The sequence below is a fragment of the Pituophis catenifer genome, unplaced genomic scaffold (assembly GCF_029215685.1).
Source record: "Pituophis catenifer annectens isolate HBS135680 unplaced genomic scaffold, rPitCat1.0.hap2 SCAF_3, whole genome shotgun sequence".
NCBI lineage: Eukaryota > Metazoa > Chordata > Lepidosauria > Squamata > Colubridae > Pituophis > Pituophis catenifer.
Window position 1 is genome coordinate 22,817,531 of NW_027256883.1, and position 72,089 is coordinate 22,889,619.

Sequence of the window (72,089 nt, forward strand, 5' to 3'; positions counted from 1 at the left end):
AAGCTAGGTGGTTTTCTTTTATGTGAGCATTGATTAAAGTTTTTATATCCACTCTTTTCTAAGTTAAAGAAATATGACTTTATTTCATCTCCAAAAGGTTTCATCCCTTCCACTCCCATTTTTATGTGCATAAGTTCAATGTGAAGGCTGTAGACCAGGAGAGCACATCCATAAATAACTACCTGTCAGAAAACACAATGAAAAATTGGTAATCTCACAACACACATACAGACTCAACCACAGTTTCAACTGGGAAACTATTGGCATTTTAGACCAAGCCAAATCCAAGAATGTTAGAGAATTCCTGGAAGCCTGGCATTTAGAGAAATCAGTCATCAGTAGACACATAGAGATAAATCACATTTACACACCATTCAAAGGAGACAACAAAGGAAGGAAATAAAAACATCCCTTCCAGCAGCCAACATTCAGATAAGCAGACAAAAAATTAGGCAGAGTACTCTTATCAAGGAACCACCAAGGAGGAAACTATATCCCTGCCATAATTGTCAGGGCAAGCTATCACATATAAACAGGCATCAAACCTCACACTTACACACCAATGATATTGCTTAGTTGGATAATGGAATGTCTGCAAGCAAACAACCAAACATAGAGAGCACCAAGAGCAGTGGTGGGATTCAGCCAGTTCGCACCACTTTGGGAGAACCGGTTGTTAACTTTCTGAGCAGTTTGGCAAACTGGTTGTTGGAAGAAATCATTAGGGCAGAGAACAGGTTGTTAAATTATTTGAATCCCACCACTGACCAAGAGCACCATGTGAATTTCACAAATTAGTTCAATTATTCTGACTGTAAATCAGAGGCATTTTAGAAAGGGTCATTAAATTCATGAGTGAAACTCTGAGCCCTTTTTACACACATCTAATGGGTGTGTGTAGCACATGTTAAAAATCAGCAGAGCTTTGATGGCTTGGTGGTGCCAAGCATTGTGAAAGCAGCATCTGTCCCTTGTATATGTCCCTGCTGTAAAGTATAGAATGAGCTGTTAAAGACATACTGTAATCTACCCCACGTAATTTCCTTTCTGTTTTACTTTCTCTGCTACTTTCTTTTGTGGGTAACAGATAGATTCAGCTTTTGGCTGATCATCAGCTCCAAGAAGCTGCTTCTTCACAGATAAAGAAGATGTTTCTTTTATTTCACTGTCTGCTCGTTTTCAGACACATATCTTTGCACTGCAGAGCAGTAATTTAAATAAAGAAATGGATTTTCTATTGACTCATAAAGGAATAAAGCCAGTAAAAGCCTGTGGAGACAGCTTTTAACTTGGGAGGTTTATTACAAGCCCAAGGTTACTCAGAGACACTCCATTTGTTGGACAAATGAAGCTGCAAATGGTTTGTTTAAGATTATTTAATGAAATGCAGGATAAACAGGGATTTGAATAAATTGTCCAGACCTCAGTGTTACTTTAACAAGAAAAAGAGGAATGGAAGCTGGCTGCAATGCACATAAAATGTATATAAAGTCAAATCTTGGCCTAAATAAGCTTTAAACTGAATCTACATTTTCATTGTAAGCAGAATTCTAAGTGAGCACATGTAAAATTGTGAACATAGATATTCCAGACTTAACAGATACCAGTAGGTAGGTAGGTAAGTAGGTAGCAGGGGTGGGTTCTAAATTTTTTTACTACCGGTTCTGTGGGCGTGGCTTATTTTGTGGGTGTGGCTTGGAGGTCATGTGACTAGGTGGGCGTGGCTAGCTGGTCAGAGTCATTTCTGGAAGGTCCTCACACTTACGACCCGACTCATTTGTTTGCTTTTAACACTGATCAGCTGTAGGATGGCCCTTTGAAGCCCCGCGGCAAGAGTTTAAACAGTTTTTTTCCCTCTAGTCATCAGCTGGGACTCAGGAGGCAGCAATAGATTGGGGGTGGGACCAAAGAAAAGGTAAGAATAATGTGGGGGGGGTGGGGGGTGGGAGGGCGGGGGGTAGAACTGGTTCAGTGACGTCATATCGTCACCCGCGACCGGCTTGGCCGGACCGGACCGAACCGGGAGGAACCCACCACTGGTAGGTAGGTAGGTAGGTAGGTAGGTAGGTAGGTAGGTAGGTAGGTAGGTGTGTGGTTGGATGGATGGATGTGTAGGAAGTTAGTACTCACCCCTCTCCTAGAAGAATGAAATATTTTAGGAAATATTAAAAAGGCAGAATATTATATTTCCCTGGATGAGAAATGGAGAAACATGTTTTAAAGACAGCAGCTTCCTGTCTCCCCCCACCTTTGTTAATGGACCATCATCTGCAACACAATAGGACCCATCTAGCAACAGAAACTCCCCACATAGCACCTGGGAAGATTACATCAGCCAGCAAGACTAGCTAAGATCCCCACCCCCTGGGAGTCTGACAACCAATCAGGATACTCTTCCTGTGCCCCAGGAAGTTCAGAGCCCAGAGAGGGCATAAAACCCAGGAACTCTCAGCATCTCTTCCCTTTTCTGTTCAGGAACTCAAATCATGTAATCCTGTCCATCATTAAACATCTTTCCAAGCAGTTTCCATGTTTCAAGTGCCTTTTTCCTCACTTGAGGACCCAGTTGTGGGGGCAATAACCTGACTTTGTATAAATATACAAAAGAATGAAGGCTATTGCTTAGCGCATTGTAAGCCTCCCTGAGTCTCCGGAGAAGGGCGGCATATAAATCTAAATAAAAACAACAACAACAACAACAACAAAAACCGAGAAGGATATTTCTTCCAACAGATTGATGGATGGATGGATGGATGGATGGATGGATGGATGGATGGATGGATGGATGATAGGTAGATGACAGGTAGATGATAGACAGACAGACAGACAGACAGACAAACAGACAGATAGACAGACAGACAGACAATTTCCTAGAAATTCATCAGCTACTGATATGGGAACTACCAGCCAAAAATCAACATAGCATCAACTCTCAAAGTCAAAAATGATCAATACATCAGTGCAATGTACACCATAAAACCAGGCATTCAAGACATACAATTGTTTGTTTCTCCCACTTATCAGGCTGATGTGATAGTTAAGTACCCATACTCCATTATAAATGGAAGAAGAGCAAAAAAGAAAAAGGGAGAATTCAACAGGTATAACCTAGACTGAAAATCATGTTTAAATTGTGACTGGTGCTTTATTATAGGACTTTCCCTCCTTGAGTGGACAGAGGCCAGTTAGCTGATGCTGGATAAGTTCACTATAGGATAAAAAAAAAAAGGCCTGCACGTATATTGGTGATTAAACTAGATTTTCTCAAACCCTCAACTGTTGCTGTGTTTCTGCCATCTATTACAATACGAGCAGGTGCAGCTGAGCTCCTGGCTTTCTTTTTAATCATGCCTGGATCAAACAGATGGGCGTTTTGTGGAGCATAGAAAATGTTTAAGAGATATCTGCCACTTCTCTCAGCTTTGCTTACATTTAAAGATTAAACCTATTTTGCACAGAGGCCTTTATAAAATGAAGATCCTACTTATAATTTACTCTGGAACTTCAACAGTTCTGAGGCATTTTCATATGCCTTCCTTCCTTGCCTTGACAGGGATTCTAATCGGGGTGGGTTCTACTTACCTTTACTACAAGTTTGCATCGTGTCTGCGCGCACACTCTTCTGCGCATGCGCAGAAGCTTCTGAGAACGCGCAGATCAACTTTGATGACGTCTGGGTCAGTGGGCGGAGCCTCCCACCAGTTTTACTACCGGTTCTTGCGAACTGGTCCTAACCAGGGGCAACCCACCACTGATTCTAATGGTCTTAAAAGAAATCCTAAAACACATTAGAATGGTAGGAAAAAATGATAAAGAAGGAAACCCTTCAGAGAATGGGAAGAAAAAATTTGATATTGTAATGTTTTGTTTCATTGTAAAGGGATAACAAAAAAAATGACTCGGTAGCTGCATATTAAAAACCTGCCTCTGTATCAAATTATGCTAGGAATTCTACCAATAATTTTATTAAATTATGGCCTTCTAGTTCCAATTACTTCTCATGTCATTATCGTTGTCATGCAACGAGCTTATAGTCAAGCTTCTATCAAAGTTTCTGTAGAGAAAGAATTCCTGAATACATTTCCAAGAATTGCTAAAACAACTGAATAGAATATCCAAATAATATAACTATAGCTTAACTGTAACATTTCATGTACACCTCTGATTAAAGTATATTTTGTAGCAGAAGAGGAGGAATTATGGATTTCCAGATGTTGTTCATCTCTCAATCACTGTGATGCTGGATATGTCATCTGGATGCTATAACCCAAATTATTTGGATGACCAAACATATATTGTATAGTCTTTCTTATATACTTCCATTGTAAATATATAAATATATAATTTATTTATTTTTTAATTTGATTTATATGCCGCCCTTCTCCGAAGACTCAGGGCGGCTTACAATGTGCTCAGCAATAGCCTTCATCCTTCTGTATATTTATACAAAGTCAGCTTATTGCCCCCACAAACTGGGTCCTCATTTCACCTACCTTAGAAAGGATGGAAGGCTGAGTCAACCTTGAGCCTTGGCGAGATTCGAACCCTGCAGTAATTGCAGGCAGCTGGTCTTAATAAGCTTAATAAGCTTAATAACAGGGTGCCTTAAACCCCTGTACTACCAAGGCTCTTATAATTATAATTAATTATACCCCCACCCACCAAAAATTCCCCACCTCTAAACCACCCAAGTATCCACACAGCAGACCAAGTAATGCCGTCCAACAGCTCACTGATGGTGGCCCTTTAGTTCATTGTTGAGTGCAATTATAGCTCTGGGATAAAAACTATTCAGAAGACATGTGGTCCAAGTTTTAATTGTCGGCTGACGACCCCCAGGGGGAGGGCATTCTCTGTGGGAGCCCCGACCCTCTGGAATGGATTGCCCACTGAGCTCAGGACAGCCCTCGACCTTCTTTCCTTCCGTCGTGAGCTGAAGACGTGGCTCTTCCGCCAATTAAACTGATCCGTTTGGGGGTACACTGGTATAATTTTAAATCGTTTTTTAATTGGGTTACTGATTTTAATTTGGTATTGTATTGTGATTTGTATTGAAGTTGTCATTTTGTAAGCCGCCTTGAGTCCCTAGGGAGAAAGGCGGCATATAAATCGCAATAAATAAATAAATAAATAAATAAATAAATAAATAAATAAATAAATAAATAAATAATTGTTCTGTATTTTCTGCCAGAAAAAGATTCAAAAAGATTGTATGCAGGATGGGAAGAGTCTCCGAGAACGTTGTGCAACTTCCTCAAACAGCAAGATGCGAAGATGTCATCCACGGTTGGTAGCTGAAGCCCAATGATATTCTGGGCAGTTTTAATAATTCTCTGTAGAGCTTTTATGTCCGCTGCAGAAGTTGCTCCCATACCATGCAAGAATGCCGTGTGTCAGGACACTCTCAGTGGTGCTGCGATAGTAGGACAGAAGTAGATACTGAGATAGATTTATCTTCCTGAGCATTCTCAGGAAGTACACAAGCATGTCAGCATTCATAGTCCATGAGAGGTCCTCCTAGATATAAATGCCCAGAAATTTAAAACTACCCACCCTCTCAATAGTAAATGTATACCTCTCTTCCTCCTGAAGGCCATTATAAATTCTTTAGGTTTTTTTGGTGTTAAGTATAAGATTATTTTCTTTACACCACAATGTCAGCCCTTGTACTTCCTTTTTATAAGCAGACTCATCGTTCTTATTAATGAGCCTCATCACTGTTGTGTCATCCGCAAATTTAATAATTGCATTGGTGTTATACAATGGGGTGCAGTCATGTGTATACAAGGAATAAAGGAAGGGGCTTAGCACACAACTTTGGGGGGCTCCTGTGTTTAGTATCAGAGTAGAAGAATGGTGAGATCCCATCCTTACTGACTGTGGCCTATCTGTCAGTCCTTTATCTACAAACAAATCCTGTGATTTATACCCAAATTTTAAGAAACAACCTGTTGGGTAGAATGGTGTTAAAGGCAGAGCTATAATCCATGATATGTGCTTAGTAAGAGTTTTCCAAGCATTTCCTTATGGATCCACAAGTATATTTGCTTCCACTGTAAAAACACTCTCCTAAGCAGAAATGTAGGCTGGTTCTGAAAAGCAATATATAAAAGGGAAGTTCATGACTGAGAACCGTAGTGTAATATATTAGGTTAGTCTAATTCCCAAACAGTGATACAGTGAATGATTCATGTGACATTTTGTCTTCTTATTACAATCCTTGTTAGAGAAATTAGGTTTTGAATCCGTTTAGTCAAAAAGATTGTGCTTCAGTGCACTTCACTGAACTTTGTAATATCTCAAAAATTAATATAAGGCATGTCCTCGTATTTTATGCCATTTCCCTCTTCAGTAGATTTGATGAGAAGATAAAGCTGTATTATGTAGTGACTGGCTTTCTTTGTTGTGACTTATTCTCTCTCTCTCTCTCTCTCTCTCTCTCTCTCTCTTCTTTCTCTCTCTCCATGTGTATATAATTAAGTCCAGTTAGATATGACCTTGTGGAGTTATCTGGAATGAGTTTGAGTCTGTGACATCAGTTGAGGTGGATACAGTCCTTTGGGCTGTGAACTCAGGCACCTATTCATTAGATTCATGTTCTTCCCTTGCCCTACAAATTGTTAGCGTTAGTTGGGACGTGACCTTGGGAACTTGGATACCTGACGTGGTATCTGCTTCTTTGACAGGGGTTCTTTCAGCCTTGAAAATGGCAGTGATGCAACCCCTGCTCAAGAAACCATTACTTGATCCACAGATTCTGCACAATTTATGTCCCATCTTCAACGTTATTTTTGGGGAAAGGTTTTTGACAATGTGATCAAACAATAGTTCCTGAGAATCCTACAGGAAATAGATTATCTGGACTCAGTCCAGTCAGCTCAGTCTGGGGACAAAATAACAGAATAACAGACTCGGAAGAGATCTTGGTAGTCTTCTAGTCCAACTCCTTGCTCAAGCAGGAGACCCTATATCATTTCAGACAAATGTTAAGTGAATCACTGCAGTTGTTCAATTAAGAACACAGCTGTTAAGTGAAACTGGCTTCCCCATTGATTTTGCTTGTCAGAAGATTGCAAAAGGTGATCACATGACCTTGGGACACTGCAACCATCATAAATATGAGACAGTTGTCAAGCATCCAAATTTTGAACACATGATCACGGGGATGCTGCAATAGTCATAAGTGTGAAAAACGATCATAACTTGCTTTTTTTCAGTGCCACTGTAACTTTTGTAAGTCGACGACTACCTGTATATGTTAAAATTATCCAGGCTTCAAAAGGATTCTATTATTTTGAAATAGAACATTGGACTTTCGTTATCATTCATGAAATCTAGGACATCTGACTTCATGAAATGAGCCTCTGGCACATTTCTATTAATGAAATAAATTATGTAGCTCTTAGGCTGTTGGTTGTTTCAGATTTTCAGATAGAATTGTACATATATAAATCACTGAATCGGTTCAGCAAGTTCCAAATTAGAGATATATAATTTATTTTGCTCTTTCCATGGAAAGTTGCATGGGTCACCTTTAAATTGAATTTCCAAAGTCAATTCACAAAACTTTATTAGACAAAAGTTATTTGTTGTTTTAAACAATTCATTGTGTATATTTTCAGTGGAATTTTCATTATATTTAAAGACAATACCTAAGATGTGTTTGAAAAAGAGAATAGGTTTGAGGCAAGAAGAATATGAATATTTGCATAGTTTCAATTAAAGGGTGAGTGAATGAATTCAATGAAGCTTAAATTCTTTTACATATTTGCATACACGGTAGTTTACATTTATCACAGGAAAAGAGCAATTATTTGACTATAAAGTTTTCTGGGCAGTCAAATGGTTATACGTGTCTGTCCATTTGATTAAAAATTGCTAGATGTAGAATAATAATATGTATTAAGCACATAACTGCAGAATTGAATCCTGCAAGAAAGATTCATAATAAGCACCATTAGTAGAGTTTCTTGTCACGAAATTAGGGGGTTAATAATATACAAAATCTTGGAAATGGAATAAATCCATATTCTAGCATCCATTCATCAATGGATTGATTTAGGAGGATTTCTATGAGCTGTTTAAATCTTTTCTTTTTAGAATAGAAAGGATGGTAGGTCAAATCTGAGTTTCTACCTACTGTATATCCTAGGATAGGAAATAGTAGGTGACAAGTTGGCACCTACCTTACTATTTGGAACAGATGCCAGCCTCATTGTTTCTACTAAAACAATCTATAGGAGCAGATCTTTTGATGGGAAAACATTGTTGCTGTTAGTTGTGAAGTCATGTCCGACCCATCACGATCCCATAGACAATGTTCCTCCAAGCTTTCCTGTCCTCTACCATCCTCTGGAGTCCATTTAAGCTCATGCCTACTGCTTCAGTGACTCCATCCAGCCACCTCGTTCTCTGTCGTCCGCTTCTTCTTTTGCCCTCAATCTTTCCCAGCATTAGGCTCTTCTCCAGTGAGTCTGGAGGAAAAACATTGGAAAAGGCTAAAAAGATCAGGATGCAAGATGATAATGCCTAGTAGGTCATACCACATTATATGTCTGGATGGAGCAAGGACCCTAGGCTTTTTCCTGGGTTTTGAGATTAAGAAGGAGCAACAAAGATGATTAGGGGGTTGGAGGCTAAAACATATGAAGAAGGTTGCAGGAATTGGGTATGTCAACTAAGGATGATATGATAACAGTGTTCCAATATCTAAGGGTCTGCCACAAAGAAAAAGGGGTCAACCTATTCTCCAAAGCACCTGTAAGCAGGACAAGAAACAATGGGTGGAAACCCATCAAGGAGAGAATCAACTTGGAGCTAAGGATACATTTCCTGACAGTTAGAACAATTAATCAGTAGAATGACTTGTCTCCAGAAATTGTAGGTGCACCAACATTAGAGGCTTTTAAGAAGAGATTGGAGAACCATTTGTCTGAAATGGTATAGGGTTTTCTGCTTGAGCAGGGGATTGGACTAGAAGATCTCCAAAATCCCTTCCAACTCTGTTATTCTGTTAACTCTTTTTCAGGCTTCCATTACAATTTTTTCCCCTTTAATTCTATTTTCAAACAGGACAGGAAACTATTCTTTTGATCTTTAATTAGAGGGATATAAGTACTGAAAAAAAATGAGTTTTGAGGGGAGCTGCTGGCATGTTTTATGGGAACCAGAACATCAAAGGGAGTTAATCATGGATAATATTTCAATCACTTAACCTAAGTAATTTTCCATAGCCAGATAAACTATGCAAATGAATAGTCATGGCGATAAGATCAGAGCTTTTCCAAAAATGGATTTAATGAGAGAACCGAACAAGTAGTTGAATTATTAACAGCTGATGGCTGTTTGAGAAACAGGGCAGAAAATAGAAGAAAAATGGTGTCAGGGCCGCTACTTAAGCTACAGAGCGTAGAAAACTAGGAAGAGAGATTTAATGGTGAAGGAAAAGACAATTTTTATCAGTACTATTCATGTACTATTTAAACACTGGAAAAGTGAAATTTCAAGAAGGTAAGGCAGTCGCTCTGTTGGAAGTACTGAATGTAAGTATCACACTTTAAAAAGAATTTAGATAATCTGGAACATTCATAGAAGAGCAAAGAGGATGATCAGGAGACTAGAAAAATCTTAAAAGGAGAGATGAAAGAAACTTGGAATGTAAACTAAGAATATAATAGGTAAAGATAAAGGTTCCCCTCGCACATATGTGCTAGTTGTTCCCGACTCTAGGGGGTGGTGCTCATCTCCATTTCAAAGCCGAAGAGCCAGCACTGTCCGAAGACGTCTCCGTGGTCATGTGGCCGGCATGACTAAACGCCAAAGGCACACGGAACGCTGTTACGTTCCCACCAAAGGTGGTCCCTATTTCTCTACTTGCATTTTTTATGTGCTTTCAAACTGCTAGGTTGGCAGAAGCTGGGACAAGTAACGGGAGCTCACCCCATTATGCGTCACTAGGCATTTGAATCGCTGAACTGGTGACATTTTGATTGACAAGCTCAGCGTCTTAGCCACTAAGCCACCGCGTCCCTAAGAATATAATATCCCTCCTTAAAATTCTGAAAAGACATCATATTTGAGGTCTGTGCTTTATTGTTGCAGACATACACACACACACACACACACACACAAATAGAGCAGACAGAGAAGTTCAAGAGTAGGACCATTACTCAAAAACGTAGCAATTCTGCCTTGCTGAGTAACCTCAGAGATACTTTAATTTGGAGTATACATGAAGCAGATGGCAGAATTTTATAGCCTAAGTAGCCCTTCTAATGCTAAGATTCTATGTGGCAGAAAGATACAATCATAGTAATAACATTTAAGTAATCATATTAATATTAATGATAATGAAATATTAATATAAACAAAATTTAGTTTATTTTTATCCTGTCTCACCCAGTATATGTTTAGAGAGCAAACTGTATATCTCAATTTAATATGAAAAGTGCAAGAAAGGGGGGGGGGGGAACTAAAAGAAAAATAAAAGGAAAAAAAAGAAAAATAGATAAAGAAGTAGTTTCTGATCTTCTTTACAGCAATTATAAATACAATGATAAATTTATCTTTTACTCTACGGGTACAGAACAACTTTCTTCTTTCCATTATCGACTCTGTCTAATTATCAAAACCATAAGTTCATTTTTTTGATGTTTCACATGAAAAGTCAGCAATAAACATACATATGATATTTTCTCTGATCAAATAAGTCAATTAAGTCAGATCGGCAAGTTCCATCATCTTCACTAATCATACCTCCATTGTGCATAATGCCAGATTCACCCAGAAACTCTTATGCATAAACATAATACATAAGGAGACTTACATCTCATGCGTTGAATCAAACTGAGTTTTTGGGAAACCCTCAAGTAGTCTGGTTTGACTTAAGAAAAACCCTAATTTCTAATTTAGGGAAGATGTTGCTTGTAAGTGTAGACAATGCTGAATTAAATGGAGCTGAGATGAACTTCTCATTTTCGTGTGTCTCTAAAATGGTACCCATAAAGAAGCTAATGGAGTGCTTAATTTATACTGACAGTTTCCAGAAGAAGTTTAGGAAGTTTCCTGAGAATATGGTGGTTGCCTATTGCAGTAGAAATGTGAATTGCACCAGAGTGGACTCTGCCTTCTCACAATTTAATGCAGCTCCTTGATTCTCTGAGGGACTTAGAAAGATGCCTTTGTGAGAGGAGACACTTAAAGTTGCAGGTGGAGGAAGGCCTATTTCAAATCCAACTGGTCACTGGTAAGACCTCATATTAAAGCCTATGCAGTGGTTATGCAGGAGGTGAAAATGAAAGTATTTGTTACTCTGGTCATATTTACCGAAACTAAGACATCTCCTGATAATAAACCCAATTGGGCTTTTGAGTGCATGCGCTCAAAATAAGCCTCCCTGAAAATAAGCCCTCCCAAAAAATATTTAAACGTATGCGTAGCCAGTCCCCGCCATTTCCTCTGGTTAGGGTTAGGGAGACAGAGCTGGAAATCAGGCAAGATGGTAAGAGGAGTCCTGTCTTGCTCCACGCAACCCAAAATTTATTTATTTATTTATTTATTTATTTATTTATTCAAATTTCTATACCGCCCTTCTCCTTTCGGACTCAGGGCGGTGAACAGCCAAGATAAAAACATCTATACAAAACATCACAGTTAAAAAATAAAGTTAAAATAATTTATAAATTTGGCCCATAATTTAAAACTTGTCAATTAAAATCAATATTAAAATTTTAAAACTAACCCTAAAATCAAGACAGACCGGCTAACTGGAAAAAATGAGTTTTTAGGGCCCGACGAAAAATCCGAAGGTCGGAGATCACTCGTATCTCTGGGGGTAGATTGTTCCATAGGGTAGGTGCCACCACAGAGAAGGCTCTCCTCCTGGGGGTCGTCAGCCGGCATTGTCTGGCCGACGGCACCCTGAGAAGGCCCTCTCTGTGGGAGCGAACCGGCCGGTGGGAGGCTATTGGTGGCAGAAGGCGGTCCCGTAAGTACCCTGGCCCTAAGCCATGGAGCGCTTTAAAGGTGATCACCAACACCTTGAAGCGCACCCGGAAGTCCACCGGAAGCCAATGCAGCTCGCGCAGGAGAGGAGTCACATGGGAGCGCCCCGTCGCTCCCATAATCCCCCGCGCAGCCGCATTCTGCACCAGTTGGAGCCTCCGGGTGTACCCCAAGGGGAGCCCCATGTAGAGAGCGTTACAATAGTCCAGACGAGAAGTGAGAGTGCTTGAGTGACCGTGCATAGGGAGTCCCGGTCCAGAAAGGGGCGCAACTGGCGTATCAGGCGAACCTGACAAAAAGCCCCCCTGGCCACGGCTGTCATATGCCCTTCTAAAGACAGCCGTGCATCCAGGAGGACACCCAAGTTGCGTGCCCTCTCCGTGGGGGCCAATGATTCGCCCCCAATAACCAGCGATGGCGTCAGCTGGCTATACCGGGACGCCGGCAGCCACAGCCACTCGGTCTTGGAAGGGTTGAGTCGAAGCCTGTTTCTCCCCATCCAGACCCGCACGGCCTCCAGGCACTGGGACATCACTTCCAAGGCATCATTGGGATGGTCTGGGGTGGAAATGTACAGCTGAGTATCATCAGCGTACTGATGGAACTCCACCCCAAAACCACGGATGATCTCACCCAGCGGCTTCACATAAATGTTGAACAGGAGGGGCGAGAGGACCGACCCTTGCGGCACCCCACAAACAAGGCGCCTTGGGGTCGACCGCTGCCCCCCTGTCAACACGGATTGCGACCGGTCGGAGAGATAGGAGGAGAACCACCGCAAAACGGTGCCCCCCACTCCCAATCCCTCCAGCCGGCGCAACATGATACCATGGTCGATGGTATCAAAAGCCGCTGAGAGGTCTAATAGGACCAGGATAGAGGAAGAACCCCTATCCCGGGCCCTCCAGAGATCATCCACCAACGCGACCAATGCCGTTTCCGTGCTGTACCCAGGTCTGAAGCCGGACTGGAGCGGATCCAGATAGACAGCTTCATCCAGGTACTGGGGAAGCTGTCGCGCCACCACACTCTCAACAACCTTCTCAATAAAGCGAAGGTTGGAGACTGGACGATAGTTAGCCAAAACAGCCGGATCCAGGGATGGCTTCTTGAGGAGAGGCCTCACCACCGCCTCTTTCAAGGCGGCCGGCAGGACACCCTCGCTCAAAGAAGCATTAATAATCCCCTGGAGCCAGCCTCGTGTAACCTCCCGGGAAGCCAGCACCAACCAGGAGGGACACGGGTCCAATAAACATGTGGTTGCGTTCAGCTGCCCCAAGATCCTGTCCACGTCCTCGGGAGCCACAGGATCGAACTCCTCCCAGATAACACTCTCAAGGCCTGCCTCAGTCATCTCGTCTGAACTAACCCAGTCGGCGGCCAAGTCTTCCCGAATCTGAGTTATTTTATCATCCAGATACTGTACAAAATCCTCAGCTCGGCCCTGCAAGGGGTCCTCCCGCGCTTCCAGATGGAGGAGGGAGCGGGTCAGCCTAAACAGGGCGGCTGGGCGGTTATCTGATGACGCGATAAGAGCGGCAAAATAGCTAGATTTCGCCGCTTTTATTGCCACTAGGTAGGTCTTAATATGAGACCTTACCAGTGTCAAGTCAGACTCGGAACGACTGGCCCTCCAACCGCTCTCTAGGCGTCTTTTCCAGCGCTTCATCACCCTCAGCTCCTCGGAAAACCAAGGAGCTAAGTGAGTTCGGTGCCGGGTCAGAGGCCGCAAAGGCACGACCCGGTCCAAAGCCCCGGCAGCCGCCCTATCCCAGGCGGCCACCAGGTCATCAGCCGAGTCATGAGCTAGAGTCTCAGGAAATGGCCCAAGCTCCATCTGGAACCTATCAGGGTCCATCAGGCGCCTGGGGTGGAACCACCTGGTCGGTTCCGCCTCCCTGCGATGGGGTACGGCGGTCAGAAAGTCAAGTCGAAGGAGCGAGTGGTCAGACCATGACAAGGGTTCAATATCTACATCCCCTATATCAAGGCCACTCAACCACTGACCAGAGATAAAAACTAAGTCCAGAGTGTGTCCCCCCATATGAGTAGGGCCGTGAATTACTTGGGTCAGGTCCATGGCCGTCATGGAAGCCATGAACTCCCGAGCTACCTCAGATGTCTCACCGATGGATGGCAGGTTGAAATCCCCCATGACCACAAGTCTGGGGGTATCAGCCGCCACCTCGGCTATAACATTGAGGAGTTCGGGCAGGGTCATTGCCACGTGGCAGGGAGCCAGGTACGTGATCAACAGACCCATCTGCACCCCACGACCCCACTTCACAAAAAGGGACTCACATCCGGCTATCTGAGGTACAGTGGTCTCCCTCGGATCAAGACCTTCTTTTAAAATGACCGCCACCCCCCCCGCCCCTGCCCTGAGCTCTCGGCTGATGAAATGCACGGAAGCCTGATGGGCACATCTCCACGAGGGGAACTCCCCCCTCCTGGCCCAACCAGGTCTCCGTGATACCTGCCAGGTCCGCTCCCCCCTCCTGAATAAGATCACAAATGAGGGGGGCTTTATTTACTACGGACCTGGCATTACATAACATCAGCCGGAGACTCGGGCGCTGAGACTCTAAGCAGCCTGTGGAACGGGAAGAGCTAAGGGGACCGGGGCACGCAATCGCTCGGAGATAGCGAGCACGTGCCCCCACCACATGATATGGCCCCCTGCTCCTGCCATACCTGCCCCTCCCACTCAGCGTGTTAATAGAGAAGCCCTCACTAGAGGGCATTCTAACAGTCCCCTTTCCCCCAGAGTCCGTACCCCCTACGGCACCATTATAATAAGACCTCCCCGAAACCAAGGCCAAAAAAAAAAAATATAAGACAGGATCTTATTTTTTTGGGAAACACGTTATTGCGTGCCAACCAACAGCCCATTTTAACACCATCCACTTCTTCCTTGGGAAGGAGGTTTGCTAAGGACAACCTGATTGGCCACTGTAAGAATTCTCATAACATTTAGCATATAAAATGCCCTGATCCAAACCACTGTGAGCTGTAGTTGTGAATGCCAGTGTACCATATTTTTCGGAGTATAAGTTGCACCTTTTTCTTCCAAAAAAGAGGGTGAAAATCTGGGTGCATTTTATACTCCGAATGTAGTCCTGCCCAGCTTCTCAAACGGAGGTTTCAGAGGCTGAAAAAAGCATCAGAAACGACGTTTCAGAAAAAAAGCCCCCAAATAGAGCTTCAGAAAAGAAGCCCCCAAACAGAGATTCAGAAACTTTTTTTCTGAAGCTCTGTTTCAGAGGCTTTCAGAGGCAGAAAAAAAAAGCCAAAAAAAGCAAAGCACAGAGCTCACAATCAACGAACCTGTTGCTAAAATTCACCTCTGGGAACAGCTGATTGGGGGTATTCTGGATGCTGATTCACCGGCCAATCAGCTTTTTTTTAATTTTCCTCCCTAAAAACTAAGGTGCGTCTTATACTCCGGTGCGTTTTATACTCTGAAAAATATGGTAGTTGATTAGGGCTTCATCTCATGAAGTTATTTGGGAAATCCAGAAACAGGAGATGCGGCTCTCTGTAGTGTCAGCTTTGTTGAATCTCCACCCCCATGGCTGATTAAGGCTTCTGTGAGGTGATGAGGAATTGAATCTGAGCAGTTATCAACACCTGTTTGGATGAGGGTATGGACCTGTCTTAAGAAGCCATCCCTTGATCCAACTACACTCACTCTTCATTTAGAGACTGCCTTGTTTAGTGACTCTTCACAGTTATCATAGTGATGAAAAAGTAACTTTGCAATCAGTCCTTACATTCGTGACCTTTGCAGGTCTGTAAAACTAAGGAAAGCTGAAGTAAGATTGTAAAACCATGATGTTTTAACTTGATACTGTTTCACTTAAAACTGAGTCGCTTGTACCATGATCACTGAATGAGAACTATATATATTTTGGATAACTTTAGTCATCCCTTTCGGGGAGTAGGATAGTAAAAGTGGTAGCGCCCAAACTTCAGAGAACCCTTAAAAGAAGTAGATTAGCAGTATTACATGAGGTTCAGCATGGAAACAGCATGATTAAGCTTTGACGTTTGGCAAAATCAGGACCAAGGGATGCAATCTTCCTCAGTGAAGAAATGTAAACATCTACCAAAGTGAAAAAGAATGTCATTTATCAGCAGAATAATTTGAGGTTAAGAAATTTTCCTTTTTCTGACACTGATCTTTTAAACTTTCAAGGATTTCCACATTGAAAGTTTATTTTATTGTAATTGCTATATTCTTAGTGCCATAGAAAATTAATTCACATTATACATCTGTAACCTATTTCTGAGCATACTGGTAAACAATTTCACCACAATATTTTGTCTTGAACTATGTTTATATTATCTACTTAGACCCTTTCCAGACATGTAACATTCAGGTGTACATTCAACCAGAATTCTGATAATCCCTAAACAGAATATGAGAGATAAATCCAATACATTTGAGCATAATACAGTATATTCAATTAATTCTTTAGACACTACTTCACAATATTTTCCTTGCCACAATAGCAAACAAGCAATTCAAATATTTTGAGATAGCATTTTCTTTTACACCACAATATATAATTGTATAAATACAAGCAAAAAGCATAAATTCATTCCAACCTTATTAAAAACCTGTACACTTTAAAAAGATGAACTTCACAAACATTCAAAAAAACAAGAATATTTAAAGCAAATAGGGACAATTTGGTTACCAGAGACTATCACATGCTTGCTGATAATAAAATAAATTGGGAACAGGTAGAAGAACATTTTTTTGAAGAAAACTAAGAAGCATTTTTTTTCATACCAAAATACTACAATTTTGCACACTTGGTATGCGTAGTTGTGCATACATAATAAATTGCATTTCCAATTGTTGGCAAAGCACATTCAAACAATACCAAGACAAGCTGATACAATAAAATCAAGTTATAGAATACCCATAGCAAATTTACCACTTTCAAAAATGGTCCAGTTTAGGGTATCATTTTCATTTATTGATATCCTGATTTTTTGCACCCATATGTTCCAAAATTGGTAAGATAAATACCAATTCATCATGATCACTGCATTTGGGAACCATTCTTCCTCCCATTTCATTTGGTAGATGCTGTACACAATTTTATCTGGCAATGGGCTCCTTAGGTCTCAGAAGTAGGAAATTAGATTCAAGTCTCACCATATAAAGAGATGTAACTCTCCTTGGCCTTGGTCAGGGCTGTCAAACTCGCGGCCCGCGGGCCCGATGACTCATGCGCTGGCCATGCCCAGTTTAGTGAAGGGGGAAAAAGTCCCAATACGTCATGTGACAACGCATTGACGACATGAGTTTGACACCCTTGCCCTAGGTGATAGGTCCAAATCTAATGGGCTTAATTAGCCCATTAAAAAAAAGACTTTGTTTGTATACTGAGATAAATTTCTTATTGAGTCAAGAGTAGAATTAATTACAGATCAGTGGAGATTTTCCAGCAGAGATTGGACATTCACAAGTTAGGGCTGATGAAAATTTGAATTTCCTGTTTCAAATAGGAAGCTGAACCAGATAACCCGTAAGGCCTCTTCCAACTTTAGGACTCTATCCACGACATTGATCCCTTCACATATTGAAGCATTATAAGATATCTGTTATCCTGTGATCAATTCTGTAATATGTCTGCATTTCAGATATCAAATACAAAGTGGCAATGCCAGCTGTAAATTTAAGTGTACGTACAAATATCAGTTTTGAATAGTCTTCTACATAGAACCTTAAAATATCATGAAAAGGATTCTAATTCAGCTCATACTGTAATCCATGCTGGGTTAACTTTTCTAATTGTTGACAACTTAAAATTGCTTTGATTTTAACATACAGGGAAACTAGGGTATAGTGCATATTGAGTTGGAAACATGATATTTCAATTAAATGGGAATTATTACCCAGTCAGTGTCTGTCTTCGTATCCTGCTTGGTCTTCATGTCCAGCTTGCCACAGCAAAATTTTGAGATATGTGTCTTCCTGATGTTACCTGTGTCTAACTTGCTGCCTAGAAAGACTTTTGTTTTAATTGACTGTGGACATAGTGTTTTCTTTCTTCTTTTGACATAAAACATGCCATTCAGACAATCTAGGACACTCTGGACATGAGTTCAGGATGGTCAAGACTTCCCATGTTCTATTCAATGTGTAAATCCACTATGAAAAAGCCCTCTCTCTGCCTAGGCATGAAACATAGTCCTCCATGATTATTTTACCTTTAGTGACAAGAGTAATGGACACCTAGCTTCTGCACCTCATTTCTTTTGGGAGAGGGTTGACATGATACCCTGACCTACATTCAGAAGAACAATTGGTGGAGAAACCAGAAGTGTTGTGGCGAGACTGGCTGGAAATTAGTGGGCTCAGATCAGCCCAGCAAAAATCCAGCCAGACAAACCGCTGTCGGGGGGTCTTCGGACTGGAACTGTCTTTTAGGGATGGTGAAGAAGGAGAGGTGCCTTGGACAACCAAAAGGAACAGGCATGTTCCTCAGAAGGTCAGAGGCAGTTCTTCGATCCGGCAGCGGGGGCAGCAGCCATTAAAAATGACTGCTTTGAAGCTGGGGCAACCGGAATAAGATTTTGTGCAGGAGCGGTGTTTAGATGGAGTACTGGTACTGGGTGAGTGATTGGCCAACTCACAGGTAAAAAAGGAAGTTAAAAAAAACACCTCTAAAAGATCCCAGTGAGGAAACAAGCAGCTAATTGGCACTTGGGAAACAAAAAAATGTGACAGGGATTATAAGAAATATACTTTATAAATGGAGAAATAAGATAATTAATTGAAGCAATGTTAAGAAATTAGGATTTGAAGGGCGGATGGTGATACTGTTTATATATTATGTATTAAGAAGAGATTAAGATAAGAGAAAAAAGTAGAGAAAAAAGAATATCATGGCAGAAAATGAAACATGTAAATTGTATCTGGAAAAAACAAAAAAGAAGATTGGAATAGATTATAAAAATTAATATATAATTATGTCATAAGTTGTAAAAGATGTGACCCGGTTCATTAAATATGTATGTAAAAGAAAAATTTAATAAAATTTGTCTAAAAAAAAAAAGAAGAACAATTTTCCAGAGGGTCAATTTTCCAGGTTGGTGATGCTCAGTAGGAGGAGAGAGTAAGATAAAGAATTCAATAATCACTGCTCTGACAATAATCTGTGTTATGTTCTACCAGGGCAAGAATACTTTAGAGTTGAAGTTGGGCTGGAGGAAACAGTGCAATTGATGTTGACATATTCTCCTCACCTCCATTCAAGAAGTTGAGGAAAGAATGTTACAGTGCCATTTAATTTTACCGACTGACCAAGAATTGTAACATTATGAAAAGGAGAAAAAAAATCCTTTATCTCAGAGCTGTCAAACTCCCGGCCTACGGGCCAGATGCATCGTGAACTGGCCATGCCCATGCCCGGTTTAGCGAAGGGGAAAAAAGTCCCGATACATCATGTGATGCTGCCGTGACGACGTGAGTTTGACACCCCTGCTTTATCTCCAACCATATTTTCCACACCAGTTCAATTTAGTTCTCTAAATTGGAATAAAATGAGAAGTAGGGTTTAGGCAGCTTGCAACAAGATAAGAATTATTGTGATATAGATGCTATATGTTACTATTTGTTAATATTGAAGGAAAGTGGTCTTATGGATTTGGCCTGGATTGGAATTTCTTTCCTGGAATTGCTGACTTCCATAGTGAGCTGGTTCCAAATTTTACCAATGTGAATCATGTTCTTCAGCCTCAGCTGGCAGTTGTGCAGCAAATAGCTGTAGCACAGTGTCTTCATTCAACTGCAGATAATTACATATGCCTATAGGACCTATGAGAAAATGATGCCTCTTGGGAGACTAAAACAGGACCATACAAGCAAGTCACTCCCATATTTACACACTGCTTGTTATAAAGTGCAGTGTTACACCAATGTTCTCAATGATTGAGCAATAATCACAAAAATATCACATCTAAAGTTATCTCATGAAAGTGACTGGGCAACTCACTCTAGAAAATATAAATAGGAAATGAATATTAAGGATGCATGCATACATATCTGCAGTTTACCTCTAAGTTTCCACAAAACAAGCATTAATAATATACAGTACGATAGTAGCTTCAATAAGTATGAGCATATTGACGTTTACCACTTTGGATATTTTTAGATTAATAAGCAGGATGATTCAGAAGTGGATCACTCTATGACAGCCTTGTCTAAGCCAGCACCCTCCCAGCTAAAAATTCTGGGAATTGATTTCTCAATACATCTGGAGGTTGGCAAAGATCCAAGTTCTGAGATCAAATAGAACAAAAGCAAAATGGAGTAAGAGATGCAGCTTCTTCCAACTTCACATCACCTGAAATGAGAAATTGAAGGCTGAATCACTTTAGATGACCACCATGCATTTAAGTTGATACAGAGGCAGCTGAAAGTCATCTTCTGATATTAGCTTTCATAGTCTTGAAACCATTACTACCAGTGGTGGGTTGCCCCCGGTTCGGACTGGTTCACAAGAACTGGTAGTAAAATTGGTGGGAGGCTCCACCCACTGCCCTGGATGTTGTCATAGGCGATCTGCACATGCACAAAAGCTTGGCGCGTGATCCCATTGCAAACCGGTAGTAAAGGTAAGTAGAACCCACCCCTGATTACTACCGTAGTCATTGGATGTTCCTACTTGCAAGTGGCTGTGAAATACTATCATCTACTGCTAGGTGGTCATTGCTTTAACAAAAAAAAACCTTTCAAGAAAATTATGGCAAAAGTCACTTCTATCTATCCAAATACAGGGAAATTCCCCAAAGTTATGGGAATTAAGACTAATCTATCACACATTCTCAGACAGATTTTCCCTGAAAAAAATGTTCGTTTGCCTTATTCCCAGTGATTTTGATCATTTCTTTGGAACTGAGGTGCTGTTTTGAAGTCTCTTGGGTGAAAAGTGTTATGTCGATGATGTTTTTAATTGCATCTCTTCTTTCATATTTAATCATATGTTAAATATTTAAATATTAAACAATAGTTTTAGATGTCTACACTTTCCAACCTGAGAAAGCCCAACGAGGGGATAATCCTTTGTCATGTTTTTCCTTAAGTTTTACAGTGAACTGTGAGAAATCAGAGAGGCTCCTTGACTTTGGAGAGGAGATTCTACATTGAGAGCTCAACCCCTTTGCCACCCTTGGTGCAACGCATTTCACTTTTGATAATTTCACCCCAAAACATCTTCACTTTTATTAAATTAGGACTGGGCACAGAAATGCAAATGAATATTTTTGTATAGGAGTAGTAGAGACATCTTTTCACATTTTGATATACTAAACAGTAAAGGACACACACTTTACAAGACTTCTATGTCCAAAGTTGTCCAGCCATGCCCACAATCTCTTTTATGGCTATTGATTGAAATACACTACAATTCAAGCTGCTATTCTGGTTCTTACCTCGGAGGTCACACAGTTATTATCAAAGGATACTTTTGTGGATGACAGGTAAGCCTCTGTAACTGTGATGTCCTCTAGTTCAGTGTTGAAATGTTCAGTTTCCTTAATGATGCTGTAGTTGAGGGCTACACTGTAGTTGGTAGGTTTCTCCAGCTGTTTCTGTTGGCACTTACAGAGTTTTTTGAAGGCTGCTCGGAATTTTTGGGACATGAGGTTATAAATAACAGGGTTGATGGCACTATTAAGGTAAATGCAGATCCTACAGAACAGCAAGAACCAATGTTCTTGGAAAGGTTGAGACAGGAAGGAGTTAATGACCACCAAGGTCCTGTAGGGCATCCACAAGAAGGCAAAAAGGACTACAACCACGGCCAGCATCTTTGTAACCTATGGGAAATGAATAGACATGTCTGATGAGCAAAAGTAGAGTGACATAAACCTTTTCAATGATTTAATGCAGAGACAGAGAACTTTCACTGTAGTTTACTGTACACAATTCTTTCAATATGACCATCATTACCCAGGGTGGGACAGATGGGAGTAAAGTTCTATAAAATAACAGAAAAACAGAGTTAGAAGGGACCCTGGGGATATTCTAGTCCAACACCTTGCTCAAGGAGGAAACTATACCATTTCAGACAAATGGTTTTTCCAATCTCTTCTTAAAAAACCTCTAGTGATGGAGCACCCACGACTACTGAAGGGAAAGCATTCCACTGATTAATTGTTCGGTCAAGAAATTTCTCTTTAATTCTAGGTTGGTTCTCTTTGATTAGTTCCCATCCATTGCTTCATCTTCTGCCTTCAGGTGCTTTAAAGAATAGACTGATTCCCCTTTCTTTATGACAGTCCTTAGCAATAGCACTTAGACTTACCGTGTTTCCCCAAAAATAAGACCCTGTCTTATTTTTTTTTGTGAACCTCGAAATAAGCGCTTGGCCTTATTTCCAGAGATCTTATTATTTTGGAGCACGTGGAGCAAGATGGGGCTCCTCTTGCTGCCTTACCTGATTTCCAGCTCTGCATTTAAATATTTTTGGGGAGGGCATATTTTCAGGGGGAGGCTTATTTTAGCGCATGCGCTCAAAAGCCCGATTGAGCTTATTATCAGGGGATGTCTTATTTTCAGGGAAACAGGGTATATACCGCTTTACAGTGCTTTACAGCCCTCTCAAGCAGTTTACAAAGTCAGCATATTGCCCCCAACAATTTGGGTCCTTGTTTTACCCACCTCAGAAGGATGGAAGGCTGAGTCAACCTTGAGCCTGGTGAGATTTGAACTGCCAAATTGCAGGCAGTCGGCAGTCAGCAGAGGTAGCCTGCAGTACTGCACTCTAACCATTGTGTCACCTTAAATATTGGAACATTTCTATCGTGTTATTTAGGCACTCTCAGGAATCCATACAGATCTTTCAGGGTAAGTGTCGGGTGATCTCTGTTCTTAAGAGCCATGTTGGCATATTTTATTCAAGGTCAATTTGAATTAAGAAAGTGTCATGTAAATATGTTAAAATAATCACCTGCTCAAGAAGTAGTTGGTGCAGTACTAATGGATGTGCAAATGAGATCCTTAACATAGCTACTATCAGCAAATCCAATGACACCTAGGGATTCTAAACTGTGATACAGGGACTTTGAGAGGAATGCAGCCCCATCTAAAGCATAGTCACCTCAGTCCCTTAGTTCACTTGCTCTTTACCAACAGCTCAACTCTTATCTGGATTTAATTTCCGTGTATTATCTCTCATCCAGTCCATAACAGAGAATAATTTTCAGAACTACCGAGGGTTTCTTTGGATGGTAGCATATCATCCATTTACATTTACAAAGTAATGTAAAGAACTATGTAAAGAACTTCGGTCTAACCTAAGTGTAGTACACAAAATTATCTGCTACAATGTCCTACCTGTCAATGTCTACTTCAGCTTCAATTGCAACAATACACGAGCACCCAATAGATACAAACTTAAGGTAAACCGCTCCAAACTCGATTGCAGAAAACACGACTTCAGCAACCAAGTGGTCAATGCCTGGAATGCACTACCTGACTCTGTGGTTTCTTCCCCAAACCCCCACAACTTTAACCTTAGACTGTCTACTGTTGACTTCACCCCATTCCTAAGAGGTCTGTAAGGGGCATGCATAAGTGCACCAGCGTGCCTACCATCCCTGTCCTACTGTCCCCATTTATTTGTATCCATTTCCTGTATTCATAATCATGTTTATACTTATACCTGTTATCTTATACATGCTTGACAAAGAAATAAAATGAATGAATGAATACCACCAGTGGGATTTTGTTTTGATTGGTGTTTAACAGAATAGGGGACAAGACAGAACCTTGGGACATTTCATGGATCAGGAGGAGCTCAGATGGTTGAAATGGACTTGAGAGAGTTTTTATCTTTTCACAGTGAAGTCAAGGAACTTGAGATGACTGTTAAACAATCCTCCCCTTTTCAAGAACGTTGCTCCCCCAACCAATTTTGAAATGTGGATTTTTAATTATCTTAATGAGTATAAATACTTAACCAGGAGAATAATAGTATCGCCTGCATTGTTGTTACCTTTCTAGAACAAGTAATGAAAGTCCTTTTCAAAAAGCACAGAGTCCTCCTGCTTTTGGTTCACAGGGGTGTTTTATGAACCCAATTCTGGTCATCTGCAGTGACTCAGACTTAAAAAAAAAAAAAGCCAATAGCTATAATTGCGTATGGAATCTACTTTTGCACAATTGAGACTCAGGTTTCACCAGTCAGGTGGCACCAGCCAATTTTAAGCAATTTATCCATTTTTGTGTTGACAGTGACTCCTCTGATGTAGGAGTCAGAGAATAAGTGAAAATCGTTTAATCTGATGGAGAGCTCAGCAATCCTTGATGCTATTGCATTTAATTAAGACCGGTCCATTTCATTAGGAAATAAGGACTAACCATTAATATAAGAGCATTGTGAGGCTCTGTTAGTGCTATGACTATGAAATAATGATGAAGGATGAGGATGAAGAGGGAATCTATCTTGCTCTCTAGTCTATAGAAATAAATACCCCAAGTACTTACCATAAATCAAGGATGCACAATTTTGGGGGGTAGTGCAAGGGCCACCCAAGATGTAGGTAGATTGAAGACAGAAACAACATTGATTTATACAATTCCAATTTCAGTTCGAATAATGTAATATCATTAATACGATGACTTATAGAGTAAATTTTCTCTTTCTGTTGCTGTAAGGAGATGGTAGGGGATGATATGAATGCTGATGAGGCTGGCTGGAGTACAGAGGATGTGGGGACCTGTTTAAATCCAGATGGCCTTGTCTTCATTGTTTGATATGAATTTCTAAAGCAGCTGGATGAAGATGAAGCTGGACCAATTCCAGAAGTGAGATCTAAAGAGTCTCTTCCATAGTGAGATCAGCAGCCTATAAGTTTAATAAATAAATAAAAGATACATGCTCGGCATTACAAGATAGGTGTCGGACCTGGAAGTCATCTTTTCACCTTTGAGCCTTCAGGCCTGCCACAAATTCTACTGTGGGAAAATGTGACAGGGGATTGTATGGAGTAGAGATATATGTAGTAGTCAAAATAACATTCTTTCTAGAAAGTCAAGGCCGTTGTGCCCTGTAGCTGGACTGAGAAGAATGAGGAGGTATCTTCTGTTCTGGAGGGTACCTGGTTGGTTATGTGGTGGACATGTGGGTGAAGGGCAAGGACTTGAACCTTCTTTTGGGTGAGGAAAACCCAGAAACTCTCAGATTTGGGTTTTCCCAGATGTGCCAATAAGACATGTCTAATAAAAATTAGCTTGGAGGAAACTCAACCTTCGGAGTTTGGGGTGTTACTTGGAACCCTGACAACAAGATAGAAAGAGCTGCACATGGATTAGAGATCAAACGAAATCGTAAAATATCATCAAGAGAGTTAAAGAATTGAAATGGAAAAGGGCTGGTCACCTAGCAAGAAGAACTGATGGCAGGTGGACCAAGGCAGTCATAGAATGGATCCCACTTGATAAAAAGCATCCACAAAAGAGACCTAAAGCAAGATGGATTGATGACACCAGGCAAGTATTACAGGCCCAATTGGCAAAAAAAGAGAGATCAGGACCATATTGGTTGGAAACATGTGGAAGAGGCCTTCATCCTGCAGTGGATAGACAATGGCTAAAATGAAATAATAAGGTAAAAGGCTGGTAAGAAAACTGAACTAGGGAAAAATTGTGATTGCTGTGCATCCAGCAGGAAGAATCTGTTCTTTGTTCCAGTTTGAGAAGTAAACTAGCTTACAATGAAGAAGAAACTGGAATGGTGGAAGCATCATATTAGAGCAGGGGTCTCCAACCTTGGCAACTTTATGACTTGTGGACTTCAACTTCCAGAATACCTCAGCCAGCATGTGCTGGCTGAGGAATTCTGGGAGTTAAAGTCCACAAGTCATAAAGTTGCCAAGGTTGGAGACCCCTGCATTAGAGCCTTGCAAGTCAAATGGTGGGGGAGTGGGGCAATGGCTCATTGGTTAAAGATACTGAGCTTGTTAGCTGCTAACCCAGTTTTGAGTCCCAAGTGCTATGCGACACAGGATGAACTCTCATTCCTAGCCTCATTCCTGCCCACCTAGCAGTTCAAAAGCATGCAAATGTGAATAGATAAATAAGCATCGCTTCAATGGAAAAGTAAGAATGTTCCATGTGCCTTAGCATATAGTCATGGACCATAGAAAAGTCTTCAGACAATGCTGGCTCCCTCAGCTAAGAAACAGAGATGAGCACTGCCCCCTAGAGTCAGACACAAATAGAGAATAGAATAGAATAGAATAGAATAGAATAGAATAGAATAGAATAGAATAGAATAGAATAGAATAGAATAGAATAGAATAGAACCTCTTCTAGTCTAGCCCCCTGCTCAAGCAGAAGAACCTGTATTATTTCAGATAAGTGGCTGTCTAGTCTCTTCTTAAAAACCTCCAGTCAGAGGTGGTATTAGAAGGTTCTGACCAGTTCTGGAGAACCAGTAGCGGAAATTTTGAGTAGTTCGGAGAACTGGTAAATACCACCTTTGACTGGCCCTGCCACCATCTATTCTCTGCCTCCCGAGTCTTAGCTGATTGGGAGGAAATGGGGATGTTGCAGTAACCTTCCCCTGGAGTGGGATGGGAATGGAGATTTTACAGTATCCTTCCCCTGACACGTCCACCAATCCATGCCCATCAAGCCATGCAACGCCCACCAAACCACTCCCACAGAACCAGAACCACAGTAAAAAAAATTTGAATCCCACCACTGCCTCCAGTGATGGCGTGCCCACGATTTCTGAAGACAAGCTATTCCACTGGTTAATTGTCCTCACTGTTGGGAAGTTTCTGCTTAATTCTAGGTTGCTTCTGTTTTGAGTTGGTTTCCAACCATTGTTTCTTGCCTTGTCTTCCGATGCTTTGTAGAGTAATTTGACCTCTTCTTTGTGGCAGCCCCTCAAATACTGGAATACTGCTATCATGTCGCCCCTAATTCTTCTTTTCTTTAGACTAGCCAACCCCAAATCCAGCAGCCATTCTTCATATGTTTTAGTCTCTAGGCCTTTGGCCATTTTAGTTGCTCTTCTCTGAACTTTTTCCAAGGTCTCAACATCTTTTTTTTGTAGTATAGTGACCAACATTGTTTGCAGTATTCCAGGTGTGGTCTTACTAGGTTTTTTTTTAATCTTTATCTTTGGTCAAAGAAGGGAGATTAGAAAGGAGTTGGGCTAGAGAGGGTCAGAAAGATAAAGATTACTATAAACCCACCAATCAGTTTGGATTATTATCTGAACATCCTGGGCTTTCCTAAACTTAAAGCTATTCAAAGAGGCAAAGCCAGAAGTCACATTCCATGAATAAATATGGACACCCCACCCTGTAAAACAGAACCAACATCTGTTCTGCATATGCTTTTTGAATAGTTAGTTGTTCTCCTTATAAATTAGATTCAGATTGGATCTTGCAACATTATCCTGGGACATGTATATTTGCCTTCGTTCACTAATATTCTTTGTTTTAGGTCTTTCTATTAAAAGGTAAAGGTTCCCTTCGCAGATATGGGCTAGTCGTTCCCGACTCTAGGGGGCGGGGCTCATCTCTGTTTCAAAGCCGAAGAGCCAGCACTGTTGGAAGACATCTCCATGGTCATGTGGTCGGCATGACTAAACGCCAAAGGTGCACGGAACGCTGTTACCTTCCCACCAAAGGTGGTCCCTATTTTTCTACTTGCATTTTTTACGTGCTTTCGAACTGCTAGGTTGGCAGAACCTGGGGCAAGTAACGGGAGCTCACTCTGTTACACGGCACTAGGGATTTGAACTGCTGAACTCCTGACCTTTCGATCAACAAGCTCAGCATCTTAGACACTGAGCCACCGCGCCTCTAGTCTTTCTATTAGGAAATGCCTAAACCATTATTCTCACTGATTTTAATACATCTTGTTCCTTCCTTCCCTTCCTTTGCATGGCAGAGTATAAATTACTCTTAATAAAGGAAATTGAAAACAAAATGAAGTGTTTTGAACCCATCTATTTTAACCGTCATTCTAAATGATGATACCATCTATGCAGGTCTGCAGCTTCATTAAAAGCTCTCTGTTATTCAATTATCAAAAGAGCTTTTTGTCAAGAAAACATTTTGTTAGGGTCCCTGTTAAGAAAGCTCTTCATTGTTTAATTTAGGTCTGATACTTGAAAAAGAAGGGTCTTTTTATAATTATCTTTTTGTATTCTTGTTAAGGGACCTTCTTTATATTATAACTATTTTTAATCTTTCAAAATATTCCAATGAGCATAATATTACTAATTAGCTAAGTGCTATAATTGCTACTCTGAATTATGGTTTCTAAAGGGGAAAAAAAGGCTTAATCCCAGTGGTGAAATCCATTTTTTTTTACTACTGGTTCTGTGGGCGTGGCTTGGTGGATGTGGTGTGGCTTGGTGGGTGTGCCTTGGTGGGCGTGGCAGGGGAAGGATATTGCAAAATCTCCATTCCCATCCCACTCGGGGGCCAGCCAGAGGTGGCATTTGCCGGTTCTCAAAACTACTCAAAATTTCCGCTACCAGTTCTCCAGAACCTGTCAAAACCTGCTGGATTTCACCCCTGCTTAATCCTCTTTACTAATGAAACAATCCAGCAAAAGACAATGACTCTGCTGATTGAAGAATATTCTTGTTTGGATTGGCCACTTCTATGGACTTTACATTATAAACTATGCACAGTTGGGATTTAAAAGAATTCTGGGTAAATATCTCAATTTATCAGGAAGATACTTGAAATTTTACAATGTATGTTTTGTTTTTAACTATTGTGGAAAGAATTCAGACCAAATGGTGCTACTGGTAGGCAGCTTCTGATCTGATAGTTCCCATACTCTGCTGGGATGAACCAGATGTTTTGTGGCTGGAAATAGGCACAACTTTCACCAGGGTTGTCTGCAGGAAGTAGTGAAAACATCAAGATGCATTCACAATAGTGTATCATAGGGTTGGAAGGGACCTCAAAGGTCTTCTAGTCCAACTCCCTGCTCAAGATAGGAGCCTTATATCATCCCAGTCAAATGGTTGTCCAGTCTATTCTTGAAAACCTCCAGTGATGGTGCACCCACAACTCCAAGAGTTAAAACTATTCTATTGATTAATTGCTCTCAGTGTCAGAAAATGTCCCCTTACTTCTAAATTGGATCTCTCTTTGACAAGCTTTTACCCATTACTTCTTGTCCTGCCCTCTGGTGCTTAAGAGAATAAGTCAATCCCTTCTCCCTTGTGACAGCTCCTCAAGGACTGGAAGACAGCTATCATGTACCAACTATTCTATATTTATGCACTTGTTTTTCCTGCTCATGTGCAGGACCTTATTTTTCTGATGACTGAACTGCCTCTTGCTGGATAAGGCCAGGGGTGAGATGCTATGGGTTCGCCCAGGTTCAGGAGAACCTGTAGCTAACGGGTTCACGCGAGTTATAGTGGGTGCATCTAGATACACCCACATTACACCAATTCTCCGCGAGCTGCACTGGCTCCCTTTTGGTCTCCGGGTGCAATTCAAGGTGTTGGGTATTACCTTTAAAGCCCTACATGGCTCAGGACCAGGCTATCTTCGAGACTGCCTTCTACCACATAGCTCCCAGCGACCAGTAAGATCCCACAGAGTTGGTCTCCTCTGGGTCCCATCAGCTAAACAATGTCGGCTGGCGGGCCCGCGGGGGAGGGCCTTCTCTGTGGCTGCCCTGGCTCTCTGGAACCAATTACCTCCTGAAGTCCGACTGCCCCCACCCTATTGGCCTTCCAGAAAGCGGTGAAGACCTGGCTCTTCCGGCAGGCCTGGGGCCGTTGATCTCATTACAGTGATCTTGTGAAACCCGGCCACAAATTGGAGTGTATGTGTTTTAATGTTTTAATGTTTTAATGTTTTAATGTCTTCTTTCAATTTTTGTATGGGATATTGTTGCATTGTTTTATTCTCTGTTGTAAGCCGCCCAGAGTCCCTTGGAAGTTGGGTGGCATAGAAATGCGACAAAATAAATAAATAAATAAATAAACAAATAAATAAATAAATAAATAAATAAATAAATAAATAAATAAATAAATAAATAACAGAATGGCCGGTTCAGAGAACCTCCAAATCTCACCCCGCCCCTCCCACCCCACCCTGCCCCTATCAGGAGTGTTCTCGTGGCCGGTTTTGTATGCAAGGTAAGTGCATACAAGTAAGTACCTTGGGCCTGCGTGGAGGCTTGCGGAGGGGGGAAAATGGGCCTCCCAGAAGTTCTGGAAGGCCAGAATGGGGCCCAAGGGAGGCAGTTTTCGTCCTCCCAGAGGCTCAAGGAAAGCTTCTGGAGCCTGGGGAAGGCAAAAATACTTTCCCCCCCACACACACACTGTGGTGCAGGAGGCCGACTAGGCCATGCCCACCCTGGCCACGCCCACCCAGCAACAGGGCAGAGAGCCCATTGCGGAAATTTTTGAAGCCCACCCCTGGATAGGGCCCAATGCTAAAGTCTGTCAAGATCTTTCTGGAGCTTGAGCCTATCTTCTAAAGTATTGGCTATCCCTCCCAGCTTGGTGTCGTCTACAAATGTTGAATCCTAAATGTGTGTACTTTAGCTCCCAGAATGCTTAACCAGGAACGGGCTATAATGAAGTTTACTGGGACTTCACCTAGTCCACATAGGAGAAGGGTAGCCTGCTAGAGGAATGCTGACGTTCAGCAACGTAAGGCATCTTTTTTGAGGACAAACTCAGCTGTTCCTCTGTTGAACAAAACAGACCCAGCAGCAGGAGAGATCCGAAAACAGAAAGTCACAATGTTTTTTTTACAGAAAAACAACAGTCTTTCAATGGGGGGCAACCATGCCAGAAATGATCCTTTTCATTTGCATTCTGTATCTACTCTTTTCTCACAGAATAGACGTGGAATGAAAAGAATCTGTTGGATAGAAGAAGAGAAGATTGAGCCAAAGGGCTGGAGTAAGGAATCACGGGGGGGGGGGGGGGGGCAGGGCTGGCTTATTGCAGATTTAAACAGGATTATTCCACGCGGTAACAAATTAACCCTTGAGTATTAATAATCACTTTCCAGGACAGCAACATAAAGCATGATATTTTCTTGGCCTGCAATCTGCGAAAGGAGTTCTCTCTTTTATTATTATTATTATTTCCGAAAAGAAGGCTTGAAGGTTTTAGAGGAAATTGATTGCGGCCACATCAGGTGAACATAAGGCTTCCTGTGTTCCCTCTACAGCTGACATGCAGAAAAACACACGTACCTAGGATATGTGATATGCAAGTATATAGATACTGATACTGGGGGGGAAAAACAGGCATTTCAGGTGCTTCCGAGGGACTTAAATGCCCTTTAGTTTTAATACCGCTTTTCCAGTGCTGAACCAATTGGTTGTTACACCCAAGTAAAGGGGATGTATTTTGCCTACATTTCAAATTTGAGTGTCTATGGAGATTCTCAATCATCCAGGACAGTCATGGTTGTCCCAAAGGTGCTTTTTTTTCAATTGCCTGCAAGGAGTATAAATCTTTCCATTCCCCACCATCCAGTCAGAGCTGAAGAAGCTTCTTGGATGAGGAGTGAAACTTCTTCAAAGAAAAACAAGAAAGTCCAGTTGCCTCTTGAAAATAAAGCATCTTTTGGATTTCAAACTTGCGTGTGCTCTGCTCTAGAGTCAGGGCAGAGCCTTTAGGTCTCCACTTTGTTTTTCCTTCTTCTCTTCTCTGCCTTTTGAATTCTGGAGTAGCAATTCCACACTGTAAATCTAAAGAGAAATGCTGAATATCCATTAGTCCACAGCAGGGGTGAAATCCAGCAGGTTCTGATAGGTTCTGGAGAACTGGTAGCGGAAATTTTGAGTAGTTCGGAGAACTGGCAAATGCCACCTCTGGCTGGCCCTAGAGTGGGGTGGGAATGGAGATTTTGCAATATCCTTCCCCTGGAGTGGGATGGGAATGGGGATTTTGCAGTAACCTTCCCCTGGAGTGGGGTGGGAATGGGGATTTTGCAATAACCTTCCCCTGGAGTGGGGTCGGAATGGAGATTTGGCAGTATCCTTCCCCTGCCATTCCCACCAAGCCACACTCACCAAACCACATCACACCACACCCACCAAGCCATGCCCACAGAACCGGTAGTAAAAAAATTTGGATTTCACCACTGGTCCACAGGTGTCAAACTCGTGGTGTTACATTACCATCGTGTGACATTTTGTGACGTTTTTCCCCTTTGCGGAGCTGGGGTGGGCGTGGCCTACATGTGACGCATCTGGCCCGTGGGCTGCTAGCATGACACTCCTGCTTAGTCCGTTAGACTTGGAGATATTACCATTTTTGTTGGCCTACTTTGTATCTTATCATTTGCTTCCCCAGCTGCTGAAAGAGTGAATTAACAAAGATTTTGGGACACCAAAACAATAGTAGATGCTTTTGTCCCCTGCTAAAGATATTATTTATATAAGTATGTATGCATTTATTTATTTAATTTGTGATCCACTGGCATCAAATGACTTTTGGCGTATATTAGGTTGCGGGACTTCTTTACAGAGAACTTTCTTCTGTCTTGGACAGGGGTGAAATGCTCCCGGTTCGGACCGGATCACCCGATCCGGTAGCGATGGCGGTGGGTGGTTCGGAGAACCGGTAACAAAAATCCCTGCGCGCCCCCCCCCCACCATGCCCAGGTGAGCCGCACGATCATCAGAGGCTTTTTTAAAAAAACTTTTAAAAGCATTTTTTCTACAATCTCTTCTGACGAAAAAATGCTTTTAAAAGTTAAAAAAAAAAGATCGCGCGGCTCAGCTGGGATCGTCAGAGGCTTTTCAAAGCATTTTTTTCTGCAACCTCTTGGCCTAAGAGGTGGTAAAAAAAATGCTTTGAAAAGTCTCTGACGATCCCAGCTGAATTGCCTGATCGTCAGAGAGGCTTTTCAAAGCATTTTTTAAAAAGACTTTCTGACGATCCCAGCTGAGTTGCCTGATCGACAGAGGCTTTTCAAAGCATTAGAAAAAATGCTTTGAAAAGTTAAAAAAAAAAGTTGGCCACTCTCACCCATTCACATTACACCCCCACCAAGCCACGCCCACAGAACTGGTAGTAACAAATTTTACATTTCACCCCTGATCTTGGATCATGTATTTACATGTATTTACAATGCTTGCAATATTCTGAGGACAAGTGATCACCGTTTGCAACCTTCCCAGCCAACGTCTGACAAGCAAAATCAAGAATGAGAGAAAGCTGGATTCACTTAACAACTGCATGATCCACTTAGCAATCAGGGCAAAAAAGATAATAAAATTGGGCACAGTCACATGACGTTTCACTTAATGACCACATCACTAGCAATGGGAGTTCTGGTCTGAATTGTGGTTATAAGTCAAGGGCTACATGTGTTGCAATGACATTTCATCTATGATGGATAGTTCTATGGTCCATTGGGTAGCTCTCTCTGCTGTTTAAAAAAATTTTCAAATTTGAACCTGGTACAATTAAATATTAAAAAAAAAAAAAACTCAGATGAAGCAACCAGATATGTGAGCTTTTAAAGGTGCAGAGCTGAGACCATGCATGATTTGCAAAGCAGGAAAAAAAATCCATAATTTAGTAGTCCTACCACTGAAAGGGTTCTGTTTTATATAATATAAATTCTGAGTATTAGGGTTACAACTGTCAAATTAGCTGATTCAAACAGCCACATCTGGTAACTAATTTAGAACTACGCCGCCTTTGGTATGACCTAAGCATAGCTCATAAAATTATCTGCTACAATGTCCTACCTGTCAATGACTACTTCAGCTTCAACCACAACAATACACGAACACACAATAGATACAAACTTAAAGTGAACCGCTCCAAACTCGATTGCAGAAAATATGACTTCAGCAACAGAGTGGTCAATGCCTGGAATGCACTATCTGACTCTGTGGTTTCTTCTCCAAACCCCCAAAAATGTAACCTTAGACTGTCTACTGTTGACCTCACCCCATTCCTAAGAGGTCTGTAAGGGGCGTGCATAAGAGCACCAGCGTGCCTACCATCCCTGTCCTGATGCTCCCTTTAATTGTATTCATTTTATGTATTCAATCATGCTTATACTTATATATATTATCTAACATGTACTCAACAAAATAAATAAATAAAATAAAATAAACTAGATGTAGTAAAATTCTCGTTTCAAGGTAACTAGGCTTCTCTTTCTTCCTTGGACACTGTCCCTAATCAATTAAAAAAAGGGTATAATAGATTATCTAATATTTCAAATTCAGAAGAAGAGAATGAAAGAAAGTTTGACTACCTGTCCATAGTGTGCTCTTCTAGCCAGAAGTATTGCTGTAGTAGTGAGATAACAGACAGTTTGGGGTGGTTTTTTTGTTTGTTGTTGCTTTGTTTTGCTAAAAGCCTGGAGCAGAATTTTGGGGAAATAAATACAAACATTATTAATGTTTGTAGTAGAACCTACTGGCAATATCAATTGGAACAGATTGGACACATTTGGCTATCTGGAGTTATGCTGGAGGACTCCAGACTAATGTAATCTTAATTATATGATGCAAGGCATTTGGCACAGATTTACCAAAAAAAGAAGGACAATACATCTTCAGGAAAAAAAAGAACTAAGGTAAAAAGGAATAGTTTCATAGGAAGGCCATTAGGAAAGGAATTAAGACTCCTTTCTCGCATCGCAAAATTATACATTTTGAAAAGGATACCATTGACTTCAAAAGCTATAATGAAATTATGTCTTCTGTTAAGAGCTTTCTTTCCTGGCAGGGAGAGATTCTTGAACTCATCTAGGTTCAAGTTGGGTAATGAAGAGAGGCGCCTGAAAGAAATTGCTCTTAGCTCTATCTATGTGAAAGGAATGAAGTAATGAATCACCAAACAACAGCAAACACAGCTTGTCTCATGGATCTACCGCTGGAGCAGGGGTGAAAGGCTACCGTTTCACACCGGTTTGGGCAAACCAGTAATGATAAAAGTTAACGATTTTGGCGAACCAATAGTAAAAAGAAAGCTACCGGTTCGTCTGAACTGGGATTTCTGACGATCAGCTGTGCCACGCAATTTAAATTCGTTAGAAAGCAGGAAATCTAAATTACGCGGCACAGCTGTTCTCCTCTTGCTGTTCTACTTACCTTGTTAAGCCTCCTTTTTCTGCATGAAGCGTGTGTTTGGCATGCACTGTGCATGCGCGCATGCACAGTCTGCATTTGGCACGGGCAGCGCATGTGCTGGCAGCGAATTGGTGGTTGAAATCCGTGGAGGATTTTTTTTTTTAATTTGATTTATATGGCGCCCTTCTCCGGAGACTCGGGGCGGCTTACAATGTGCTCCTCAATAGCCTTCATCCTTTTTGTATATTTATACAAAGTCAGCTTATTGCCCCCACAACTGGGTCCTCAATTTACCTACCTTAGAAAGGATGGAAGGCTGAGTCAACCTTGAGCCTTGGCGAGATTCGAACCTGCAGTAATTGCAGGCAGCTGGTCTTAATAACCAGCTTAATAACAGGGTGCCTTAGACCACTGTACTACCAAGGCTCTTGGTCCATTTCACCACTGTGCTGGACCTCTCTCCAGAAGTGAGTTTAGAGGAGGGGGGTGAGTTTGAATTGGCAGAGGAAAGCCCAGAGCCAAGTGTTGGTCAGGATCGAAGCTCAGAGAGTACTAGCCTGACAGAGCCACCTCAGCTCTGTCAATTGGATGAGTGACAGGCTGAGCAAGGAGAGCCATAGCCGCAGCATGTTGGCCAGGAAGCTGCCACTCATTAGCAATGAGGAAGAGGTGGAGTCCACAATGCCAGTCAGCTAGACTACTCACAAGGAAGCAACCTTGCCTCTCATGAAGGACTGCACTGATGTCGCCTACTTAATCCCACCCTGAAGATTTGAGCATTGCTGAAGCAATGTGCCCAGTTCTGTGCATTGTGTGCACATGCCATGTATCCTGATCCATCCACAGACTGCTTTCTGGGACTTCATGGATGCCCATTGGACTTGGTTATCCAGTGACTCATGCTGTACTGAGCTCGGAATTCAGATCTGTGCAATGGGGGTGCTTTCTGAGGACCTGTTTGGGGGGATTGAATAAACACCTGTAGAACTCTTGCCATATGTTTGAGGAGGAGGGGAGGGAGCGGGGCAGCACAGCTTGGACTGGGAGCAAACATCCCTAACCTAGTGCCCTTCAAATATTGGGAAGTACAACTTCTGGGAATTCCCAGCTAGCAAACTTCTCATGTCTTTCACCTGAGAAACATCTGGGGCTATTTCAGTTATTCTAATAATAACTCTATAAGGTCAAATTTTGTGATTTGTCTAAATTGGTGTAGGAGGGACAACTCATGTCTTATAAACTACAGGTAATCCTTGCATCACTATTTTAGATATTCTATTTTAGAACCATTGGAGTCCACCTCAATTTTACAGTTAACATTTGGTGGCCTCCTATCAGGTTTAGGGTGGAATAAGAATAAAATGTCATTGCAATGTTTCATAAAGTTGAACGTCCCTACTAACCAAAGTTGTGCAAAAGGAGCTTTATCCATTTCCATAACACAAATCCATCTTCTTGACACTATCAATCCATGGCCATATCCTCACCTAACCCACTGCAACCCTTAGCACCGAACAAAAAGAATTGCAGCCTCCAGCCTGTTGCAAATTGCCTACTAATTGCATATATATCATATTAAAATCATAATGTTGGAAGGTATGGGTAGTCCTTGGCTTACGACCACAACTGAGCATCTCTCTGTTGCTAAGAAACATTTGCTAAGTGAATTTTATGAGCCCCATTTTATGACCTTTCCTGCCACATTTGTTAGGTGAATCACTGCACTTGTTAAGTTAGTAACACGATTGTTAAGTGAATCTGGCTTCCTCATTGACTTTGCTTGTCAGAAGTTTGCAAAAGATGATCACATAACCCAGGACACTGCAACTGTCATAAATATGAATCAGTGACCAAACATTTGAATTTTGATCACATAACCACAGGGATGCTGCGATGGTCATAAGTGTGAAAAACGGTCATAAGTCACTTTTTTCAGGGCCATTGTAACTTTGAACAAACATTCAACAAACTGTTGTAAGTCAAGAACTAAGCATACTTTAAAGAATCATCTTATTCTGCCTCTTCTAATGTAGGAAATTTTCCACAGCATTGCTGCTGGGAACTATTTTGTCTTTAAAACCTTTAGAAATATAGAAAGTTTGTCCAGGTTCCCAGCTCTGCTTTCTTTGCCATATAGTCTCGAGAGTCTGCTAAGACTATCAGCATCAGAAATGTGCCTGCTTTAGCTTCAAGGGCAAAAAGATATTATGTGGAATGCAGAGATGTTCCTGGAGCATTTTTATGGAGCTATTTAAAGCTGCTAAGACTTCTCTTAGCTCCGCTGTCATGCGGTCCTGAAAAAAGACACATTGGGTTTAATGAGTTGCAGATAGTTGTTATAATCGTACCCCTGTGTGCTCCATATCTTCTTTTTGATGCTTCATAACATCAAACAAGTTAGATCATATGAAGGAGAATCAGAAAGAACCAAACTCTCACATTAGTAGAGTTTTAGGAAGTGATATTGGGCTCTTTAAGTGTCACTCCTCAGCAGTTAACAATCAATTCAGTGGTAGGTTTCAAATTTTTTTTACTACCAGTTCTGTGGGTGTGGCTTGGTGGGTGTGGTGTGGCTTGGTGGGCATGGCAGGGGAAGGAGACTGTAAAATCTCCATTCCCACCCCACTCCAGAGGAAGGTTACTGCAAAATCACCATTCCCTCCCCACTCCAGGGGAAGGTTACTGCAAAATCACCATTTCTGCCCAATCATCTGGGATCTGGGAGGCAGAGAATAGATGGGGGCAGGGGCAGTCAGAATTTTTACTACCGGTTCTCTGAACTACTCAAAATTTCCCCTACCGGTTCTCCAGAACTGGTCAGAACCTGCTGAAACCCCCCTCTGAATCAATTGTAGAGTGCCACAAGGCATGGAGGCTCCATATAGGCATGTCCGAAAGAATTGTATTTTCCATTCCATAAATTAATCATGCATCTACCTAAGAAATTCCATAAATTAATCATGCATCTACCTAAGAAATATCTTATGTAGCTGTTCAGAAGCACCCAGCCTGGCAGGGAGGAGAGATCAAGTGCAGAGCTAGTCTTGAGTCACTGCACAACCACAAAAGGGCTAGGACTGACCTTTCCAAGTTCCTTAGAGCTTTATCTAATTGTTCCCAGGAATAGATTGCCAGACTTTATTATAGGTAGAACATAATAAAGAAGTTACCTTGAACTCTGGATGTGTGTGTCTGATTGCACTGTGAGTAACCTAAATATGGAGCTAGTGAATCCTATTTGATCTGAGTTCTGTTTTCGAAAATAAAGGAAAAACATGCTCGGATAAATACATTAAGTTCTATTATTAGGTACTGTATACCTTGTTTTGTCATTTTGGTTTCTCTGATGTGTATGTGTCTGTTTGTGTCTATATACATTTATCCAGGATTTGTTTGGATAATGGTTTCCAAGATGTATTGGGAAAATGACGTACATTGTACATGCATGTTTCCCTTAATAAAAATGTAATGGTATATTTCATTTGCCATTGTGATTCCATGAAACCTACCTATTTCGAAATGGAACTATACTTTGACAGAAGCTCTGTTCTACCAGATTTTGTCTATCTCAATGTAGATGTGGAAGGCAGAATTTGCAAAGGACTAATCTAATATCAGGCTAAGACAAAAGACCTTAATGTTTTCCCAAATGTGCTCTGTAGATTTCATGTAGCATGATAAAGCATGAGACACCAAATACACTAAAGAAGGTCAGAAATAATAGCCACCCATATGCTCAGAATGAACCACAGATTCAACTAGGCAAACACAGAAATAATTGGCCATGAAAAGGCAGAAGTGCTAAAGAATTCCTGGAAGCCATGGTCCTCAAATCAAAGATACATCAATAAATCAATGGAACCGACACGATCCATCACACAGTCAGATGCCTCAGTCAAACCATATGTAGAAGACTGACAAGATAAAATATTAAACATCTACTTCGGTTTTGATCTCCCAAAGTGTGGGAAATCCAAATTTTAAATATGTGCATTGTGCCCAGTTTAATTCTACACTGAATGTAAAACAAGAGCCTTGATAGTACAGTGGTTTAGTGCACCCTGTTATTAACACAGCTGCCTGCAATTTCTGCTGGTTCGAATCTCTCCAAGGCTCAAGGTTGACTCAGCCTTCCATCCTTTCTAAGGTAGGTGAAATGAGGACCCAGTTTGTGGGGGCAATAAGCTGACTTTGTATAAAATATACAAAAGAATGAAGGCTATTGCTTAACGCATTGTAAGCCGCCCTGAGTCTCCGGAGAAGGGCAGCATATAAATAAAATAAAATAAAAAAAAAAGAGTTTTTATTATATTATTATGTCTAGCCGAGAAAGAACATACAGTATACAGTATTTCTCCATGTAGTTTTGTTAATACACAGATTTTGGCAGAGATATTTCTTTTTCTCTTCCAATTTTCTCCTTTCTCTAAGTATTATATAAAACTATAATAGTATTGACAAGGATATGTTGAATTTGTGGTTTGTGCAGGACAACTCAATAGTACCCTTAAATTACCATCATGATACTCTGATCCTTAGATAAGTCCAGCCTAAATTTATAACAGATTCATTGGGACTGAAACATCTAAATTTCCCAGACTTTATAGACGGATATTCTAAACACCTCACTCAACCAGGATCCCACAGCCACAGCCGCTTCCTCATCCTGTATCAGCCAGTCTGCCTTTACAATCTCTATGGTTGCAATCCCAAGCATTGGTGTGGTGGGGATTCCACATTACTTGTCAGCTGAAGCAAGGGCAACAGATCACAGCTTCTGAACCTCTCAAACTACAGTCCGCTCAACAGGGATCTTCTGCAATTACGAGATCATTACCCAATGCAGTTCCATTCAGCAACCAGCCAAGAAAGCATCATGCCAGTCTCCAGTTTTTGATCCACTGCCACCATGCCAGCTGTCTTCACCTCTATTGCTGCTACCACTACTCATTCCATTCCTCCTGCTGTCTCTGGCAACTGGTATCAATACCTCTGGCCATCCACCAAACCATCAAGGACCACCAAATACCTCCACACATCATCCATAGCATCCTCAAACTTCTCACCAAAGCAAGCCTATTAAGTAGGCATCTATCTTGGTGCTCTGATGGAGAAAAAAAAGTGTTAGGCTGCCTGCACTATTTTCTCTGTCTACCTAGACAACTTCAGTACTAAGAAGTTAAAGACAGCACAGCTGGATCAGGTTAAAAGCCTCCTCTCACATAGCATTCTCACAGAGTGACCAACGGGCTGCATTTAGAACCATGCAACCTATAATAGGTTAGTCATTTCCACTGTTATTCCCAGCTGCTCTTGAAGTTCTATTATCCTAAATTCCGTCCTCCACTCTCTGACAGACATTGATTGCCTTGTCTGCCATGAATTTTTCAAATTCCCCTTTCCAATTTTCTACACTGGGGATCAATATCATCATCATCACAGCTGTTGAAAGCTTATCCATAGTTTTGTATTGTGTCAAAAAAGTTATTCCCCTTATCATCCCTAGCGCCTCAATGAATGACAGTGGAGGTCTTCACCTTTTCTAAAAATTGTGAGAGAGGGAGAAAGGCGTCCCATTTTCCATATTTTAATGTTTTTAAAAAATTATTTAAAATGTGTATTGTCTACTCACTGTCCAGAGTTCTTTTGGTGGGTTATAAGCCATACAATAAGTATGGCTTAGATTAAAACAATAAAAGCAAGTCAAAGAGATAAATTAGAACTTAGAATAATAATTATAATAGCATTGATATTAAATCTGTCATGCCAGAGTGAAAGGTCAGGGACTTTTCATGTGATATTAAGAGTCCGATAATATCCTATTCGAAGGGACGTGGTGGCTCAATGGCTAAGACACTGAGTTTGTCAATCGAAAGGTCGGCAGTTCAGCGGTTCGAATCCTTAGCGCCACATAATGGGGTGAGCTCCTGTTACTTGTCCCAGCTTCTGCCAACCTAGCAGTTCGAAAGCACGTAAAAAATGCAAGTAGAAAAATAGGGACCACCTTTGGTGGGAAGGTAATAGCATTCCGTGTGCCTTTAGCATTTAGTCATGCTGGCCACATGACCATGGAGATGTCTTCAGACAGCTCTGGCTCTTCAGCTTTGAAACGGAGAGAAGCACCGCCTCCTAGATTTGGGAACGACTAGCACATATGCGCAAGGGGAACCTTTACCTTTACCTTTAATATCCTATTCAGTCTGTTCTTCACTTCCAAATGCTGTTCTTCACTTCTCTGAATGAGAAGTGTACACCAAGTACCAACTAGAAGGCTTTCTTTTGACCTTCACCACTTGAATGCACAGACGAAGTGCCTACATACAGTCATTCAAGATGACTATATATTCCTAGTGGACAAGGACAATGATTTACAGTTGATGCTGAAGAAATTCCCATATGCTTCTCTTCCATCTGACTATCAGCCTGAACAAGACTGAAGTGCTTTACCAGTCCATGCAAAACACCAACCCCACAGAACTGAAAACCACTGCTGATGACATCCAACTGACAAATGTAAATAGCTTCAAATACTTGGGAAGCATCATCTCAACAGATGAGACGTTGGCAAAGAAATCATCAAGGCTAGCCAGGTACTGGGGCAGTTGCATACTAGAGTGCTCCATCAACCTCCATCTTCACAAAGCTGAAAGTCTACAGAACTGTGGCTGTCCCTTACCTCATCTCAGATTTGAGTCCTGGACTCTGTGTAAACAAAGGGATATCCAACAATTGGAGAAATTTCACATGTACACTCTCTGCTCCATCCTTGGCATTTTTTGACAAAACCTAGGTACCTCCAACCTAGAAGTCTTGGATCACAGAGTCCACCAGCACTGAATCCTAGATGAAGAGCCCAGATGAAATGAGTTGGATCAGAATGAATGAGTACTGTAAGCCTCACCAGTTGCACTATAGTGTATGGGAATCTAGGAAGAGAACTTGAGGTCAACCACACAACTACACAGCAGTGGTGAAATCCAATTTTTTTTACTACTGGTTTTATGGGCATGGCTTGGTGGGCCTGGCAGGGGAAGGATACTATTAAATCTCCATTCCCACCCCACTCCAGGGGAAGGGTACTGCAAAATTCCCATTCCCTCCCCAACTTTGGGGGGAGGATATTGCAAAATCTCTATTCCCACCCCACTCTGGCAAGCCCTATGCTATGAAGTCTCCATTGGTTTTGAAGATAGGCACCAGAGGTGGGTTTCAGCAGGTTCTGACCAGTTCTGGAGAACCGGGTAGCAGAAATTTTGAGTAGTTCGGAGAACGGGTAGTACAAATTCTGACTGGCCCCACTCCCATCTACTGTATTCTCTGCCTCCCAAGTCCCAGCTGATCAGGAGGAAATGGGGATTTTGCAGTAACTTTCCCCTGGATTGGGGAGGGAATGGAGATTTTACAGGATCCTTCCCCTGCCATGCCCACCAAGCCATGCCCACCAAGCCATGCCATGCCCACCAAGCCACACCCACAGAACTGGTAGTAAGAAATTTTGAAACCCACCACTGATAGGCACTGCCAAAAATGATAGACAACCATCAACCACAGAATAATATACTTAGTTACTACAACAGTGGATGTTCAGTACCCCCATTGTGCTAGACTTGGCACTTCCAATTTGGGATTGCAAAGCCACCTCTGTGTCCTCAGAGGAACTGCACAAGAACATGTCTTCTTTGAACTCAAAGGATTACCCTATGTATTGAATTGGGCTCAAATCCTGAGACCGCACCCCTGAAGCTTTACTGCATTTTTGCTTGCTCTAGAGATATTTGACATCATAACAATTCTTTTTCACTTTCTCAGAAATCTAAAAAGCTCTAGGCATTGTAATACCTCAATCCTATAGCGCATATCTCATCATTTTGCATTTCCCTGCTGTTTAAATAGTTATGATACGATAACTCTACCAGTTATAACTTAAAGGTGCTACATGCTGAGATATCACTATGCTTATTACAGAGTATGCTGTAGTTGTATACTCAAAGTACTAAAACAGAATGCATGTTACATTTGGAACTCATTAGAAAAGCATTAGCATGTTCCATTAGAAACTCATTCTTCAAACAAACTAACAGGGCTGAAATTACTCCAGAAATCTTTTTTTTTGGGAAAAAAAAAAACAGGGCATAAATTCTGCAATTCCCCCTCATTCCAGCTTCTGTCGTTCAGATAAAATGGTCTGGTCCACACATTGCATAAAGCACTCTATTTTAAAAAAACAAACAAACAAACCTGTAGTTTATAAAATAAATGAAGATTGTCTGGGTTCACACAACATGCTAAACCATGAAATACAGTTTACAAATAATACTTCATACAATCTGCTAAGCTAAAATCCATAAATCACATCAAAATGGTGGTAAACGCATTGGTAACCTGCAAGATAGATTACTGCAGTGGACTCTTTATAGGACTGTCTTTGGATCTAGCCCAGATATTTCCTGCAAAAATTCAACCGCCGGGTTCATCTATGGAAAGAGTCAAAGGAACTATTGCATCTATGGAAAGGCATTATGTTGGCTGTCCATCTGTTTCCAGACAATATACAAAACTTACTATTCCTAAAGCCTTAATTATTTTGGGTGTGGATCACTGAAGAAAAATTATTCCCTCTTAGCTGAGATCACTCAGGGAAGGTGAACTGCAAATGCTTCCTGCTCTAAGTTGGGATCAACCATTGTTACCAGCTTCTGATCTCTAGAATCAGAAATTATGGTGAATTTAGTTTGAAATTGTGGTTGAAATTATGGTGCAGATATTGAGTGGTATTGTAAGAACCCTTTAGTCACCATACTTTTGGGCAGTCTTAAAGTGTTGATCGTTTAATTTTTTAATATCAATTCTGGCTTTATATTTTTAGAATATAAATATTTGATTATTCGTGACATACTTATTGTAATAGAAATAACCAAATAAATTAAAGAAGTTTTGTATGATGTACAAATGCAGACATAGCATCTGTGAACATAAAAGCTTCATTTGGTCTGGATTTCCCATCCAGAAGACTCTTGCTACACATGGAACCTCCCAAACCATTTGGAGCAGGGGTCTCCAACCTTGGCAACTTTAAGGTTTGTGGACTTCAATTCCCGGAATTCCTCAGCCAACCATGCTTTGCTGGCTGAGAAATTCTGGGAGTTGAAGTCCACAAGTCTTAAAGTTGCCAAAGTTGGAGACCCTGACTTGGAGGGTAGTTTTCTTACCTGTCTTCTTGAAGCCACAGCGCTGTTGATGCTCTTATTGCTTGGTTTGGTTTTGCTTGAGAGAACCAAATCATTCTTCCATGTTGCTGAGCTTTCTTTAGAGTCAGATGAAATGGGGTTCAGAAACAAAATCCTAGCAATCAACCCATAGAGGACAGTTGCTAAGATCATTGGTATGACATAGAATATCCCAAAGTCCATCATATAGATTGGAGAGTAGTAACTCCGAGATACTTTATACCCACAAGACACTACCGTTGCTTCTTTGTAGACTTCCCTGTTAAGATCCAGTAAGAAAAACCAGAGCATGCAATAGATAGAGGTGAACGCCCAGACAAAAATGATGATTTTTTTGGCTCTGGAGAAGGTGCATAGAAACTGGGCTTTGATGGGATGACAAATGGCAATGTACCTCTCAATAGTGAAGGCAGTAATAGAGCAAGAAGAAGCATTGATACCCAGATATTGGAGGTAAGTAATGCAGAGGCATCCAATGTAGCCATAAACCCAGAAACCATAAATGCTTTCAGTAATGTTGGGTAGTCCAGCAGCCACAAGGACCATGAGGTCAGCTACTGCAAGGCTGACCAGATAACAATTAGTAGGGGTTCTCATGTGCTTTGTCCTAAGTACCACCAATACCACCATGATGTTGCCCACAATGCCTAACCCACAAATAAGGAGAACCAAAAAGATAGTGACCACTTGGTATTCAGTAGTGACCACCTCCAGATTTGGCAGAAGTTCTGTCTCATTCTGTCCATTGCCTGTGTTGTTCTCCATTGTCGTTTGGCTGCTTCTGTCTGTTCTGGTCAACACATTTTCTCATTGCCTTCCTAGGGGGGAAAAATTAATCACAGGGAGTCTAATGTAAGGTGGAAATTCAGGTCTATACATCCCACATAGCTTAAGCCCTTGGCTTCCAACAGTGCATTGACCCGTTTACAAAAACGCACACACAGATCTGACCACCCCACAAGAAGGTCACTCTCTCCATCTCATTAATCAGCTAGATTTGGGGTTCTTTTTTTGGTAAACAATTATGCTGGAACATAACTATGATAATATTTTTTTCCTCCTAGGTTGTGAAAGAGAAGAAAGCTAAGCTATCAGAGTTGGTTCTTCTCACCATTCACAGACATTCCCTGGCAGTAATGAATGACAAAAGGTCTTGGAGGCAGGTCTTTCACACTCCTGCCCCACTGCCAGTCTTGGAAGGAGGAGAACAGATTTCAAAATGGGTTGGGGAGAAATTCCCCACTTCCATGGGGGAAAGCAGAAATGCACGCCTTGCCATTTTCAGCTTTGTTTATGGCTGAACACAAGGCTTGAGCAACCCAGCTTAAGAACCCTTTGGTGTAGCTTTGGGGAAACCAGCAAGTTGATGAAAAGGAGATTTACAATTAGACAATTAGAGCTACATGCCTTGGTTATCCTAGCTTAGTTGTTGCGTTAATCAGCTCTGGCTGATAAGGCAGAGGAGATTATTCCCTTAGAGACACATCACATTTATATTAATCTACATAGGAATCTATTCTGCAGGGGGAGAAAAAAAATTAAAACTCTTCCATTTCCCTCTCCTTGTTCTTGGATGTAATATGCCAGGCAAAACTTACCTTCAGCTTCCTTGAGTTCTTTGAAATGAGCATGTTCTGTTTGCATAGAGGGCAGCAGCTCCGTCTCAACTTTGAGCAGCCAGAGAGAAAACCTTGTGAGGGCGATACTTCCTCCGGCAAATGGGCTGGAGTAGATCAATTCTGTGACAGTGGGCTCAAGCTTCATGGCATCAGCATCTTCCAAGCCCTCCCGAAACGGAGCCTCTCCAAACAGCAAAGCTGTCAAATCACAAAATTGCCTATTAATGAGGGCAGCCACAAACAGTGCTCCTTGTACACAGCTTTATTCTCCGTGTGGAAGGAAAGACAACCGTTCAGTTTTAAGTCAAGAGGACTGTTTAAAATAAAACAATAAACCTACACAGACAGAGCCAGTGGTCTAGGTTAGTTCTTAGAGAAGTAAGTGCTAATGGGGAAATCCAAACAGTCGTACATGTCAGGTTTGATTCCATATGAATCTGTATGCTAGCTCTTTTTCTCCCTTTCACTGCTCGGTTTCCTGCACTGAATTTCCACATTTTGTCATATATGAGAAAAAGGATGAGGCTAGCTTCCGACTCAGTGCATCTCTGAATATGGGTGGGTGTGTTTGTGAATCTAATACATATATATGTGTATGAAAAGCCCTTTTGTACCCTTATGTATTATATTGAAATTAAATTATAGCGTGATACTCCCTACGTGGGGCATTGAATTTGAAAGATAAAAATCATTTTTGAAATTCAATTGTCTTTTTTGATGTATAGGACAGTTCTTTTGTGTCTCTTGCCTCAGTTGCAGCAATTTGGGAAATAATAACTGGCAAGGTGGCATTGATTTCTTAACAAAGCAGGAGTATGTTGTTGTTCAAAGAACTATCTTTTAAACAGTTGGTTTTTTTTTCAAAAATGTACTTTATTCTGGTTTTAACTTTCTAAAAAAGCAAAAATCATCAGTTAAGTCTGTAAGTCTGTAATTTTAAGAACTAGACATGCTAACAATATTGATGCCACACACATATATGATTGCCCCAGGAAAATAATCACATTCAATCAAACTATACATGTGTAATGAAATAACCAACCCGCAATCTGAATCTAGCATTGGATTCAGATTGTGAATTAATCTGCTGTCTCTCTGTCTCTCTATCATCAATCATCTATCAATCTCTTCTGTCTGTCAGTCTCTTGGTCTATTTATCTGTCACTGGAATGGGTAAAGACATGGCTTAATTCCATTGATGTTGAAAGCTGAATCTATTATGGTGTGCTGAAAAAGAAGTATATGCAGTTAACATGTCAGAGACTCTCAGATATGTTCCACAGATTACTGCAGCTTCTCCACCCTGCATAGAACAGAGCAGAGACACTATATCAGCCTGATTTCTACATGCACCAACAATATGTTGCTAAACTGGGGGACAGGTAATGGATTGTTTCTGCAAATGCAGAATACATGTGACACAAATTACCTTATTGACTAACAATTTTTGTGTGTTGGAAACCCATTATGTTTCTTGAGACCTTCTGAGGTTGTCTGAAACCTTTTGATGTACGGTATATGAGTTCCACAATTTCTCACTGAATGTTGCTATTAAAGTTCTATTTTTGTAAAGCATTATGAGGTCTGTTATGGAAGCCCATAACTTGTATAATAAGGAACCTCAAAGGAAAAAAAGACTAATAGGAAATACGAACGTAAACATCTAATAGGGGGTGTTTGGCTAAAGATCTATTTTCCTTAAAATTTTCTAACTCAAGAGATTTGTATGGAAAAAAATTCTTGCTTAACAAATTCGTTTCAATAGTTCTATTATGACCTGAGAAACATAAAATCAACCAAGTGGTAAATAAATCCTGACTTTTCAATTACTATTTTTATGAATTTCATTGGAAATTGAATTCACAAAGGTTGGGGTTTTTTTCCTCACATATATCAGTTGCAGTGTGGACCTAATGAAAGTGCATTTCTACAACAATACAGGATAGAAGGTATTTTTATCACATGCTTTTCTGAAGCTCTTTAAATTTGATGAGACTATGTGCCTCCACGGGACTTCATGCAGAAGGATCCCCACTGGGAAATTTCATGGCAGTGTAAACTCCCAGGACTGAGGTTTGTTAGTAATACTGTATGTCCCAGATGAAAATAGCTGAACTTTCTCAGAGAAGTGCAGGTAGGTGTCATAGTTCCTGGCAAAGTGACATGCATCAGTCAAACAAACAGGTTTTGGCAGAAGCAGTTGGATTTTTGCAGGAGAGCCAGTAGAAGGAAGCTGATAGGTGAGGATCAAGTGGTTTTCAACACTGAGCAACTGTTGAGCAGAGTTGGGAGAAAATAAATAATGCAGGTAGAGCAGGGGTGGGGAACAATGGCTCTTTTATGACTTGTGGACTTCAACTCCCAGAATTCCTGAGTGTCATTTTAATTTCAAATGAACACTATTTATTTTATTTATTTATTATATTATATTTCTATACCGCCCTTCTCCTGCGGGACTCAGGGCGGTGTACAGCCAGGATAAAACATAGCGTATAAAATTTAAAAACATTTTAAAAAACAATTAAATAAATTTGGCCTGAATTTAAAACAACCCAATTAAAACCGAAATTCGATTAAAAAACTGAGAGGATGGGATCAAGCCAGCCCAGCTAGATGGAACAAGTGTGTCTTCAGGGCCCGATGAAAAGTCTGGAGGTCTGATATCGTGCGTATCTCAGGGGGCAGGTCATTCCAGAGGGCAGGTGCTGCCACAGAGAAGGCTCTCCCCCTGGGGGTCGCCAGCCGGCACTGCCTGGCCGACGGCACCCTGAGGAGGCCCTCTCTGTGTGAGCGAACCGGTCGGTGGGAGGCTATCGGCGGCAGAAGGCGGTCTTGCAAATACCCCAGCCCTAAGCCATGGAGCGCTTTAAAGGTGGTCACCAACACCTTGAAGCGCACCCAGAAGACCACAGGAAGCCAGTGCAGCTCGCGCAGGAGAGGTGTTATATGTGAGCGCCCCGTCGCTCCCATAATCCCCCGCGCAGCCGCGTTCTGGACCAACTGCAGCCTCTAAATGAATGATTGACAATCGAGGTTGATAATGTAAAGATGGCAGCTTTGATTGTGTAGGTATCATTTTGGTTCTCTTTTAACATCCTCTCCCTGGGATTTGCCATAAGTAGTTGAGAAATGGGATGCAAAGGAAGCTGTAGTACCCAGAGTTAGTCATGAGCAGGATGTAGGAAAGATGCTTCAAATGTGAAAGCAGGAGTGAAATAATGTGATTAGATCATAGACTGAGATGAGACACTTCTTAGTAGACAAAGGGGAACACAGAACCGGGGACCTTCCAAAGCGATCTGAGTGAGCACTGAATCTTGCAAAGAGGTGGAGAGAGAATGAAATATCAGACTTTGGAAAAGATACGTAAAAATATGGTGTTGTGGACGTAAAACCTCAAACTAGTGGACAAGGATCAAATTTAAATAGTCTGCTTGATGCAAAGAGATTGATTGACTCTAAAATTAAAACCTTGAGTAGGAAAAGGAAAATGAGAAGAGTTGGTTAGGAGCTGCAGTGGCACCGTGGTTAGAGTGCAGTACTGCAGGCCACTTCTGCTGCCTGCCGGCTGCCTGCAATTTGGCAATTCAAATCTCACCAGGCTCAAGGCTGACTCAGCCTTCCATCCTTCTAAGGTGGGTAAAATGAGGACCCAGATTGTTGGGGGCAATATGCTGACTCTGTAAACCACTTGGAGAGGGCTGTAAAGCACTGTAAAGCGGTATATAAGTGTTATTGCTATTAGCTTAGAAATGCAATTTAAGAAAATAAGTTCTAAGTCCCCTTATCCATAAATGATTTGTATTAAAAGGTTTTAGAGAGAAAAACTTGTCAGACAGAAAAAAAATAAATTTTCTTTTAATTGTTCCACGCATTCCTAATCAACCCTATTTGTGAAAGCAGGCAGCCCAAAAGTAGAGAATTAAAACATATGCAGAGCACGTTTCTCCAAGTATTCTTAAAGCCGCTGAGGTTAAATCAAAATTCTGCAAAGGAGAATCCCCATACAAAATTGCTGATTGATAATTTGTTAAGAAGTTCAGTTCGATCACCTGGGCCTGAGAGCAAATGACATGTTTTTATTCCATGGCATTTGCTAATTAGATTAGAAATGCCAGGCTTTTGTATTATAATCAATAATGCTTTGTGACTGGTCATTGTAATTTTTTAAAAAGGCTTTAAGCCTGAATGGTATGGTTAGAGATATGTACCGCCTTGGATTTGATTTTCAAAAGGTGCTTTAGAGTAGTGTTGGCCTGCAGTTCTTTAAAACAGATGGATTTTATTTTTATTTTTATATGACCTACCTTTATTATTTTTTTATGAACAACTCAAGGTGGTGAACATACCTAATTCATCTCCTTCCTCCTATTTTCCCCACCACAAGAATCCTACGAGGCGAGTTGGGCTAAGAGAGAGAGTGACTGACCCATCCAGTTGCTAAGGTGGGACTAGAACTCACAGGCTCCCAGTTTCAAACCTGGTGCCTTAACTTATAGATCAGTGATGGCTAACCTTTTTCTTGTTGTCTGCCGAAAGCGTGCACAACACCATGCGTGCGTGCCAGCATCCATAATGCAATGTGCTTGCCCCTGCGCATGCATGCATGACCCCCATGCTCTCCCTTGCCCCCCTTGCATGTGCACGCGATCTCTCCATGCCCCCTGCCCCCCACGCATGCACGTGTGATCCCCCCATCCCCCATTTTTAGCCTAGCAGGCCTCCCTGCAGCCTCCTGGCCATGGGGGGCATGGGACGCACCCCCCACACCGCATTTTGGACCTAGCAGCCTCCCTGCAGCCTCCTGGGCCCAAAAATGGGCTGTGGGGGGGCATGCCGCACCCCTCCACGCTCCGCCTTGGCCCGTGCATGCGCATGTGACCCCTTCCCTTGCACATGTGTGCAACCCCCCTGTGCATGCGTGCATGTCTCCAGCATGTGCCCCGCCGCCCACGCATCCCAAAAATCAGCTGGCCGGCAGAAGGCACGTGCGCACATGCATGGTGGAGCTGAGCTGGGCGACGGCTCGCATGCCCACAAAAAGGGCTCTGCATGCCAGCTGTGGCACGTGTGCCATAGGTTTGCCATCATGGTTCTAGACCAAAGACATCTTCGGACAGCACTGGCTCTTCGGCTTTGAAACGGATATGAACACTGCCCCCTAGAGTCAGGAATGACTAGCACATATGTGCGAGGGGAACCTTTACTGTTACCTTTTATGAAACAGCTCCAGAGGGCAGAGTTGTATTCCTTATAAAACACCAAGACTTGGATTCCAAGTCTTGGTGTTTTATAAGGTTTTCAGACAGATGCTACATTAACTTCTGTATACTCTGAAGCAGGGGTTCCCAACCCATGGGCCACAAGCCCACTACTGGGCTGTGGCCCATTCAGAACGGGGCTGTGGAATTGATGGGCAAGTGCTTGTATGAGCATCTCCACTTGCGTGTGCAGCAAATATGCAATGTGCACATGCCCACCACTTGTGCAAATGGAGCTGCATGGGCACACGCACTTGTCCCCCACTCATGTGGAACCATCTCCTCTTTTCCCCACCTTGCTGGTCCGCAAAGCCAAAAAGGTTGGAGACTACTGCTTTGAAGCATATTTTCCCGATTATTTTTGGATCCCTTATAATCAACATAGTTGGGTTTTATATGTTTCATTTTAAAGCTTGCATTGGTTTACCCATCTACACTCATATACTGGACATGGTTTGCCGTCATCTCAGTTTTTTGTTTGTCCCATGAAGAAGTGGATAAAGATCTTGCATCTAATTTTAAGGATAGGATGGGATGGGATGGGATGGGATGGGATGGGATGGGATGGGATGGGATGGGATGGGGTGGGGTGGGGTGGGGTGGGGTGGGGTGGGGTGGGGTGGGGTGGAGTGGAATAGAATAGAATAGAATAGAATAGAATAGAATAGAATAGAATAGAATAGAATAGAATAGAATAGAATAGCAGAGTTGGAAGAGACCTTGGAGGTCTTCTAGTCCAACCCCCTGCCCAGGCAGGAAACCCAACACCACTTCAGACAAATGGTTATCCAACATCTTCTTAAAAATTTCCAGTGTTGGGGCATTCACAACTTCCACAGGCAAGTTGTTCCACTTATTAATTGTTCTAACTGTCAGGAAATTTCTCCTTAGTTCTAAATTGCTTCTCTCCTTGATTTGTTTCCACCCATTGCTTCTTGTTCTACCCTCCGGTGCTTTGAAGAACAGTCTGACTCCTTCCTCTTTGTGGCAATACCTGAGATATTGGAAGACTGCTATCATGTCTCCCCTAGTCCTTCACCTCATCAAACTAGACATACCCAGTTCCTGCAACCGTTCTTCATATGATTTAGCCACCAGTCCCCTCCAGTCTCCATAAATGCCAATTTAGGAGAATACCCATTAATCTGATAAATTGGATTCTAGTCCAAAGAAGCTTTTCTCATCATAAAACCACAATTTTTTAAAAAACATGTTATTAAGTTTTTCTTTTCTTTTTTCTTTTACTCAGGATGATTGGGAAATAAATACATTATGGAACCAGATTCCCCGAACAGTGACTCTATGTGGAAGGAATTAATGAGTGCATCAAAGTTCTGTATAATAATGGAAGCGATCATTTATCTACAGGTAGTCCTTGGGTTACAACCACAGTTGAGCCCAAAATTTATGTTGCTAAGTGAAACATTTGTTAAGTGAGCTTGTCCCATTTTATGACCTTTTTGTCACAGTTGTTAAGCAAATCGTTGCCTTTCTTAAGCAAATAACATGGTTGTTAAGTGAATCTGCCTTCCCCATTGAGTTTGCTTGCCAGAAGGTCGCAAAAGCTGATCACATGACCCCGGGATGCTGCAATTGTCATAAATATGAGTCAGTTGCCAAACATTTGGATTTTGATCATGTGACCCTGAAGTTGCTGCAATGGTCATCAGTGTACAAAATGGTCGTAAATCACTTTTTTCAGTGCCATTGTAACTTTGAACGGTCACTAAATGAATTAGTGTAAACCGAGGATTACCTGTATTTATTTATTTAATTTCTATGCCAGCCATTTCACTCTAAAAAGCAATTCTGTAGATCTTTTGATATCTGAGAAACATCCTTCTGGGTCCAGAAGCACAATATTCTGCAGTGTTAGGCTAAGAACAGCAAACTAGGAAAGACACGGCTGCAAAGAACCATATCTAAAAGCACTGCACTCTAATTGGTATTACTCTCTGACCTATCCTGATCTCTTCTGTTTAAAAGCTGTTTCTGTTGCTATGGTTATAGATTAGTTTTACTTCTTAACCCAGCACCCTTTTCCAGAAACTGAACTTATTACATTTGGCTATTTATTTAGAAGCTTTGCCAATAGTAGAGATTAGTCACCCCAATTTCTCTTCCGTCTTTTTTGAAATCGTATTTTGTTTTCTTTTTACGACCCTGTGTAATCTCTAAATTCCTAGAGTTGGGAGAGCCGAATGGGGATTGACATGGTCCTCCTAGGGCAAGGGTGTCAAACTCAGGGCCAGGAGTTGGATCCGGCCCATGGGATGTTTAGATCTGACCCGTGGGGTCACCCGGGAAACAGCCTGTAGTGCCTCAGGAGCCCATTTTCGCTGGCAGAGCCCTCAGGCCATCACAGGCGTCCCCAACACAAGTGACGTCGAGTTGGTCATGGCCACCCTGGCCACACCCACCCTGGCACCCAGAGGTCAAACACAACCCTGATGCGGCCCTCAGTGAAATCGAGTTTGACACCCCAATCCTAGGGCGACCAAAGAAGAGAAGAAATATAATGGTGGTGAAGATACAAAGCAGAACATATGCTTTCAATATGAAAAGCTGAAATTCAATTCACAACATCTGATGTTTGGGATAATAAAGTAGTGTCACGACCTGCTGTTAGATAGTTCAGAAGGACAATGTTAGATCAACGACCGGACTTTATATAAAGCAGTTACAGATATATTGATTTTAAAATGCTATGAAAACATACACAAAACCTTTTGCGTTAGGTATCAAAGAGAGAAATTTATTTTCCATTTTGACTCAAGAAGCAATAGAACTGGCTGCTTAATTTTAGTCTTTTACCCAGACTTGAACACTGGGCCCTATCTAACAAAATTCAATGTAGAGAAAAGTAAAAGTCTTACATTTAGGCAAGAAAAACCAAAAGTACACATATAGACTGGGCGAAACCAGACTTAATAGCAGTAACTATTGTGAGAGGGATCTTGGAGTCTTAGTGGACAACCAGTTGAATATGAGCCAGCAGTGTGCAGCGTCAGCCAAAAAAGCCAATGCAGTCCTAAACTGCATTAACAGAGGGATATAATCAAGATCAAGTGAGGTACTAATACCACTCTATAAAGCCCTAGTAAGACCACACCTAGAATACTGAATCCAGTTTTGGTCACCACACTATAAAAAAGATGTTGAGACTCAAGAAAGAGTGGAGAGAAGACAGCCAGGATGATTAGGGGATTGGAGACTAAAACATATGAAGAACGGTTACAGGAACTGGGCATGGCTAGTCTAGTGAAGAGAAGGACCAGGGGAGACATGATAGCAGTCTTCCAATATTTGAGGGGCTGCCACAGAGAGGGAGGAGTCAAGCTATTTTCCAAGGCACCCAAAGGCCAGACAAGGAATAATAGATGGAAACTGATCAAGGAGAGATTCAACCTAGAAATAAGGAGACATTTTCTGACAGTGAGAATAATCAACCATTGGAACAGTTGCCTTCGGAAGCTGTGGGAACTTCATCACTGGAGGCTTTCAAGAAGAGATTGGACTGCCATTTGTCAGAAATGGTGTAGGGTCTCCTGCTTGGGTGGGGGATTGGACTAAATGACCTAGAAGGTCCCTTCCAACTCTGTTAATCTGTAATCTGTAAACCCAAACTGGGCAGACACTGCCAGTTCTCAGTTTATAGAACTGAGCACAAGCTAAACTGAAAATCTCACAGAGAAACTTTGCAAAGGAAAACTAGGTGTAATCAAAAGGACATTTGGGGGGGGCGGCATTCTACTCTATGGCACTCTAAAATCAGAATGAGCCTTTTTAAGTTGAAATGAGAGTGAAGGTTGGTTGAGCAGATATACAGGTTACAAAAGGTTTCATTTTGTTTCATATATCAAATAATAATATAAGACGTTGCAATTGTTAATTGATGAGAAATTTGTAATCTATTTCCCATGTAAGCTGTATCTGCACATCCAAATCATTTCCCCCTCCCTTTCTCTCTTTCTCAACCCTGATTAAATCCTACATTGTTTACCCACCCTATATATCTGACAATGAGCTGCGGCTCACAAAAGCTTGTTCTTTTTATTAAAATGTATCAGTTGGAAAACGGGCTACTAGGCTTCGACCAATATTTGGCTGCCTGAAAGAACAAAGTGTACTCTTGTAGAATGAAATTCATTCATGAAGCATCTATTTAAAAAAGAGATCCATGTAGCAGCTTATTAAATATCAGATTAAAACCCTATTTCTGTCTGATGATGTTTCTTTGGAGGACATACAAAATGTTCATTTCCAAAATTCAAGAAACATCAGCTCTATTCTAAACCAAGGGTCAAACTGATTCCACATTGAAAAATGGAAGGAAGGAAGGAAGGAAGGAAGGAAGGAAGGAAGGAAGGAAGGAAGGAAGGAAGGAAGGAAGGAGGAAGGAAGGAAGGAAGGAAGGAAGGAAGGAAGGAAATATTGCAAATGATATGTACACCAGGCAAGAATAGACCACAAACAGCATTTTTGGTGGTGAGGGGTGGATCCCTTATTTTTCTTCAAAATGGAGATTGATAGTAAAAATCCAATCCAGACAGATCCCAAATTTCCAAATTTGTGTTCCCCATTTAATTCCTCTGTCCTGAATATCGAAATACAGGAATGGAGTGGTAATCTATTGGATTCATCCATTCCACTTATTGGTTTCTGAGTAGAAATCTTTAGTGTCAGTTCATGAAATGATTTATTGACTAATCCATGTGTCCTTTTCTGTAATAATGCAACACAAGACTTTTTTATGTGGAGTAAAAAAAAGTATTTTCTCTTAAAAAAAGAAAAATAACTTGAATTTTATGTTTATAGATTTGCTTCTTTCTTGCCCTGTTGAGTGTACTTAACTCATTTTTAGCACAAAGTAGGTGGTTTCTATCTTATAATTGCTGCAGTCAAGCCACACATATGTCCTATTTCTCAAAAATGGACTATTTTGTATAGAAGCATTAATATATTTTAGATTTTAAATGTATAAATATTAATACTCTATGAATTAAAAACACTGAGAGAGTTACTATAGGATTTAAATCATTCTGCTAATATCTTTGGAAATCTAATGTTCCACTTTCATACACATCTCAATTTGGGTAGGATCAATATATTAGCTCAGACTCCATTATACATCATACTAATCAGGGGTGGGTTCTACTTACCTTTACTACCAGTTCGCAACGGGGCCGCATGCACTCGCTCGCTTCGCTGATGACGTCGGGGGCGGTGGGCGAAGCCTCCTGCAAATTTTACTACTGGTTCTATAGAACCGGTCCGAACCGAGGGCAACCCACCACTGATACTAATTCTCTGTAACTAGCAATTGAACATAGAATAAAACATAGAATGCAAGCAATAGCAACAGCAATAGCACTTGGACTTACCGGTATATACTGCTTCATGTTGCTATGCAGCTCTCTCTAAGTGGTTTACAGAGACAGCATATTGCCCCTAACAATCTAGATCAGTGATGGCTAATCTTTTTGCGGTTGTGTGCCAAAAGTGGGGGGAAGTGGGGGGGGGTAACGTGTGTGCATGCCCACACCCATAATTCAATGCCTCCCTGCATTCCCCCTGTTTTTGGCACCCGACACCAACTAGGTTACCAGTGGGCCCGGTACGCCCATTTTTCACCCTCCCCAGGCTCCAGAAGCTTTCTTGGAGCCTGGGGAGGGTGAAAACGGCCTTCCCCACCCCCTGGAGGCCCTCCGGAGGCTGGAAACAGCCCATTTCCTGACTTCTGGTGGGCCCAGAAGGTCCAAAAATCAGCTGGAGCTAAACTAGGGCAACACTCGTGTGCCCACAGATATGGCTCTGCATATAGGTTCGCCATCATGGATCTAGGTTCTCATTTTATTGACCTTGGAAGGATGGAAGGCTGAGTCAATCTTGAGCCAGTCAGGATCGAACTTAGCAGGGGGCAGAGTTAGCCTGCAATACTGCATTCTAACTACCACAACGGCTCTTCATTTACCCAGTACAAGAATATAAGTGATGACCGGTTCACAAGTAGAAAACATCATTGGCACCTCACAGTTACCCACTTATCATCTTTGGACTAGTCTAGGGGTCTCTTAACTAAAGATGTAAATAAGATAAGTCCAAAAAATATTAACTTGAATGCAGAATTTCACTTGGCAATCTTGTGCTGATGCTGGAATTTGAGAGACAAAGATTCTATTCTACTTTCCTATTTTTATTCCTATTCTTCTTTCCCTTTGTAGCCCACACCCAAAGTTTGGTGTGAAAGAATTTTCTAGAAAATCTTGGTTGAGATGCTGGGCAATTCAATCATCACTTGGGGATAGATTCAGGTTGTCTCCAGAAGCTTTTTTTTTTTTTTTTTGCATTTCAGTCAAATCTAATTTATTAGATTTGATTGCACACTACATTATCGAAGGTTAAAAATGCATTTTGCGGTATTATGAGAACCCAATCATTATATTTGTATGCTGCCTGAATCAGACTATTACATTAAAGGATAATGCAGTTTAGTTGTCTTGGGAATTAAAGCATAACCTAGTAAATTTCTTTAAACCTTCTGTGTTGTGTAAATATGGCCACTGTATCTGAGGTGACTTTCACTGACATGGTGATTCTATTATGTGCTGCCAGCCTGCTATGATTTAGGGGAATCCAAATTACAAATCCTATACATGTTTGTTCAGAATGTAATTATGCTAAATATCAAATGATGGATGTGTTGTGTACAAAGCAATCTTTAGGAACTATCATGGAGCTGTGGTGCTACAGTTTGGAAGCTATATTAGGCCGGAAGCTTCAATGCTGCCACCTTCTCGTGTGTGTGGGAAAGTAGGAGGGGGGATTAAGTAGAGGGGTTGTTAGTAGACATAATAGCATTCTTCCTGTCGGTCAAGGTCAGGGCAATCCAGCATCTGGAGAAGGAATGGTCAGGGGGCTGAGTCGAGATGGGACGGATGTTGATTGGAGCATGTGATTAACTGGGGAGTGGGGGGGTGGTTTTGGGGGTTTTGACTTACTGAGGGAAAAACCGGGCTTTACAGATTTGGGTTTTTCCAGATGTGCCAGTTTACCTATTCTAATAAAGAGAACTTTGGAAAATGCTTGCTTCCGCATCTTTACTTGGAGTTGGGGTTTTCTGGAACGCTGACATAAAAATTAAATTAAATTAATTAAATTAAATTAAATTAAATTAAATTAAATTAAATTAAATTAAATTCTGCAAAGTAGGAAGACTGGCATTGAGGATGCGAGGAGGTACTATGGCCTATGGCCACTGGTATACTTCCCAATGTTGCAAAACAACAACAACAACAGACAAATGGGTAAACTATGTGGAACATTTGATGAATGTGAGAACATCTTTATTTCTTCTTTTCTATTGCACTTAGAGGGCTGGAAACGTAAACCACAGAAAAACCTACCTGCTTAGCTTTTTCTCTTCTGAACTATCGATGGAAGAATTTTGATGTTTGAGAGATCTTCTTTATATCTTTGGTTGTATGTGACCAGGGTAGCTCTATATGAATTTCAAGTTCAGAATAAGATCAATATATTTGGAAAAAAGCTGAAGATGCTGCCCGAGGCACATCTTTTACTACATCTAAACAGCAGAAAAAAATGTAAAACAGTGTGGGTTTTTTTGCTATTACTTGGGCTGTCACACAGAGCCAAAAATATTATATTTTAACACGAATATCGTATTTAACTTTTAACTTGATTAAAGTCGTCAGCAGCAGAAATAGTCTTGGTGTTAAAAGAAACTATAGTTTTGGGGGGGTTATTAATAACCCAAGTGTCAAAACAGGGGAAATTATTATTTTCCGTAATGCCTTCTTTTAAAATACATAAAGCTAATTCTTAAAGTATTCCACTAAATTTGTAGTTTGGTATTTGTGCAAATATAAGCGTACATTAAAAACAATTGTTTGGAACTCTTTCAACATTCATTATCAAGTATAGTATTCTTTCTATGAATTCTTAAAGATTTTTTTTTTTTTTGCACGTAACTGCACACTTTGTAAGGGGAGGGGAGGGACAAGTCCTGATTTTGTGGCCTACTGTGAAATATCATCATTGCATTAATCGGATTTGTGGTTAAGTTGCTGACCTAGAAACTAGGGGACCATAAGTTCTAGTCCTAGCAAAGGCATGAAAGCAGTGGTGGGATTCGAATTTTTTTACTACCAGTTCTGTGGGCATGGCTTGGTGGGCATGGCTTGGTGGATATGGCAGGGGAAGGATACTGTAAAATCTCCATTCCCACCCTACTCTAGAGGAAGGATACTGCAAAATCACCATTTCCTCCTAATCAGCTGGAACTCGGGAGGCAGAGAATAGATTGGGGTGGAGGCAGCCAGAGGTGGTATTTACCAGTTCTCCGAACTACTCAAAATGTCCACCACTAGTTCTCCAGAACTGGTCAGAACCTGCTGAAAACCACCTCTGCAAAGAGATGTGATGGCCAGTCATTCTCTCTCAGCCCAACTCACTTCACAGTGTTGTTGTTGGTGTGGAAGTGTTTTGGTCTTTTTTGTTTCCTTTTTTAGCTTTTTCAGCTACCAACTCAGACAGAGGAGGAGGAGGAGGAGGAGGAGGAGGAAGAAGATACTTAGGACTAGCATTTTGCTTTGCAGCATCATTTCAAAATATGAATTGAAAGAAAAATAAAATTAGAAATGCCTAGAATATTGCAACAAGCAATAGGATATTTATTAGGCTCTAAATAAAAGAAGCCCTGCTTTTGGTTAAATTTTATGCCAAATGTCAGACAGGAAAAAGAAAGACTTTGGAAAATAGTTGCTTTAATTGGGACTTAAGTATGTACAGTACCTAAATAGGAACTCATCATTGTATAAGATACATTCTTTTTATTTGTTTCTTTAAAATAGTTGTGTAACTACATTCGCAAACAATTCTGGAGGGCTTACAACCAATACAACAATATAAAACAATAGCAATAAAAAGCATCATTTAATATTGCAGAATGTAGCAAAGTTTGATAATATTCATTTATGTAATTCTGCTTGTGAACACTTTGTATATTTTAGTCAGCCTGGTATGGGCTACAAACTTACATAAAGGTCTTTAGACTGAGGGGGGTTGTTGTGTTGTGTTGTGTTGTGTTTTTTGTTTTGTTTTGTTTTGTTTTGTGAAAAGACAATGTATTCTGTTCTTGTCAAGAATGGGGACTGGTATGTTATTCTGTGGTTTCTTGTGTCCTCTTCAGCACTAATTAAGATTCAGATATTATTTAACAGCTTGGTGCTCACAGAAATAATTTGTTCTTTGTTGTTTATTTTTGGATATTATCTAAATGAAAATGTATATGTATACATAAATACCCATGCATGAATATTCCACACACAGCTCAAAGTACCTATTTTCTTTTAATACAATATGGAAATGCAAAGGCATACATAAGGTAAGCCATAATTGCTTGCAGTTAAAATTTAAAAATTCAGGTGACTATTCACTGATTTTCTTCTCCAGATCTGCTGCATTTCTATTTCTCGAATTGGCACCTATGTATCTTAAAATATCTCAAATTCTGCTATTCTCTAAATTTAAATTATTGGTCCTGGCTAAGAGGAGGGCAGGAAGACACACCCAACAATAGCAGAAAGAAATACAGCAATAACCTCTATTTGACATTGTCTGACATCTTGATGTTCCAGAGTGGTAATAAGTGTGATCAGTAGAAATATTGGTCCCCAAAACACAGCAGAATCCATCATACGGTCCAGGAATCAGATGGTGGATTGGCAAGTTCAGTTCAACTGTTGGTGACTTTAATTCAGAATGGAAATTCTTGATTTAGAAGAGAGATTTTATTTTCCAATACTACATAAAACTTCTGTTACAGGAAATCGCTGATGGTTCACTTTGACATACTGTGCATTGCTCCAAGGCACATATTTTATGTTTTTGAAGAGGGGTGACTTTGAAACACTGCTTATTTTTCTTGACTTCTTATTGATGGGTACCCAATGCAGATGGGCCATAGCACACAATATATTCCCCGTTATTTACTTTATAGGCTTTCACTGTATTAATATGTAGTGTTCTGCCCCAGCTACGGACCCCAAAGAACACAGCACACACAACGTCTGTACAAAACTTAAATTTACTAAAATAACTTAGTCTTTTCCAAACAAAGGCTAAGAAATTTTCTTAACAGCCTACAAGAAACCAAAGATAAAGTAATCACAATCTTACTAAGGTTGGCAGAAAGCCCAGAAGCAATTTGCAGAGAATCCAGATGCGAAGGAGAATGAACTAAAGTTGTTCCCTACAAATTGCTTCAGTCGGCGTTCCTCCTTAAATAGGCTAAGGGAGTGGCCAATTAGCCCCAAGCCTTACTCTCGAGGAGACCTTCTCCTCTTCATCCTCTTCACTTAAAGGAGCTTCTGGAGGTTCTGAAGGCCCTGGCTGAATCCCTGCCTCTGGCACCACATCTTCTCCAGCCTCCTCATTGTCTGACTCAAGTTCCAGCTGCACAGGCTGCTGGCGCAGCACCACACCAGCCTCTTCGCTGTCAGAATCAGCTGCAATTCGCACAGGCCACTGATGGGCCACAACATGTAGATGAACATGAAAATCATGAACCTGAGTTGGCAGATAGTCATCCATCTCTAATGACTTCTTTTGGGGAAGTTCAAATATGGCAACCCACTTAGGAAAGGCATAGGTATTACTTTAATACAATGCACTCCCTTCAAGTGAGTACTGTATTACACAGACATTATATAGTACAGTACATACAGAGGCCTTTGAACTATAGTGCTGAAGAAGACATCTGCAAGCCCTTTGGACTGCAAGGTGATCAAACCGGTCAGTTCTAGAGGAGATCAACCCTGACTGCTCTTTAGAAGGCCAAATCCTGAAGATGAAACTCAAATACTTTGGCCACCTAATGAGAAGGAAGGACTCACTGGAGAAGAGCCTAATGCTGGGAACAATTGAGGGCAAAAGAAGAATGGGACGACAGAGAATGAGGTGGCTGGATGGAGTCACTGAAGCAGTAGGCGTGAGCTTAAATGGACTCCAGAGGATGGTAGAGGACAGGAAGGCCTGGAGGAATGTTGTCCATGGGCTGGCGATGGGTTGGACATGACTTTGCAACTAACAACAACAACAACAACAATACAGTATACAGAAGCGATATTTCTTAAATGGATACTCAACCAAATTTTTACCTACTGTTATCAACTCTGGTTTGCAAGCCGGGTATGCTGCTGTTTTACTAAAGGCATTTATTATTTGCATCAACATTGGAATAGCAAGTGAGGTTTTGAAATAAACATAAGAATGTTATCTACAAATAAAACCAGTTTATGATTAACTGAACTATGTATTACTCCATAAATTTCTCTATGTTCTCTCGTTCTCTAATCGCACAAGCCACACAAATGTTCCACACAAATATCAAAAAGCCAAGGGTGAAAATAGCAGTATGCTTGTCTCGTAATGGGAAAGTAGGAGAAAACATACCATTAAACTTTATTGTAGATGTGGACAACTCATATAATATCTTGATCCACTTTATGAATTTCAAAGGAAGGAAATTCAAACCTATTTCATACAGCAAAAATGTACAGTACTGAAAATATATTTTATTAAAGAGTTTTACACACTTAATTTGTAATCTTAATGATAAGATTACAAATTGCTCTTCATTTTTTGTTCAAGTCTATTAAATCTACAACTATCAAGGAATCAGGACTATACATATTGCTCAAGCCCAGGGGTGGGTTCTACTTACCTTTACTACCGGTTCGCAACGGGAGCATGCACGCTCGCTTCTGTGCATGTGCAGATCATCCATTATGATGTCTGGGTGGATGGGCGGAGCCTCCTACCACTTTTACTACAGGTTCACAAGAACCGGACAGAACCGGGAGCAACCCACCACTGCTCAAGCCTAAATACAAGAATCTAGTCAACTAGAGATCAACATTAAATTGGCACTAAATAAGAGTCAACAGAATTCAAGGGGAGACTGGACTTGGAGTATTTGTGGACATGTAACGATTCTAGGCTGAATCCTTTCTTGATGCTGCCCTCAGGTTCTTCAATTTTTTTCAATTTAATTCAATTTATATGCCGCCCCTCTCCGAAGACTTAGGGCAGCTCTTTACCTACAACAACTAATTTAATGTTGTTTATTGCTTGACTAGTTTTTATAAACCCTGCCTTATCACTTTTAATAACAAATGATGTCACTTACTGTAATCTATCTTGTTACAATCTTTGTATTAATATTAATCAATGAGGTTGGATGATAATTAGTATATTAGGTATGGTCTTTACCTGATTTTGGTAAATACCTCTGATGATATTTCTTTACCAATTACCTCATTATACAATTGACAAAATTTTGGCACCAAAAGATCTATAAATGTTTTATATTACTCTATTAAAAAATCTATCCGATCCTCGTGTTTTACCACTTACCATTTTCAAAATTATTTGTTTAATCTCTACCTTAGATAGTGAGGGAAACAGAAATTGTTTTTGTGTATAATCTAAGTGTGGTAGGTTTACATAATATAGAAAGACCTCTATTGCCCCATTCAATATATTCTCTGTTTTGCTATCTAATTGTAAATAGAATTTTAAAAATGGATAGTTTACATCCTTTGAAGTTTTATATATTTGATTGCTTTCCCCTCTGATAATTGATATTAACATTGTACATCATGATGTATGAGGGAAAGATAATTTAATTTTTGCTATGATAAATATCTGGATGGAATATGGTCCAGATTTCCAGGAGGGAGGAGGTATATTTTAGAGGAGCAAGAGACAACTCGGTTCAGGTAGATTATAATCAGAGGTGGGTTTCAGCAGTTTCTGACCAGTTCTGGATAACCAGTAGCAGAAATTTTGAGTAGTTCTGGAGAACCGGTAGTAAAAATTCTGACTGGCCCCGCTCCCATCTATTCTCTGCCTCCCAAGTCCCAGCTGATTGGGAGGAAATGGGGATTTTGCTGTATTGGATTGGGGAGGGAATGGAGATTTTACAGTATCCTCCCCCTGGACTAGGGAGGGAATGGAGATTTTACAGTATCCTTCCCCTGGACTAGGGTGGGAATGGAGATTTTACAGTACGTTTCCCCTGCCACACCCACCAAACCACGCCCACCAAGCCATGCCACGCCCACCAAGCCACACTCACAGAACCGGTATTAAAAAAATTTGAAACCCACCACTGATTATAATACAGAAAAAGGGTGAAGACAGCTCCTCCATATAGTTCCTAGGGGATATACATTATGTTTGCTTTAGTTTTGCAAGATTCTGCCTATGGGGGAAGAACAATTTTTAAAAAACCCACTTGGAAGAATCACAATGTGTCTTTCTTGGTCTTAGAGATCCTGGCAATATCAGGACACCCCAAAACCTATTTTTACAATAGAGGACACTTGCAATTTATCACTACTTTCCTCGCTCTGGTATTAGATGGGAGCTAAAATTGAATATGGTTTTCCAGATTGTCAACAACTCATGCAGAAAGCAGACATTTAGAGAGTGGCTGAAATCCGTACCTGCCAGTCAGCCAAGATAATTCCTTAACTTCTAAATAAGTACTAATTATAGCACTACCTCCTGAAAACAACTATTATTTTTTGTTTCGGTTTTGATCAGTTATAATCATTTTAGTGAGAAACGAGTGTAAAGGATGTGGGAAGATAAGGACTTTAGCATTGGTTAGCAGACTCACAGGCTGCACCCAAGGGAAACTGACAGCGAAGCACATAATTATTGCTTTTCCTATCATGAAATATACAGCCCAATTTTACCTCCGCCCACTTCTCTTTCTTCGAATTAGGAAGAAAAATAGCATTCTGCAATTTGCCCTTTATTAAATTAAAAGCCAACAACACATTAAAGAAGTGCCACTTTATGTTGTGGCTTTGCATATTTGCAATCTTATTTACAGACTAGCAAAGGCAAATCACGCAGTCTAAAATCAAATCGCATAAGACTGCTAAGTGAGTAATTCAAGTTATTTAATTACTCTCTTCTTTCTAGATCAAAGGATATTTCAACATTATGATGGATTGTCTCACATTGGAATTTGATGTCAAAAGCATTTTTTTAAAAAATATAAAAAAATTTTGAAAATCTTTTCTGTCACATTTAAGTTTTCCAGTTAATTAATGCTAGGTTTATTTGTTTCCTGATGTAAAAAACAATATGGACAGTTTTTCATGATGCTGTAAAGTCCTCTTACAGACAAAACATTTCAACTATTTTTTTGGAAAAAAACCATAGCTGTGTATCTGAGCTAAATTTCAGTATGTACCATATTTTCCGCAGTTTCAAATATCAAAGTATTTTTTGAAGGCAGCCTTAGGGGAAAACAACAATAACAAAAGTCAAGTTTTAGCTGCTTTGTAATTTACACAACATATCACACTGTTGTTTTATTTACCAGCATGAAAAATGGATTTTCACAATTAGATAATAAAGAATTGTAATGACCATTGGAGACTATGAGGTTTCTACTTCTATAATCTTGAAACAATTGGGTACTTTTGTAGGAAGAAATATCCTTCTGGGTTCAGCTTCAAGTGGGGAAAAAGACACTGGAAACATGGAGACTGCTTGGAAAGATGGTTTAATGGTGGACAGGATTACATGGTTTGAGTTCCTGAACAGAAAAGGGAGAGATGCAGCGAGTCCCCGGGTTTTGAACTTCCTGGGGCCCCGAAAGAATATCCTGATTGGTTGACTCCCGGGGGGGGGGGGGCTTTAGCTAGCCTTGCTGGCTGATGTAATTTTCCCAGGTGCCATGTGGTGAGTTTCTGTTGCTAGATGGATCCTATTGTGTTAGTTTCTGTTGCTGGATGGGTCCTATTGTGTTGCAGATGATGGTCCGTTGACAAAGATGAGAGGGAATTGAGTTTCTGCCTCTGGCCCATTGACAAAGGATGGGGGGGAAGGAAGATGGGAGCTGCTTTGTCTTTAAAACATGCTTCTCCATTTCTCATCCAGGGAAACATAATATTCTGCCTTTTTAATATTTCCTAATATATTTCATTCTTATAGGAAAGGGGTGGGTACTAACTTCCTACACTTTTAAGGTCACATACGTGGGAGCAATATTCACTTACTCTAACTTATTTTAAAGAAATACAACTGAAGGTTTTTGAGCAATCCTAAAGACATTTCTCCTTCTCCTCTTCTAGAGTCTTAATAGAAGGTTAATCTTCTATTTTTCAAAATCAATTGTAAATATGACATTTATTTCAGAATTTGTGGTTACAAGTATGGTCTAGCCACACAACAATGATGCACAATTTCTATATATCCCAAATTAATCTTCTCATTGTTCCTATCACCCATCTCCCCCACTTATGACTGTGTGGCTGTAACCTTGTTGCTGGTATCCTAAGACTTACTGTATTTTTCGGAGTATAAGACACACCTAAAAGAGGCTGAAAATTTGGGTGCGTCTTATACTCCGAATGTAGCTTTTTCGAAGCTTTTTTTCAGCCCTAACGAGGCGCTAATGAGGCATTAGTGAGCGATCTTCCCAGCTTTGCCTGCTCCCTTGACTCTGCTGTGCTTTAACAAGGTGCTAGCAAGTGAAGCAATCTCCATGCTTTGCTCTGTCTCTCAGCTGTTCTTTAGAAGCTTTTTTTCAGCCCTAATTAGGTGCTAACTGAGTGAAGTGATCTCCCCCATGCTTTGCCTGCTTTTCTCATTGCTGCTGTGCCTTAGAAGCTGTTTTTTATCCCCATGCAGGGGATAAAAAACCAGCAAACTAATGTGCTGAAGCTAACCAGACTAAGGACGCTAGCCAGATGAATACCTGATAGGCAGATTTTTTCCCCCTATTTTCCTCCCCAAAAACTAAGCTGCGGTACATCTTATACTCTGGTGCGTCTTATACTCCAAAAATACGGTATATTGACTGTTTCCCTATGACTATCATTAAGTGTTGTACCTTATGATTCTTGAATGTATCTTTTCTTTTAAGTACTCCGAGAGCATATGCACCAAGACAAATTCCTTGTGTGTCCAATCAATATAAAGAATTCTATTCTATTCTATTCTATTCTATTCTATTCTATTCTATTCTATTCTATTCTATTCTATTCTATTCAAAGGGCTACCTAAAAAAGATAATGGAAATGACCAAAGCACAAAAATAACATGATTTATGATAACTCCAAATGATGCTCAGGAATTAAAGCAAGACTGGAGTATTTAGAATGAATGGAATGGAATGGAATGGAATGGAATGGAAGGGAAGGGAAGGGAAGGGAAGGGAAGAGAAGAGAAGAGAAGAGAAGAGAAGAGAAGAGAAGAGAAGAGAAGAGAAGAGAAGAGAAGAGAAGAGAAGAGAAGAGAAGAGAAGAGAAGAGAAGAGAATTCTTTATTGGCCAAGTGTGATTGGACAAACAAGGAATTTGTGTAATTGTATGATTGGACACACAAGGAAATGCTTGGAAATACGGACCACATTGTTTTTAAATTTTTTATAAAGGAATGGAAAACTGTCAAAGTTCTTCACAGTTACATTTGACTTCTCCAAAGAAAACTTAAAAAAAAAAGAAAGAAAGGTGCATTCAAAAGAAAGTTGAAGAAGAAGGAAGAGATGGCTTAATATTCCTGCAGGATAGTTGAGTGTTAGGGAAAGTCACTCTATCAGAAGCTCATCTGATGCAAAAAAAATGCACAGAGGTCATCTATTTTTAGTGAATGTTGCATAATGTTCTTTAGAGTTCTTGTCACATATGTATTTTCCCTTTCCTTTAAGATACCATGGTCTGAGTCAGTGACCATGACTCAGCTGTGTCTTTTTGAAGAAGAGCAATGGTGAAATTAAAGGCAAGGAGAAAGGGTACACATCGAATCACTCTCTAGTCTCCAGAATCTTGGATGCTACATATTTTAATCTAGACTGGGTAATGCCATTTTAATTATTGCATAATGCTCAGGAATAAAATGATACATATCATGTTTTGTTTCAATTATGAAAAAAATCTATTCTTTGTCTTCACATTATTTTTTTAGCTATAGCAGCTCTTCAGACATATCCCCCATGACTCCTATTTATTTGGGAGTGAATCTCAATGAATTTCACAGGGCTTTCCTCTGAGTAAAATTGCACTGAAAATGAAATGAGGAAAAGAGTTGATATTTAAATAAAAGAGCAAGAAGCATGTGCTCTTTTCCAGGCTGTCCCTGAAAAAGAGTGGCTGCTATTTTAAGAAATCTATTCACTGAAGTTAATGTGACCCTAAAGTAGAAATAATTTATGAGGGTAGCGAGACCCATCCTATTGGGTGATTTGGGGCCAGGCATTCTCTCTTGGGCCCAACCTTCTTGCAATGTTGTTTTTAAGAAAAAAAAATTGGAGGAACAGTGAACAAGGTATCACCAGCAAAGTTCTTAAATTGGATCTTTTCAGTAAAACCCTGTCCCCTGGAGTTCCAAAATGATCCCATAAAATCCCCAGCTTTGTCTTCCTGTGGCACCGAAGGCTCAGAATCTTCACAACCACAACACAATCCTGAAAATACAGGTGAGGACAGACATAACTTCCTAATAGCAATAGCACTTAGACTTATATACCACTGTACAGTGCTTTACAACCTTTTCTAAGTGGTTTACAGGGTCAGCATTGTTCTGTCCCCATCTCACACACACGCACAAACAGACAGCCGGGGGTTAAATAAACTGGCAGACCAATTCTTCCGATAAGATGCTTGGCAGCAACCCAGTAGCTGCTTGCCAAGAACTTTTACTCAATAAACAAAATACCCACAGTCAAGAATTGTCCAGTTCGTAAAATAAATCCAAGGCCGATAATGTTGTTTCCAAAGATGCAATGTGACTCGATAGTAGTTAGTTTTGTCCATCACAGAGTCTGAATGGCCACCTCACCCCCTTTTATACCCTGTGGGGTGTGGTCCAGTGACTCAGCCTAATCTCTGGCACGCCTTTTCTTCTGTTGCGCGCGCTTATCTCTGCGACGCTGCCGAGGATCCAGCCAAGACTCATTACCCTCATCACTGTCCACCTGTGGCTGTGTGGACGTGCTTGGCCCCGGCCCTATCTCTTGCCCTTCGGCGGACACCGAAGGCATTGCCAGAAAGGAGGGTCTTGGAGAGGGAGGGCTTGCCAACTCCTCTCCTTCACTCTCGGAGTCCTCTCCTGCCGATGACACAGGCTCAGGTAACGGAGCCACAACATTTACAACCTTTTCTAAGTGGTTTACAGGGTCAGCATGTCCATTTATGTCCAGGATGCGAGGGGGTCTTTAAATATTTTCACAGCCCTCTTTTTGACTCGTGTAGTATACAGGTCTTCAGTGGAAGGCAGGTTAGTAGTAACTGTTTTTTTCTGCAGTTCTAATTATCCTCTGAAGTCTGTCGTGCTGGGTTGTAGAACCAAAACAAAAAGACAAATATTGTTGTCCTATGTGCAGGAGTAGACCTTAGACATCAAACCGGTATCGATCCATGGCTGCACAGTTGGAGGTGAGTGGCAGATAAGCAAGTGAAGCATGTACCCTAGTGAAAACTGTGTATGAAAAGAACCTAGGTTTAGGTGCGAAATCATTCCTCCCCTCCAATTTTTCCCTCCGTGGAAAAATTGTCTTCCATCAAACTGGTCCCTGGTTCCCAAAAGATTGAGCATCGCTGTTCTTTTGTGATTTTCTGACTGAAAATATCCAACCACAGTTCGTATCAATTTGCTAACTTTTAAGATGTCAATTTGCAGTGGTTTCATTTCATCTTTCACTGTGAGGATCTATCCTGAGTAGCGTGATGAGGTTCATGCTACTCATGTCCCATGTTGTCATGCTTTATTGAACAAAAATAGTGATTCTTAAACCAAATTTATGATACCTATTTGTTTCTAAACCTTAAAGGCTTACTGTACTTATACCGTAACTAGCCATGTGCCTATTTCTATACAGGTAATTCTCTACTTATAATCATAACTGGACCAGAATTTTCAATGCTAAGCAAAGTGTTATGTGAGTTGCTCCTAATTTTACAACCTTTTTTTGCTATGATTAAATGAATTGCTACAGTTGTTAAACGAATCACACAGCATCCTCCACCCACTTTATTTTACTGACTTTAACAATCATTTGATCCTGGAATCTATATATATAAAAGCAAAAACCACTCACGCATTAATCACGAAATCTCCAGAACCGTAAAGCCTACAAATTTGAAATTTACCATGTATGTTCCTCTTGGCTTCTAGGTGCTCACTAAGAAAGGATTTTTTGAAATGACCATTAGTATTTCCTATATTATTATTAACACACTCTGATGCTAAGGAGTTGTACTCCCCCTCCCCACCTCAAAAGAAATCTGTTCCAAATGCAAAACACAAGCAGAGGAGTTTCACTTTCAGTTTTACTTTTATAGCAGCAAGCAGCTTTACTACAGAACTCTTGAGCTAAGCCATGCCCAGCCTCCTTCCTGTCTCCTTCTTGCTCGCACAGCAAATACTGTGTGAGTTTCCAAACACCCCTCAACTCTCTCACACACTGACAGTATGCTAGCCAGATTAATACTAATGGATGCTGCAGGCTGGGACATTGTACTCCCACTCTGTTCCAACTGCCAGTTGCATTATATTAACACACTCTGATGCTACGGAGTTACACATTCTACATTAAGTTTCAGTCTGCAAGTGTCAATTTATTAAGCTCGACCACATAGTTTCATAGCGAAGCACAGGCGTGCAGCTAGTTCTGTCATAAATACATGCTGGTTGCCAAGCAACTGTATTTTGATCATGTGACTGTAGGCATGCTATGACAATTGTAAGCATGAAGATTGATTGTAAGTCGGTTTCTAATTTTGAACTGTCACTAAATGAATGCTTTTAAGTTACCTCTGTGCTCTGTATCAATTTCTAATGATTTCTTATTAATTATTATGTATTTGCATACATTTTTTTCCTGTTTTCCCCCCTTCCTCCTTTACAGACAGGTTCAAATTCCCTACAATTATCTAGAGTAATAGGCTTAGTTATCCTGCTCTTCGGCTACTCTCTCACCTGGGAATTGTGGGGAAGGGTCTTAGTTGAGTTATAACACCTCTTAGCCAAGCTTTAGTTGCTTTAGGTTTAGCAGGCTTCATTGCTGGCTAGAATTTTAGCATTTTCAACCAATTATTACAGATGCCATTCTGAACTGCTGGATGGACTTTAGCATCTTTTCCTCTCTGATTGGGAGGGGAGAGATTTATTCCAGCTAGCAGCTGACCGCTGGTTGCCAGAATTTCTGGAGGAATTAGCATGGCTGCTATCCAATTCCACATTCCTGGGTGGTGTTTGTTTTTTTGTTTTTTACATAGGCATTAATGTGCTGCATATTGCACCAAACCAACTTTGTCACTTCCTTCTCTTTTAGTTGCAATCCCATCCTCCTCACCCACACCCACTCTCAAGCCCTGCTGTGCTGCCTCCTCTGATGGGGAGGTGTGGCTAAGGGGGATGAGCAAAACATTTCGGCAATGTATGCCAGATATCTATATTCCCAGCATCTCAGCTGCCTGGCTAAAGCAAGCAGGCACCTATACTGGGGAACAGTGATATAGAAAGATGCTAGAGGCCGACGATCACTTTAGTGGCAAAGAGATCTTTTGACACTGTGCTGGAGAAGGCAACAGGAATCCACTCCTGTAATTTTACCAAAAGAACCACGTACTGTAGATAGAAAATACAAAATGATTGATGATATAGTGCTAAATGATAGGCCTGTCAGGCTGGGTTGCACTCAACATGCTACTGAGGAAGCAGTGAAGCTTCTTTCAGAGTACTAAAAATTGTTCACGATGTGGGTGGATGAAAGCCTTCAGGATGTCTAGTTACTGATGTTGCCATACAGGAAATGAAAACCCTCCCGTAAAGACAGAATTACAATAGG

At 40.9% G+C, this 72,089-nt stretch overlaps 1 protein-coding gene across 1 annotated transcript; it reads right to left on the reverse strand.

Annotated features, from left to right (window-relative positions):
* Window positions 1-20,360: 20,360 nt before the first annotated feature.
* On the reverse strand, window positions 20,361-45,078 carry TRHR (thyrotropin releasing hormone receptor). The gene is made up of 3 exons (XM_070940145.1): window positions 44,296-45,078; window positions 21,457-21,843; window positions 20,361-20,369 (listed from the first exon to the last, which is right to left on the reverse strand). The coding sequence occupies exons 1-3, from the start codon at window positions 45,076-45,078 to the stop codon at window positions 20,361-20,363; spliced, it is 1,179 nt and encodes a 392-aa protein (XP_070796246.1).
* Window positions 45,079-72,089: the final 27,011 nt, after the last annotated feature.

Bases quoted from the DNA above. Each gene is read 5' to 3' on its own strand.
- TRHR (XM_070940145.1), bottom strand. From the start codon at position 45,078: ATGGAGAACAACACAGGCAATGGACAGAATGAGACAGAACTTCTGCCA. The intron at 21,844-44,295 runs GTAAGAAAACTA...CATTTCCCATAG, and splicing joins CTGTGGCTTCAAGAAGACAG to GTTACAAAGATGCTGGCCGT.